Genomic DNA, 72089 nt, shown 5'->3' with positions numbered 1-72089 from the left:
GAGAGAAGGATGAGCACTGAATCTACACCGAAGGCAGAAATGACAATAAACAGACCATACATGCTGTTGATGGTGGTATCTCCACAGGGTAGGCGTATCAGGTCTGGGTGTAAGCAGTAGGAATGGGTCAAAACATTGACCTTACAGAAGGGTAGCCTCTTCAGTAGGAAAGGAAGTGGGAAGACCATGGAGAAGCTACGGATAATGATGGATATGCCCATATGGGCCACACGAGCATCTGTAAGCACAGAGGAATAGTGCAAGGGGTTACAGATGGCCACATACCTGTCAAAACTCATGGCCAAGAGAATCCCAGATTCTGTCCAGGAAAAAAAGTGTATGAAGAACATCTGGGCCAAGCAGGCATCAAAGGCAGTCTCTGGGACATGAAAACACATAGAAGCCAACACTGTGGGCAAAGTCGAAAAGGACACCCCCAGGTCATTGACAGATAGAAGGGACAGGAAATAGTACATTGGCTGGTGCAAGCTCTGTTCCTCCTTTATGATGAAGAGAATCAGGGCATTGCCTACAATGGAGATAACGTACAGCAGCAGCAGGAGGGCAGCCAGCCAGTGCTCCAGACTCTCCATCTCTGGGAAGCCCGTTAGTATGAAGCTAGTGGTGCTTGAGGTGTTAGTCTGGACGCTCCTCATCAGGATTGCAGAATAGCTACCTAACAGCTGTAGGGAGATACACCAGAGTGAAGTGAGATTGGGCCATGGAAAAACTGAAGAGTGGGGCCAGCAAGAGTCTCAAGATAGGAGGGAAATGATGCTTAGATTCCTACATCAAAGACCATGGAAAGATCTGGGGGGATAAAACAGACTGTATAAGCCCTTTCCCTTTCCCCAGAGACTTCCCTTGACTCTTTTTTAAGCATTATCTTTTATTCTTCCTGTGCCATGTTATTTACAGATGCTGATATTTGCATGACCTGGCCTTTCTTGCCTCTGGTTTTTAGACATCATCATACAACCAATGCTCAATGAACTCAGTTCTTAATACGTTAGGCACATTTATTCTCTTCTATGCAAGTTATGACACAATTTGACTAGGATTCTAAACTGTCTGTCTTCTTTCTCCTGAATTCCAATATCACCCAGTAATTCATCTCCTTTTTGTTCTCTGACCCCTTCATTTAGTCACTAGAATTCAATAACCTCACTCTCTGCCACTCCTATTGACTTTGATTTCGCTTCCTGTATGTTCATATGTTTCCTTGGGTCAAATGTTCTCAAATTGAACTGTGGGTCAAATGTTCTCAAATTGAACTGTATGCTGCATTGACTTGAGGGACTTAAAAATGCTATTCAGGCCACATGCGTAGGAGTTGCATATGAAAGCATGCAAGAAGGACTAACAAATCCACTAAAAAAGGTAATGTAATATTTTTTCTTTCCCAGTCTGGCTTATTTCACCTAATGACTGTCTTTAGTACATATATTTTCTTGAAAATGATATAATTTTCATTGTTTCTTACAGAAGAATAAAATTCATGCTTATACACACACGTACACATATGTGTGTGCAAATATACGTGTTTGTGCATTTCCTTTATCTATTCATCGACTGGCACACCTCTAAGGTGATTCCAGAGTTTGGCTCTTGCTTTGTCATATTTTATTTATTGTTTTTATCATAGGTTATTAAGTGACAGACACATGGTTCTTTGATTAGTGTCTTTCTACCTTAATAAATGATGCGCTCCCATCATTGCCTGCATTTCCTTCTATTTTTAAATTGTATCCTATTTCCATTTGTCTGTTTAGTGTAAGAGCATGTACCATGACACATGTGAAAATCAGAAGATAACTTGCAGGAGTTGTTTCTCCACTTCTACCACGTGGGTCCCAGGAAGCAAGCTCAGTATATCAAGCTTGGTGGCAATTGCCTTTGCCAGCTAAGCCATCTCACATCTCCATTCTTCTCATTTTATCCTCAGCGCTTAGGCAGGCAAATTGACATACAAGTCCCTAAACTAGGACTCAAAGATTACTAGTTCTAGTTTTAAACTTTTACAAAATGTTACTAAATTGATAAACTGCCTTAATAACAATATATTAACACCTACATTTTAAGTGTAAAGTTCTTTGATACAAGTAAATTAATCTCAACTCACTTTCCAACATACTAACTGTAAATTTAACTTTCTAATAAACTATCTTCACATTTAAAAATATGAAAAGTAATGCAGAATAAAGTACTTCATGTGAATATTCAGGCCTCTAGTGCAAGTCACATGCTGAATAAATGACAGATAAGAAAGTAGCAATGAAAGCAGATTCTTAGACGGTCAGAGTGCCTGGTCTTGTCTTCAAACTACTTGCCTAATTCCAACCGGTTTCCCATTCAAAGGTTCCCTTCTTTTATATCATTCTTGTCTAATTACCTAGTGAGAATAACGAGGTTAATCACACTGAAGCGTTGATCCCAATAGAAACTGTCTATTCGAAACAAAAGACTAGATGCCTCTCTGAGGCTCCATGCCAGGACCCGTAGTGTAAATGGAGAATCAGGCCAGAACAGTGGAGTTGCAACCATTTAGAACTAGATGCTGAGTTGATGGCCTTTCCTGAAATTTTCATAACCTAGTCATCTCAGAATCTCAGAGTTAGGAAAGTGGTTCCTGGGGATCCCTGTGAGAGAAGGGCTAAGGTCCCCACTTACCCCTTCAGGGTAGATCTAGTAGCTGTGAGAAAAGAGATAGCCAAGGTGCTTGCCCAGAGGAGAAACACCAAATGCTCTAAGTCCTCAGAACACAGCTCTGCTCTTCATACTGTGCTAGTCTATATTCACTTCCTGCTCTGGGATCTACGAAGCTGCCTCTTAAGAGTCCCCTGAGCCTGGTTAGTGCAGCCTGGGGGGATGGATAAGGCAACAAGAAGTGTGAAAACTCTTGAGTAATTTTGCTCCCCTCTGCTCTGCCATTTCTCCCACTTAAAGATATCAAAGAAGTTGAGAGTAAAAGCTGGGGTTATTCTGGAATGTTCCCCATGTTCAGCTCTTCATTTGATAGAACTGAGACTCAGAAACAGTTTATTCTGTAACTCATCACCAGAGCTGCGTAGACTCTCAGACCCATAGATTCCTCCTGACTCTCAGAGGAGAGATTTTTTTCTATTAACCGTTCCATGACTCAAAGAGATTATGCCGGGTGGTGGTGGCGCACGCCTTTAATCCCAGCACTCGGGAGGCAGAGGCAGGCAGATCTCTGTGAGTTCAAGGCCAGCCTGGTCTCCAAATCGAGTTCCAGGAAAGGCGCAAAGCTACACAGAGAAACCCTGTCTCGAAAAAAACAAAAAGAGAGAGAGAGAGAGAGAGAGAGAGAGAGAGAGAGAGAGAGAGAGAGAGAGAGATTTCAAGAAAGGAATAATAATACATCCTGTAAAAGCCTAGTTATATGGTGTCAGCAAACAGGACAAAACATCCTGGTCTATCTGGAAAGACAACTGATTAACTGTTAAAAGTCTTGCAAGAGAAGAATCTGCTTGATGTTTGTTACCATGCAGCCAGACCTATATTCAAAGCTAGCTTCCTCAGGCTGAAGAAATGGCTTAGCAGTTAAAAGCACTGATTGTTCTTGCAAATGACCCAGGGTCAGTGCTGGTACACACGTAGTAGCTCCAATTACATGAGATCTAATGGCCTCTTCTTGTCTCCATGGTACCGGATACAAAGTGGTATGTGTACATATGTGCAGGCAAAACATTCATGCACATATAATGAAAATTAATAAATACATTTAAAAATACATTTTTAAAACCCAGCTCCTTCTCTAAGTTAGTGCCATTAAGTTTATTTAATTCTTTTGGTTTTCCTTATTTGTAAAATCAAAGACAAATTCCTGTAGATCTGAGCACCTGTGATCCAACACCACACAGCAAGAACTTTTGAAACTGTTGGAAAACTTGCTCTTTTTTCTCCACAGAAGAGAAGATGAACAGTAGAAAGGCCAGTTATCTCTGAATACAGATTGACTTCTAAGACAGAAATTTAATTTAAAGTTTTAAAATTAAAAGAGCTCTTGAGCCATCATGTACCACAACCAAACTTTTATAATGGAGAAATGGAGACTCAGGCTGAAAAATTTACTGATAAGCATAGAGAAGAGATTTACAATGTCAGAATTTGAATATAAATTATCCTGATGTACATCCAAATTGTCTTCACTGTCCATGCTCTCTTATCAGGGCTAGAGAATAAAAGAGAAATCAATGAACTCATACTCCAGCCAAGTGTACACTTATGAGGAAACCTTATGAATTCATTTACTGCACCTGAGATAAATACAAGAATGTCCAGTAGAGAATGTAAGCACATTCATTTAAGGTAACAGAACATTTCGGGTAAGGGAACTTTTTTTTCTTTTTTTAATTAATTATTTTTACTTTATTATTACATACCAACCACAGTTTCCCCTCCCTCCTCTCCTCCTATTCTCTCCCCCCACCTCCTTTAAACTAAATGTCAAACTCAGAAATAAAATTATCATGTTTTCTCTTGTTTGTGAATATGTTTTATACAGATATATAAAGTGAGATATATAGATATAGATAGGTCATGAAACTAAAAGTAAGTCTGAAAGAATGAGCATTGATCCAATGGAGGAGTGGGAAGAAAAAGGAAAAAAGAATATCTACAAAATACACTTACGACATACATTTATACAAATATAACTATGAAATTCATCTGTATGTACAATGACTATATACTAATAAAAAGTACAAATGAGCCGAGCAGTGGTGGAGCACACCTTTAATCCCAGCACTCGTGAGGCAGAGGCAGGCGGATCTCTGTGAGTTTGAGGCCAGCCTGGTCTACAAAGCAAGTTCCAGGACAGGCTCCAAAACAACCCTGTCTCAGAAAAACCAACAAAAAAAACTTTTTAAAGTACAAATGAACAGGTGTGTTATTTTATGTACTAAGTTGAACCTGTGGCACTAAAAATCATAGCTTTTTTTCTATAACATTAAATAACATTACAAAGCACATTGGGTCAAAGGAATAGAACAACCACCACTCAAAAGCATAATTATCAACAAGGAAGTAAAACAGTCTAAACAATGTCTCTCTACTGCCATCATTGGAAATATACTAGTGGGTTTTTTCCCCATTTCCAATGGCAAATGGAAATGGGGAAACAGAAAAAAATGAAGTGTGTCTCCTTTTATTCCCTTTTTTTAAATCAAAGAGAAAACAATTGTCATTTCAATAACAACAGCATGAGAGAATGATGAAATACAAAGCTGTGTTCATGGTGATCCAAACACAAACCAGTGATTCACATCTCACAAGGCTTTCAGATGGTGCTCAAAAGGAACACCTCATAATCCCTGGTGCTTGTGCATTTATGTTTAGTATCTATGCTGTGTTACTAACAAGAGAATGAAAATGGAACTAGCCTACATAACTGTCCACTGATGAATGGACATAATGAAAATGTGGTATATATACACACTGAATCTCTATTCAGCTGCAAAGAAAAATGAGATTTGCAAGTAAGTGGATGGAACTGAAAAATAAGGTACTGAGTAAAGTAATCAAGGCCCAGAAAGACAAATGTCTCATTTTCTGTTTTATTTGTAGATTTTAGATCTGAATCTTTAGGTTTGTGTGTAACTTGGAGTAACTACACAAACCTGGAAGGTATAAAAGGACCATTGGGGGAGGGAGAAGAGCTCTAGAGAGGTGAGGACAAGGGTGTTAAGAAGGGGGATACTGGGAAATGGTGGAATAGTTAATTGGGGAGGAATAACAGGATAATAGGATGAGATAAGGAAAAGCATAAATAACACTATGGATGTTTGGAAAAGTCATAGGGAAACATTATTTTATGTGCTTACTTGAAAATATATGCATAACATATATACAGATATACACATATCACATATACAGTTTTAGCACAGTTTTGCCCCCACAGTGGGATAATGCAGACACATAGATAGATAGATAGATAGATAGATAGATAGATAGATAGATAGATAGATAGATAGATAGTCACACAGACCATATATAGAGAGAGTTATAGACTACACTCCAAAATACATAAGCTATTGCTGTTGTTCCTGGTTGCCAGCAAGAACATCAAGGTAATATCTTATTGCTGAAGATACATCATATTTCAGTCACAGGAGATGGAGGAATCAAGCTGCTACTGATCTGGGGGTCTCCTGACTGAGGACTAGCTCATACCATACTTAGAAGGTGCTATACAAGCTTTCAAGGGAAGAAAAGCTATCTATCAACAGTGCTAGCCACCTCTGAAGCTTGAGAACCTCAATCAAGACAGGACCTGCAAAATATCCCTAACGGTACAACAGTGACACTTGAATCTTTGGTGCAGCCAACAACTGTCTTTGCCTGCTCAACTGGAGAGAACTCATGCCTGGCATGGTCAACCAAGTTACAAACTCATGGCTAGAAAGATCATGGGCCCTAGGGGAAAAAACTTAGTACTACTGTATAGCCAACATGGTATAGTCTCCAACTGCCCTCTAAACTCTCATTCTTATACCCATAAGTAAGTGCAACTCTCACCTCCCATCAAAGAAGCTTCTTTTTGAGGGAGATGTATATTTGTAGAAAGATCCACACACCTGGTCAAAATGCAGACAATAAGTGACCATGGGGTTCCAGACTCAAATGAGACATTTATGACACAACTGTTACAGCTAAAGCTTGGGGAACATCATTGAAAGGGGGTGAAAAGATTGTAAGAGACTGAGGACAAGGTCAGTGGCTGTACAATACTGTCTTTGGATTGGACAAGGAAGTCATTCCCATGAATTCTCAACAAAATATCTGCCAGAATAACACCTGAAAAGACAACACCTGTAAACATCCTAACTTGGAAGGAGGTATATTTCACAAGGACTCAATCCTATATGAAGAGCTATAAGCAGTCAATGGCTGCTGAGGTAGAGAGAACCAATATTTGTTTATGTATTCATTTTCTTCTTATTTCAGGGATGAGACCTCAATCCTAAGCACTTAGTCCAAATCACAACAAAGTAAGAATAACACGAATTAGATTCAGTAGGAAGTGTGTGTGTGCACGCGTGTGTATGTGTGTATGTGTGTGTGTGTGTGTGTGTGTGTGTGTGTGTGTGTGTACCTATGTATATGTAATGTAGAAGAGGTCATAAACTCAAGAGAGGGTAGTTGGAGGGACAGACCTGGAAGGAATTGGACGGGGAAGGGTAGAAATTATGCAAATACAGTGTACCCATGTATAAAATCCTCAAATAAAAATGAAATCTGTTTTTTAAAAAAAGACACGAAGTTGAGAAGGGGCTTGGGGTGGTGAATGGATCTTGGAGGAGTTAAGGGGATGACTGGGGGATAAATATAATCAAAGTACACTGTATGCATATATTAAATTCTCAAAGAATTAATAAAATATTTTAAAAGAAAAATGACACACTTTATAATGGTGACGATTTTTAGTGCTTTTGGATGTTTCTGATAAAAATAAATTTAGTGTGCGTCCCCTTAGAAGCAGAGAACTTCCACTGGAAGAATGAAAACTACATAAGGTAAGTGAGAGATTCAAAGGCTGAGAGAAACCAGCCCATTGTCATCTGCAGAAGGATTAAAAGCATATTTTAACAAGAAAGTATATGAAATCATGAATTAGGAAAATGAGTGTCTAAGCATTGCCTAGGTTTCTGAGGGAGGTATTCCTTTAAATCTGTTATTACTTATGCATTTTTTCACTATTTTACTCATTAATATGAGAAGGTATACTGAGAGATTTCTAAAATCAGGGTGCACTTTAATTATATAATGTATGTAGGCTAAGCTATTAAGGGGGATGAAACAAGAGAATCAACCTGAAAGATGTAACAATAACACTTTCTACTCCATGTATATATAGGTGGGTATACATCCCAACATAAAACACATACACATTCACAACAATTACACACCACACACACATAATTACACACACACACACACACACACACACACCACACACACACACACACACACACACACAAACACACACACATACACACACACACACACACACACACACACACACACACACACTATTACAACCTTGGAAGTATCTCCACCATGGGAAGACATAGAATGTCCAAGTTTCATTTTAAATTGGGTTGCATTTTCTGAAAGTTGGTCTAGTCTGAAAGTTTATTAAAGGATCAAAACTGAATAACTTGTCCTCCTTTCCATACCCACTAATTAATTTCTTTAAAGAACTTCAGCCATTTTATAAAGTAGTACATTGTTTTGTCATATCCTAAATCAAATCATCATTTCATATAGTGCAAGTATTTTGTTATATAGCCTTCCTAGCATTTTAATTCTTTTATTAATGGGTACCATACATTAAATTACATACAATTTAAGCAGTAATATGAAGATTAGCTAAATTTTAATATTACTAAAAATGAGGTCTTTTAATATAATTTATATAAAATAACAGTTATCTAATCTTAGAGGCCAGATGGATACCATACTGTATAAAATATGTACATGTAATTAGTGTGCATGTGTAAAAGAGAGAGAGAAACAGAAAATTTAGTTAATGTCTCTTGACCAAACCCTTTGGGGAAAACAATCTAATTCCCATTATGACAATGTTTCTCTGTTAATAAGAAATCTAAGGTGATGTAAGCCATTTAATAAAGAAAACCAGGGTATACTGTGACATAATGAGAGGATGACTGCAGGAATGCATATTTTTTATTTTGAAAAGAAGGAAATGGAACACATGCTTCTTTGCTAAATTATGATCTGACCAGTTTTACCTCATCAAAGCCTGTTGGTGTGAATTCTACCCATGATGTCACTGTCATACACCATCTGGTAGTAAGAATCCCAATAGAAATTTCAGAGAGGGGTGGGGGAAGAGATTAAAATTCCAGGTCGAAGCAGGTCTTCAGAGCACAAGGTCGTGCAGTCAGGATAAACATCCTTTGTACACTGACCTTACCTTCTCCAGCTCAAAACTTGTTCCCCAGCAGGATTTTGCAAAGCCTCCTACGAATCTCCTTGGTTTTGATGGAATAGATGACAGGGTTGAGCATTGGAGGCACAAATAGATAAACAAGTGACAAGAGCATATGCACATACCGTGGGGCATGCCTCCCATAGCGAGCAGCCATGGACACACCTACCATGGGCACATAGAAGATTAGCACAGCACACAGGTGTGACACACAAGTGTTTAGGGTCTTCAATCTTTCTTCCTGGGAAGCAATAGCCAGTACAGAGCGAAGGATGAGCACATAAGAGAGGAGAATGAGTGCAGAATCAAGTCCAAAGGTAGAAATGACTATGAAAAGACCAAATATGTTATTAATGGTGATATCACCACAGGGCAGGCGAATCAGATCTGGATGAAGGCAGTAGGCATGGGAAAGCACATTAGCCTTGCAGAAGGGCAACCTCTTCAGGAGGAAAGGTAATGGGAAAACCATACAGAAACTTCGAAGGAACACACACACCCCCATCCACACCACCCGGGCATCAGTGAGCACCGTGGAATAGCGCAGTGGGTTACAGATGGCTACATAGCGATCAAAGCTCATGGCCAGCAGGATACCAGACTCCATGAAAGAGAAAAGGTGGATAAAGAACATTTGGGACATGCAAGAATTAAAGCTGATTTCTCTTAAGTGGAAGCAAAACACAGCCAAGACTGTGGGCAGTGTGGAGAAAGACACACCCAGGTCATTGACTGAGAGCAGAGAAAGGAAGTAGTACATGGGCTGATGCAGACTCTGTTCCTCTTTGATGATGAAAAGTATCAGGGCATTGCCCACTATGGAGATGGTGTAAAGGACACCAAGGAGCAGAAACAACCAATGCTGGGAGGTCTCCATCCCTGGCAGTCCTGTCAAGATGAAGGGAGGCAACCCGGAGCTGTTGTAGCCTTCACCTCCCATCCTGGGATTCCCTCTTAGATGCTTAGATTTCTTCCCTATAAAGAAAACAAATACACAGTTTCATGTGTGGCCTGAGGACAATATTATTTTCTTTCTCAAGCTCATGTAGTCCCTCATTTAGAGAAGCTTTGATTCTGGTAGCACTCAACTTTGTCTCTCATTGTAAAAACAACTTCTGGAAACTCTTGAGTTGTCCCTCTGAATTCACCTAGAAAGGCATTTACCCTTCCTCTCACCAGTGCCTATTACTTTTTCTTATCCTTGAGGCTGGAATTTTATTGATATATTGAAATTAGTCTTTTCTAGTATCAAGATAAAACTCTATTGGTCTCAGTGACTTTAATTATTAGGCCCTCTTTTGATACAAAACATTTATTCATCAGACCACAATCTTTTCCTCTCTCTTCATTTTGATGGAACTGAGCCTTCTACACTCTGTGGTCCCTAGTCCTATACACCAGTCACTCGTGGCCTCCATCCATTTATCCAGATGGGGGACAAATGGCCAGAAAGATAGCTATACAAGCTGGATGTGGTGGTTCATACCTATCATGGTCATTCAGAGGGTGAGACTAGGAAACTGGAAGTTCTAGGAATTATTAAGCTCCGTGGCAAGACCCTGTCTTTTAAAATGACCATCCATAGTGATAACCATTCAGGTATTCACTAGCTATGTTTACGCTTTCTTCTTCCCTTCCTACCTCCTTCTTATTCCTCTACCCGCTCAGCTATGACATCACTTTTCTCCCTGAATATTATGATTTACTGAAAGTAATTTATAGCAATTCTGAACAATGAACAGTTCAGAATCAACTTGTACTTAATTCCTGAAAGCTATGGAATTAATAGTCACTTCTCTAAGCAATAATATTGCTTCCATGCATCAAGTTCTGTTTTTGAATGACATTATCATTACACCCAAGGTTGAGACTCGATCCTAAATATGGCCTGGACAACACCTTTTCCATTGCTTACTATGTTAAGCAGGTAACACTAGATAGAACTACTGACCCAAAGTGCTTCTTCCAGCACCTCTCTCCACCTCTTTCCACTTGCAGCCCCTGCCTCAGACCCAGGGTACTACATCACTGGCCCATGACAACAGCCCCTTCAAACCTCTTGCATCTCTCAAATCCACCTCTATTCCTAAAAGATGTTATTTCAAAAGTATACATGAAAGCAGAATTTTCTGACTTAAACCCTTAAATGGAGTCTCATTATAAGACCAAATTCATGTTCATTAGCCTCAAACAATGACTTCTGGTTAGTACTTCATATTTTAATCTTCAAAATTATTTTCCTTGTCCCTCCAGGTACCCAGTCTGCTTGCAATCACTCAAAATTTGCATGTAGCTCCCTAATGCCCAGTGGATTCCATGACAATATATGAACCCATTGTATGCACCTATTGTATACACCCATTATATTTAATAATTGGACACACCCATTTAAATAATCTTCCAAAGGAAACCAAACATAGAAAGAGAAGGATAATATGATTATCCAAATATGGAAAGTTCTTAAGGTGAAAAATATCTGAAAGGGGGAGAAAGATACAGAAAGAAGAACAGGAGGTTGAGGAAGAAAGAGTTCTAAGAAGAAGGGATTGAAAAGAAGCACAGTACATGGACTTGTGGAAGAAACACTGGCAAACCTAATATGTTGTACAAAAGATATTAATAACAAAATACTAAGGAAAATCTCATTTACAGGTTTATGATCAGAAGACACCATCTTCTCTGACACATGACTGATTATTATAAGCAGTGCTATCTCCGTTCTTCCCCCTTAAACTTCTAGGTTTACAGCTCCTTTATGAACACTTTCTCCACTAAGGTGTTTTGATGTATCCTAAATGCTAGATTTCTCTTAGAAAACTATGGAGGCAGATATTGCATTCACAAAGTCAGCATTCACAATACAGCCTCATTTGGTACTCTTTCTGTGAAAGTCATATCTGATGCAGAAAGCAGGTGATGTTTCTTAGACAAAGAGCAATAGATAGAAAACAAGGGGAAAAGTGAAGGAGAAAGAATGCAAAAAAAAGTAAAGGGAAAAGAAGTGAGGAGAAAAGAAAAAGAGGAGAGGAGAGGAGAGGAGAGAGAAGGAGGAATAGGCTTTCCTTCTTCAGATTGCAATATTGTAGTTCTGTGGTTTCTAAGCTAACGACAGAATCTTAAGACTTGATTTTGGAGCACCAGGTGCTTCAGTTCACCTACCTGAGAATCACAAGAATGGGCAGTGTAAAGAAAGAAAGAACATCATTGGGGACCATGCCTTGTACATATCCCCCTGTTGCTTCTATAAACTCTCTGTCCTAAGAACTACATGACTGTATCAGGAGAATCCCTTAGGTTATTATCAGCTCAGGTGCTCATAGACTTCTGGGATCAGCAGCATCCACACCTCCTGGACTTAGCATTTTATCTCTCATGGGGTTATGCCAGAGTGGAAATGATTAGAACTGGAAAGAGATATGTTAAGAAGATTGTGCCTCATCCCCATTCCCAGAAGTGAGTGAAAATGACTCCTCAAATTTATATAGCTTGATAGTGAGCAATTGTTTAATTCAATCTTCAATGTATTTTATGGCCATTCCAATATACATATGTATCGGCATGTGGCATTGATAGCCACAAAATTGCTGAATCCCAGAAGGCTGGGGGGCAGAAGGAGGGAGGACAGGGGAATCTGTGGTTGGTATGTAAAATGAACAGAAAATCTCTTAATAAAAAAAAAAAGAAAAAAACTCAGACCCCATGAAAATTTCAACATTTTACTTCATCATGACTTATGGAAATCACACTTGATTATCAACAAAGTTGTTCTGAACCATAGTAAGAAGCACTAGTACACACTGCTGATCACACACTGCATGTGAATACAGATTGTGTTATAAAAAAAACAAACAAACCGGGGCTGGAGAGATGGCTCAGAGGTTAAGAGCACTGACTGCTCTTCTAGAGGTCCTGAGTTCAATTCCCAGCAACCACATGGTGTCTCACAACCATCTGTAATGAGATCTGGTGCCCTCTTCTGGCCTGCAGGCATACATGCAAGCAGAACACTGTATACATAATAAATAAATAAATCTTTAAAAAAAACCCATAGTCCTTCTAAGAAAGCACTGAAAAAAATTGTCCTGTGTTCTTCACAGATGCTATGGAATACCTGTTAGGAAGATAGTAGAGGTGCAAGAGAGAGCATTACAAGAATTTCAATTTCTGTGTGTATTCTTCTTGATTGAGAAAAAAGTCTCAGTCCCATAAACTTCATTTTTCTCCTCTAAATACATAATGACATGTATTGTACAATGACAGGAATGACTGCAGAAGAAGTGCATGTAAGCATTCAAACTACTGGCTGCCATGTGGTTCTCAGTGGGGCTAGCCATTATTGTTAACTTTCTTAACCTGAAGTCCTGATAGTACAATGATGGAGAATGGAGATGCACGAAAGTGTTCATCATGCTTCGAAAAGCTTCCCTTTGGAGACACACTGACAGGTACATCTGAACAGATTGATGCTGAATAATAGAAGATTCATACTTGAAACAAATTAAGAACAGTGTGTGTGTGTGTGTGTGTGTGTGTGTGTGTGTGTGTGTGTGTGTGTGTACATGCATGTGTAGTTCTGTAAATAGAGCCCAGGGTCTGTGTATGCTAGGCAAGTGCTCTACCACTGAAAGCATCTCTAGATCCTTACTTAATATTTCAAGCCGTTTTCATTCTTAGTATAAAACAGCCTAATGGACAAACCCTTATCCAAACTAAGGCAAACCCTTATCCAAACTAACCAAAAGGCAGAGAGAGAATATCCAAATTAATGAAATCAGAAAGGAAAAGAGGGACATAACAACAGACAGTGAGGAAATCCAGAGAATCATTAGGCCATACTTCAAAATCCTGTACTCAACAAAATTCGAAAATCTAAAAGATGATTTTCTTGGTAAGTACCACATACCAAAATGAACAGTTTTCTTGATAGGTACCACATACCAAAATTAAGTTAAGACCAGATAAACAATTTAAATATACCTATAACCACTAAGGAAGTAGAAGCAATCATTAAAAGTCTCCCAACCAAAAAAGGCCCAGGGCCAGAAACTTTCAGCACAGAATTCTACCACAATTTTGAAGAAGAGCTAATATCAATACTCCTCAAATTTTTCCACACAATAGAAACAGAAGGAGCATTGCCAAACTCTTTTAATGAGTCTACAGTTACCCTGATACACAAGTCACACAAAGACAAAGGTAAGAAAGAGAATTACAGACCAATCTTCCTCATGAACATTGATGGAAAAAATACTCAATAAAGTACTGGCAAACTGAATCCAAGAATACATTTAAAAAAATCATTCACCATGACCAAGTAGGCTTCATCCTAGAGGTGTAGAGATGGTTCAACATATGAAATTTTGTCATTGTAATCCATCATATAAGCAAACTGAAAGAGAAAAAAATATAATCATCTCATTAGATACTGAAAAAGCCTTTGACAAAATCCAACACCCCTTTATGATAAAGGTCCTGGGGAGATCAGGAATGCAAGGAACATACCTAAACATAATAAAAGCAATTTACAGCAAGCTGACAACCAACATCAAATTAAATGGAGTGAAACTCAAAGCAATTCCACTAAAATCAGGGCCAAGACAAGGCTGTTCACTCTCTCCATATCTATTCAATATAGTACTCGAAGTTATAGCTAGAGCAATAAGACAACAAAAGGGGATCAACGGGATTCAAATTGGAAAGGAAGAAGTCAAACTTTCACTATTTGCAGATGATATGATAGTATTCATAAGTGACCCCAAAAAAATTCTACCATGGAGCTCCTACAGCTGATAAACACTTTCAGTAATGTGGCAGGATGCAAGATTAAATCAGTATCCCTCCTACGTACTAATGATAAATGGGCTGAGGAAGAAATCAGAGAAACAACACCCTTTACAATAGCCACAAATAATATAAAATATCTTGGGGTAACTCCAACCAAACAAATGAAAGACCTGTATGACAAGAACTTTAAGTCTCTGAAGAAAGAAACTGAAGAAGATATCAGAAAATGGAAATACCTCCCATGCTCATTGGTCAGTAGGATTATAGTAAAAATGGTAATCTTAACAAAAGCAATCTACAGATTCAGTGCAATCCCCATCAAAATCTCAACACAATTCTTCACAGACCTCAAAAGAACAATATTCAACTTCATATGAAAAAACAAAAAACCCAGAATAGCTATAAACAATCCTATACAATAAAGGAACTTCTGGAAGTATCACCATCCTGGACTTCAAGCTCTACTGTAGAGCTATAGTAGTAAAAAACAGCTTGGTATTAGCTTAAAAACAAACACTGAGATCAATGGAATCAAATTGAAGACCTGACACAAATCTACACCTTTATGAACACCGGATTTTTGGCAAATGGAAAAAAGAAAGCATCTTCAACAAATGGTGCTGGCTTAACTGGATGTCAGCAGGTAAGAAGAATGCAAACAGATCCATATCTATCAACATGCACAAAACTCAAGTCCAAGTGAATCAAAGACCTCAACATAAATCCAGTTACACTGAACCTGACAGAAGAGAAAGAGGGAAAAAGCTTTGAATGCATTGTCACACGAGACCATTTCCTGAATATAACACCAGTAGCACAGACACTAAGATCGACAGTTAATTAATGGGACCTCCTGAAACTGAAAAGCTTCTGTAAAGCAAAAACACTGTCAATAAGACAAAAACGGGAGCCTACAGAATGGGAAAAGATCTTCACCAACCCGGCATCTGACAGATCTCCAAAATATATAAAGAACTCAAGAAACTAGATATTAAAATACCAAATAATCCAATTAGAAATTCGGGTACAGATCTAAAGACAGAATTCTCAACAGAAGAATCTCAAATGGCTGAAATACACTTAAAGGATTGTTCAACATCCTTAGTCATCAGGGAAATGCAAATCAAAAGGACTCTGAGATACCATCCTACACCTGTCAGAATGGCTAAGATCAAAAACACTGACGACAGCTTATATTGGAGAGGATGTGGAGTAAGGGAAACACTCCTCCACTGCTCATGCTTCGGCTCCTTAAATGTCCCCAAACACTGTAGGTGGCTCGCATTTCTCCATCTATCTCTCTTTCCTCTTCATGTCACATTTTGTTTCAAGTTATAATATACATGTATTATTCACAAGTGGAAAAGATATTCTATATGAATAGAAATAACATCTTAAATACCATTTAAAAATTAATAATAAAATTTGTATTAATCTTTCTAAATTTTTCTTCTAGAAAAACATTACATTTAACAACAACATGAATTGTTAAAGTGTTACTCCTAAAGAAATCAGTCTATAAACATTGTCCGACAATAGTTGTAGTGGTGATATAGGAGTAAGATAAAAGTCCAATGAGAGTTATTTCAGTTATCATTAATTACAGAGAAAGAGATTGCAAAATATCTGAGTTCACAAGTTTCATGTCAGGCAATGATATCACCAAAAACTGGTAAATAATCATTTAAAAATTAAAAATAGCCAGGCTATGGTGGCTCACAAATTTAATCCCAGCACTCGGGAGGCAGATCTCTGTGAGTTTGGGGCCAGCCTGGGCTACAGAGTCAGTTCCAGGAAAGGCACAAAGCTACACAGAGAAACCCTGTCTTGAAAAACCAACAAAAAAATTAAAAGTATATGTTCTTATTTTAAATAAAGTATATAACAAATGAAGAAATTTATTAAAAGAAGTCTGTTGTGAAATATGTTTTAACTCTGTTGTTTACATATATCTTTCATTGTTTTACCCATCATAAGATAAAATGTATTGAAAGATTTCTGTAATGTGAGTATTTGTTTTAAGTCTAGGATACATGTAGACTATGCCAGATGCTGTGGCATAGGCCTGTAAACCTACCATTAACAGGGCTGAAGCAGGGCACTCTCCCTCTCCCTCCACCCTATTCTCTACTTTTACTCGATGCGTGTTTGTGTGTGTGCATGTGTGTGTATGTCTGTGTGCAAAAAAATGTGCATACATGTATAGATGTGCATATGTACATATACACATAGTGTCTACAGTATTTTATGTTGTTTAATTGTATTCATGACAGTATTTATTACTACATTTTCACAAGAATTTTTGCTCATAGAATCCTTTATGTATAGTTCACCAGGATTATATTTGGCATAGCTTTCTTACTTTCTATGCCATTTAAATATATATATATGTAAAATATGACAGGAACAATCTGTTTCTCTATATTTATAAAAAAAATAATTAAAAGAAATGTGTAATAAAACATCTTAGATGTGAGTTGTAGTGTAATTGGTAACTTTTGATTCAGTTACCACTTAACTCTTAGTAAGTCCACATTTTATTATTTTCCCCCCACTATCAATATAACCAGGACTTAAGTCAATTTACAAAAATTCATAGGCACTGTACTATAATATTAGCTACCAAGTAGGATGTGTGCCCACAGGATGGTTATAGGGTAACTAACTGCTGAGATCTGCTACAAAAGAGAGAATTTCATGCTTGGTACTATAGTCCTGATCAAAGGTAGGAAGGTCATAAACCCTAGGATAGAACCTACTAGAATGATTTTACTCTATCCTTGTGAAGTCAAATTGTCTTCTAAAATTTATATCTATTCCCATAGACCTAGGCTACTGAAAAGCTGGTCAGAAAATCTTTTTGCGTTGGGCAGCATTCAACAGAGATGCATGAGAGATCAAAGTGCTGAGAATAAGATACTAAGTGCTTTTCTCTAAAAGGAACACCTTTATCAACTCCACTACCATGAAAGCCAGTAAGCATCATGGAAAAGAAGGTGAAAAGAGTATAAGAGGTGGAGGAGGCAGGGGAGTGCTGTGAAATGCTGTCTTCTGGCCGTGACATGGAAATTACACTCATATACTCATAGCAACTATGATATGTCCAAAAGACAGCAAGATCAAGCCAGCCAAAACTCCTGCACAGAAGCGGGAAGTGCTCTCCAGGCCCCACCAACTATTGAGGAAGCCATTGGTAGATGATAGCTGTTGCAAATGGTGGAATCATTCTTTTTGAGGAAATGGCGACTGATAGGATTCCCATGCTCCATAGGATGGCCCACACACATGCACTTATAAGCAGCACTAATTAGATTTACTGGGTTAACCAAAAGAAGAAAATGTGAAGCTGGAAAGAGAATGGGTTGAGGGGGATACAGGGAGACTCAGGGGAGGGAGATTGGTGATGTGATCATATGCATAAAATACCCAAAGATAATGAAAAAATATAATGTAAAAGAATCATGGAGCTGGAAAGATAGCTATGTGATTAAAATCACTTGCTTCTCAAGAATGAAGACCTACGTTTCCATGACAACATCAATGAAATATTAACAACTTGGATACCCAAGTACGATCAATGTGAGTGAGGGAAATTTCACAGGGCCCCAACCCTAGATGAAGGCCTTTAAGCAATTAATGACTTATGAGAGAGGGAGAATCTATCCTTTTCAGAAATGAACCTCCTAATTTGTAGTCCAGTCCCAAGTGGTCAGTCTTATACACATGTACACATGAGCAGCACTAATATAGACAACAAGTTGTATTTATATATTTATTAGTACATATACAAAACAATAGTTTTTAAAAGACTATGAACATGAGGCATGGAGAGACATGGAAGTGATAGTAGGGAGGGGTTAATAATGTAAATCAAGTATACAAATATGAAATTTTTTAAATAAATTTAAAAATAGTGGCGGCAAATTTTCTTTTTTCTTGGTATCTGGGTTTTATTTTTAATCATAATACTTAACAATTTGATAAGTACAACTAGTATCATATTATTGCACTAACATTAATTCCTTGACAATTAATGAACCTGAACTGGTTTTTTAATTGTATTTTGAAAGGCAAATTTTCAAGAATTAACACAGAACAAAAGACTACAGAATTTAATTTCCAAAAACCCAGGCATAGCTTCATGAATACCTGTAACCCTAGCACATCAGTGGAACAGGTTGCAGGAGAGAATTGCATGGGGCTTACTGGCTACCAGCCTACCTCCAGATGTAGTGAGAGAACCTTTCTCAAAGAGAATGGCAGAGTAGCACACCCATTGTCCTCTTCTGCTGGTGGCAATGTCAGAAGAGCAGCAGGTGGCAATTTACTTCAGGGTGTCAACCCACCAGGAGTTGAATCCCTGATGGGTGAATCTCAGATATGCAAGGACCCAAGACCATAGACTGCAGAATATATTTTGCTTCTGCTGTGTCTTTACATGTTTGCTGCTGCCATCTTTGCTAGTATCTGGCATGATGTGAATAGGTGTAGGGAGATCCCCACTGCCTGTAATGTAGTGTGTTTATCTCATGGAAACATCCCATTCTTCTAGGCATTTTTACCTGTGAATTATTATGAAATGATTTCTTCCTAAGCCATACTGTCTAATCTATAATAATCATGTTAATTTAAATAGAGTTTTGATGATTAAAAATAAAACAAGGAAGTGTCACACAGCTAGAAGACATGAGTTTCTATTGAGGAGCTGTATAAACTGTGGCTTAGATTAATGGTTAGGAAAAACAACTGAGTCTCAGTAGCCCAGCTAGCTTAATTTCTTTTAATCTTAATGTTGGGAGATGTGTTCATAGGTTTTGGAGTGCATCATAGCTCAAACAAAGCTTTGAAAAGAACTTAAGTTTAGACTAAGATGTTTTTGTTTAAGTTTTAAGGAAGAAAAAACAACAACAACAATCCAAGAAGACAATCTAAAGTTTTAGAAAGGCACATAGGTGAGTGAGGAACCCTTTAAGGTCAGGGAAGAACAACAAAGGAACACAATTACCATTAGCTGACGTGCTTTTCTTGCTAGGATTGGTTGATTACCAAAGGTGATAATTAATTCCTTATACCCATTTCTGCCCTCAATCTGCTGATATAAAAAAACTATTGATGAGTGGGTATGCACCCTAAAGATTTAAAGTTGAGCTGACTGATTCTTTTTCATACAAAAGTTCAGATTTGTGATTCCTTGTAAGATTACCTTTCAAGATAAATAATAAAGTGATAGGTCCTTTCTTTGTAACTGCAAAATGTAGCCTGCCAGTAAAAGAATACCTTGCTTGCTTACACTGTTAATCTATGATGAGTTGCTTGGGTATGAATACGTGGGATCTTGGGATAATTTGTCTTTCACCTGTAATATGTAAAATGTTTAATCATGAAAGGGATATGGAAAACAAGCTGGTTTTTTTTTTTTGTTTTTTTTTTTTTTTGGTTTTTCGAGACAGGGTTTCTCTGTGTAGCTTTGCGCCTTTCCTGGAACTCACTTGGTAGTCCAGGCTGGCCTTGAACTCACAGAGATCCGCCTGGCTCTGCCTCCCGAGTGCTGGGATTAAAGGCGTGCGCCACCACCGCCCGGCTAAGCTGTTTTTTTTAACTTGTATTCATTGTAATCATCCACTTAAAAAATAGAATGTAATTACATTGTAATTTTTATATTGTTTCAAAGATTTTGCTGGAGCATATAAGCTGTAAGGAAAATAATAAAGATAGAATTAGAAGAAGGAAAATGAAAACATCAAGAATGAGAGAATAAGGAAGAATAAAGATAGAGTTAGAAGGAATTAGAAGGAAAACATTAAGAGAGTTAGGAGGAAAACATCAAGAGAGAGGACATTTCTAGATAGAGATAAGAATACAGAATGATAATACAAAAGAAAAATAAGGAAAAAGACTGAAGGAAACCATCAAGAAAGTGTGTGAGTGTTTTTTCCCTTACCCCTCAGATAAAAATAGTCATAGTATGGGCCAACTCTGTGGATTCCCATTGAACCCTGCACTGCTGGAGCCTGACCCCAGGCAGGGATACTCTTTTGATCACTCCACATGAAAACAAACAAATACACCCATATATGAACAACACTGCCCACAGAGAGAGAGAGAGAGAGAGAGAGAGAGAGAGAGAGAGAGAGAGAGAGAGAGAGGGAAGAGGAAGGAGGGAGGGAGAGAAATATTCTACTGTAACCTTGAAAGCATCTCCACCTAGGTAATGTATCAAATGTCTAAATTTTATTTGCTATTTGATTAGATTTTCTAGAGGATGGTCTAATCTACAAGCTTATTAAAGGGGAAATGTTACACTACTTGATGTCTTTTCCATACACTCTAAATCTTTTAGTTATTTAAACATTATAAAATAACTTATTCTCTATAATTTCATAAATTTAATCCTTAAATTGTGAACTTTCTTTTTTCTATCATCAAACTTACTCCAAAATCTTGCAATTGCATGAATTTAAGCACAACAATTAGTTTTACATACTCCATGTGTTTTGCTACATATTATTATTACTGATACTATGTATACATATATGCAACTTAAGTTATAATATGAAATTTAGATAAATTTCAATATTACCAAAATATATTTTAATAAAATTTACATACAAGTTCATTCATCTATGTAAAATAAATATTTATGTGTATCGTTGTGCAGGTGGGTGGGTATGTGAAATAGAGAGATTTTTAACTAACGTCACTAGGCTATAATCTTAATTGCCATTATAATAATGTTTCCATATTAGTGAGAAATTAAGGATGATATATGACTTCTAACAAAGAAAATGAGGACATATTGTGACATAATGAGAAACTGATTATGGGAATATATGTTTTTTAATTTAGAAGAAGGAAATGGAACACCTCCATTTTTACTAAATAATTAATGACCTATCTTACCAGAAAAACTGTAGTTTAAATTCTAAGTACTATCACTCTGTTATCTAACATCTGATAACAGAAATCACAGTGGTAAGTTAGGATGGAGTGGTGTTAAAATTCATTGTCCATGCAGGTCTTCAAAACATAAGATGATGGAGTCAGGATAAACATCCTCTGAACATTGACATTACAACATTCTACTCTTGGTTCCCAGCAGGATTTTGGAAAGCCTCCTACGAATCTCCTTGGTTTTGATGGAATAGATGACAGGGTTAAGCATTGGAGGAACAAAGAGATAGATAAGTGACAGGAGTGTGTGTACATAATGTGGAGCATGCCTCCCATAGCGGGCAAACATGGACACGCCTACCTTAGGCACATAGAAGATTAGCACAGCACACAGGTGTGAAACACATGTGTTCAGAGTTTTCAACCTTTCTTCCCGGGAAGCAATAGCCAGTACGGAGTGAAGGATGAGCACATAAGAGAGGAGAATGAGTGCAGAATCAAGTCCAAAGGTAGAGATGACAATGGATAGACCAAATATGTTATTAATAGAAGTGTCACCACAGGGCAGGCGAATCAGATCTGGATGAAGGCAGTAGGCATGGGAAAGCACATTAGCCTTGCAGAAGGGCAACCTCTTCAGGAGGAAAGGTAATGGGAAAATCATGCAGAAACTTCGAAGGAACACACACACCCCCATCCACACCACCCGGGCATCAGTGAGCACCGTGGAATAGCGCAGTGGGTTACAGATGGCTACATAGCGATCAAAGCTCATGGCCAGCAGGATACCAGACTCCATGAAAGAGAAAAGGTGGATAAAGAACATTTGGGACATGCAAGAATTAAAGCTGATTTCTCTTAAGTGGAAGCAAAACACAGCCAAGACTGTGGGCAGTGTGGAGAAAGACACACCCAGGTCATTGCCTGACAGCAAAGACAGGAAGTAGTACATGGGCTGATGCAGACTCTGTTCTTCCTTGATGATGAAAAGTATCAGGGCATTGCCCACTATGGAGATGGTGTAAAGGACACCAAGGAGCAGAAACAACCAATGCTGGGAGGTCTCCATCCCTGGCAGTCCTGTCAAGATGAAGGGAGGCAACCCGGAGCTGTTGTGGTCTTCACCTCCCATCCTGAGACTATTTAGATGCTTGGTCCTCTGTCCTGCAAAGACAATAAATACATAATATTATGCTTGGCCTATGGCAAATATAATTTTGTCCCCCATATTCCATCAAATCCCACATTTTAGATCATTAATCCACTTTAATGCTCATTCTTATCACTCACTGAAACAACATTTCTGAAATCTCTGAATTGCCTTCTTGAAGTCATCTGAAGCAACAGGTTTCTGTCCTCCTCTTTACCTGTGCCTATTCTTTTTTTCCTCTACAGGATAAACTCTTTCCTTTTTCAATGCATGGGGATCGTTTTTTTTCAAGAACTGAGATAAAACTCAATTGCTCTCTGATTCTTCAGTTGTGCTCTCTTCTGAGGCAAGACACATTCATTAGACCACAATCATTTTTTCCTTCTCTCTACACTTCCATGCCACTGAGCCTCTAATGTCCAGTTATGATTTCCAGTTCCATACCACTACCCAGTCTCCTAGTTCTTTCCCACATTCAATACACACATGAGTAACACTATGCAGACTGAGCAAGCTGTATTTATGTACTTAGGGATATTTATATGTACATACATACACATATACACATGTAACACTTAATGAAAAGAGAGGCCATCAATTTGAAAGAGCACAAAGAGGGGTATATGGGAGAGTTTGGAGGTAAAAATATAATGGAGATATGATATAATTGTATTATAATCTCAAAAAATAAAAACTAAAAGAAAAAGGTTGTTTTTAATCTTTTAAATTTTTTTAATTTAAAAATTAAATTGGCCAGTAAATAACCAGAGAGATAGCCATCCAAGCCTGAATCATACCTGTGTTAGCACCTGAGAGCCTGAGGCAGGAGGATTGTGACTTCCAGTCAGCTTTGGATAGAAAACCAGAACCGGTCTCAATTAAAAAACAAAAATCCTACAGAGATAGACTTCCAGACACTCATCAGCTGCCCTGCTCATTCTCTCCTGCCACCTTCTAGATGAAGCTACTGACCCAAAGTGCTTCTGCAAGCACCTCTCTCTGCCTCGTTCAACCTGTAGCCCTTGCTTCAGACCAAGACACCACATCAGTAATCCATTGTAACAGCCTTCTAAACATCACTTACCTCTCTCTAATTCATCAATAATCTAACAAGATATTTTAAAATACATGTATAAAAAGGCACTTTTCTCACTAGAAAACTTAAATAATCCCTTATCAAGTGACCATATTCAACTCCTTAGCCTAGAACTAAAGGCCTCTCTGATCAGTTTTTAATGCTTCTAGCATCAATCCTCAAAAACACCTTTCTTTCCTGTGCCTCCAGGCACATGCTCTCTTTGTTTTCATCCCAATATTTGCTTGCAACTTTCCAGTTTCCAGTGGTTTCCATGACTATAACCACAATCATTCAAATCATGTTTCAGAGTAAACCAAACATGAAAAGATAATGACTACATGTTGTACCTGTACATGGAATGTAGGTTTTTAAAAACCAGGAACTAGCTGAAAGTAGAATAGACTATTATGGAAGGGAAAAGACAGCAAAATGAGGAGGAGGGGTGATTTAATAGAAGTGAACTGAAAACATCATACATGTATGTCAAGAAACAACATAGATAAACGCACCAATCTATAAATCAACATTAATTAATGAAAGTGAAAATTAAGAAAAACCTCATTTTTCAGGGCTGTAACCCATGGTGCCTTCCTCCAGGCATTCCTGGCATATAATTAACACAAACAGTAGTGGTTCCCCTCTTACCTTTATCATGTTGAGCTAGCACCTCCTTTTGTGAGCACTTCTCCACATGCCCTTCTTACAGCACTGTGAGTCTTACCTTGAATGGAGCTCTCTGGCCAGCTCCAAGAACCCAACCTGACTCCTTCACAGTTAAGTTCCTGCTCTATTGTTCTTAGCACAAATGCTTGACTGAGAGAGGTACTCATTTAGGCACACATTGTAATACAGAAATGTTAATAAACTAACCTAATAGGGTAGTGGAAAGCCAAAACTGAACGGCTGTGTTAATTCTTTATACCCAAGGTTTTGTGGGTCTGAATTCTAAAGCTTGCTCTGTATCCCACCCTCTCCCGCTCAACTACCCTCACTCCTCTCTCTAGGCACAGGACTCCTCTCCTTTCACCTCAGGATGCTTTTAATCATATGTCTCTTAGCAATCCCCCCTTTGTTTTTCTTATATGCAAGCTTTTCATATTCATTTTTTCTCCCTTCATACTATAAACAGTCACCCATAAACTGTAGTCTTTTAATATTAAGTAGGATTCAAATGAGTGGTTCTAGAAGAGCCAAGGTTTTTGATGAATACGCCAAATACTAGATTTTTCTGAGAAAGTATTGAAGGGGGAGTAGTCACAAAGTTTTTATATTCCAAGTACATTCTGATGGAGTATTCTTTCCAAGAAAGTAGTATAGGATGCAGAAAGCAGGTGGCATGTCTCCGGCCAAAAGCAACAGATAGAAAATGTAGAAACAGGAAGGCAAGAGGGAGAGAGCTTGCAGGAAAGGCAAAGACACGAATTGGGTATAGAGAGATTTCCTTCTTTAGAAGGTAATGTTGTAGTGTTGGATTTCTAAGCTGCCAGCTGAGTCTTAGGACTTGAATTCGGAGCTTCAAGCACTTCGGCTCCCCTATCTGAAAGTCACATGCATGGGCTGTATAAAGAAAGAAAGAGCAGTTCTGGGGAACCTGCATCCCCTGTCCATGGTCCCTGTTGTTTCTTTGAGCTCTGCACTGAGAACTATATGATTGTATCCAGAAAGTCCCTTGGGTTATTATCAGCCCAGGTGCTCATGGACTTCTGGGAATACAGAACATCAGCAGCATCCGTGCTTCCTGGACTAAGTATCTCATCTCTCTTGGGATTATGCCAGAGCAGAAACAATCAGAACTAGAAGAGACCGGCACAGCCTTGATGCAGGGAGAGGGGCTTGGACCTGCCTCAAATGAATGTACCAGGCTCTGCTGACTCCCCATGGGAGGCCTTACCTTTTTGGAGGAGGGACTGGGGGGTTGGGGTGGAGACTAGGGGGGGCAAGAGGAGGGAAGACATGGGAATCTGTGATTGTTATGTAAAATAACTAAAAAATTTATTAATAAAATAAATAAGAAAACTGTATCTTACCCCTCATTCACACAAGTGAGTGAAAAAACTCCCTAATTTTTTGTAGCTTGATAACAATCATTATTTTAATCTAAATATTCCAATTAAGTTTATGGCCTTTCCAGTGTGTGTGTGTGTGTGTGTGTGTGTGTGTGTGTGTGTGTGTGTGTGCTCACACAAGCACACTTATAGTCAGTATCTACCAAAAATGCTGAATCATGTAAACAGAACTCAAATCCCAAATAAGCTTCAGCATTTAACTTGATCAGGATACGTGAAAATCACACCTGATCATCAAGGAAGCTGTTCTGAACCATGGTGAGAAGCACTAGTACACATAGCTGGTCAAAAGTCATTTTAATCAACAATCGAATTTTTACTTATTCTGACAATGTCACACATACATAATGTTTTCATTCACCTCATTTTCATTCATCCCACTCCTGCTAATCCCTTCCTTCTTTCAGTCACTCCTACTCTCAGCTCCTTTCTTGCATGCTTGCAGGTCTTACATCATATTAAAACAATGAGCTACAAATCTTTAACTGGCTTAACATATACCAGACTATAAGAATGGTGGTGTGGACAGTAAAAGAGACCCCCATTTCTCTTCTTTACTGTGCTTCCTCACCCTCTTCTGGGCTGTAACAGCTTTCCAGACTTCCTTGTAGTTTGTGATTTGATAAGTTTAAGTGATATGGAATTGGGACTTTTCACAATGACTTTGAAAACTAAGAGTTGAATTCTTAGTGTCCTTATCAAATGTGCCGTGGAAAAATTAGCCTTTTCTTAGTGTTTCTATAAGCTTTTCACAAGCACATTGAAGACCCAAAGCTTTGCATCAGAGTCTTTTAGAACTGTGGTAACAAGTCAATGTGACAGCATTTATAACAGCACTAACTCATTATGTTATATTTATGATAGAGTCAAAATAACTAAACAGTCAAATCCATTACAAAGGGTTTATTTAACCCTCCCCCATCACCCCTACCTACCATCTCCAGCTGGTGAGGAAGTTGATCCACCCCTTCATTAGTTACAACACTTGGGGAAGTGGGCCCTGCACTTCATCTGGGCACCACAACAGAGCTGACCCTGTTGAAGGGGCAGGGGTGAGCCTGCCTGAGAACATGAGCATGGGCGATCTGGTCCCACCCCTCATCTACCATATGGCCTCATGGGTGGAGGAGAGATGCCCCCTCCCCTCTATGCCTGAGGTGGGTGGGAGAGCTGGCCCTGAGGTCACAAGAGCAGGAGAGCTGCTCCTGCCCCTCACCAGCAGCAGCACTTGGGGAGCAGGCCTTGCACCTTGCCCAGGCAGTACAGTAGAGCCAACCCTGATGGCTGAGGTGAGGGTGAGCCAGCCCTGAAGCTGTGAGAGTGAGAGAGCTCTCCCCACTATTTGTCTGTCATGTGGAGGTGTGGGTAGGGGAGAGCTGACCCTCCCCCTTACCAACTGCAGCACTCCTGAAAGTGGGCCTTCACCTTGCCTGGACAGCACAGTAGAGCTGACCCTACTGATAGGGGTACAGGTGAACTGCCCTAGAAGGTAAGCATGGGAGATCTGGCCCCATCCTTCATCTACCATGTGGTAGTGTGGACAGGGGAGAGATTGCACCCCTCCCCCAAACCCTCACCACCTGTGGCAGGTGGGAGAGCTGGCCCTGAGGTCATAAGAATGAGAGAGCTGTCCCTGCCCCTCATCAGCTGCAGCACTGGGGAGGGTAGCCCCTGCACCTTACATAGTAGAGCTGACCCAGTTGGTGTAGTGGGGGAGAACCGACCCTGAGGACACGAAAGCAGGAGAACTGGCCCCATCCCTGGCTCATTGCTGCAAGGGGTGAACTAGCCAGGGCAATGCTGGAGAGCTCACCCTGGTGGTGAGGACAGGGGAGAGCTGGAGGGCTGACCAGCCCTGCAACTACCCAGGCCCAGAACCCAGGTTATGACTTTGCCCTCCCCAACATCCACCCCATCTGTGATCTTCTGGAGCACATGAAGGGGCCAGTCCTGCAGACCAAAGCTGCAGGGTCTCCACAACACCGGGCAATAACAAGATATTCAAGAAGAGTCCCAGTGAGGGCCCAGCATCCATAGTGTAGCAGAAACTGAAGGCCTCGAACCAGACCAGGGACTCTTTGCAATGAACACTTACAAGTAAAGATACATGGATAAAGGGTTTTACTTCGTGACTCACTGTGTCACATTACAGCTTCCATGACAAGATTGATTTTTTTCCTTTTTAATTTTTTTCTTTTTTCTCTTAAATTTTTTTATTTTATTTTGAGGGGGAGTTGCAAGGGCAGAGGGTTGATACAAAGGGATGGGGAAATGAATGGGATGGAGATGTATGATGTGAAAGACACATAGAATAAATAAAAAAAAAGTTAAAACAGATTTATTTAAGCACATTTGACTCTATTAATTGCTATCATTATAAACCATAGCCCATAGGGTACATGCTACATAAATATATAAGGTACATTTATAAAATATTTGAAAATAAAGTTTAATTTTCTCCAGTTGTAATGCATATAGTATTTACACTATGATCAATGACAAAATCTCAATACAAAAGTAATTTTTAGTAAAAGTGTGGTCAATTTTAGAATAAGGTGTTTGGATATGGTAATTCAACCTATAGAAGGTTACTGACACCCAAAGAGATGAGAATGCAATTATTTGTTAACTCACTCCTCACTTTGTGTCTGTCTAATGCATTGCAGGCCCCATGATGGAGGCTAAAGAGAAAAACAAGGAACAAAGCATAGGAGGAAAGGACAAATTGACCATACTGAGGTGGTTGAAATATATTCCCTGAGGATAGTGTGAATCCAAAGCAGGTAATGAGCCGGGCAGTGGTGGCGCACGCCTTTAATCCCAGCACTCGGGAGGCAGAGCCAGGCGGATCTCTGTGAGTTCGAGGCCAGCCTGGGCTACCAAGCGAGTTCCAGGAAAGGCACAAAGCTACACAGGGAAACCCTGTCTCGAAAAAAAAAAAAAAAAAAAAAAAAAAAAAAAAAAAAAAAAAAAAAAACCCAAAAAACAAAGCAGGTAATGAGCAGTTGGTTCCGCTTGGGTTAAGATTCAGGGAAGTTCACACAAAACGTTTCTTTAGACATTGACTCACACATATCCTATTTTAAGGGATGTTTGTAACACTTTAATTTTTCTTTTTACTGGGGACAGGTGCATACATGTCACAGTGTGCATATAAAGGTCAGAGGGCAACAACTTGCAGGAGTCAGTTCTCTCCTTTCACTAACCCAGGATCAAATTTGGGGAGTCAAACTTAGTGACCAGTTCCTTTACCCACTGGGCCAAGTTACTGGCCTGCATGTCATATTTTAAAACTCAACACAGAGTCTTGTATTTGTTACCATTAAATAAAGATTAATATACGTAAATAAGGTATTTTGTTATTATATAAATGATAAAGCAAATTATTTTGTTTATACTTCAAGACAAGCCAATGAGGTAGAGAGATGAAAGATAGATACCTCATTTTACGTGTGGAAAAAAATCAAGACTCTAAAATCTCAAATTTCATTTATACTTTCTCATGTTGGGGAAATGTGAGACTCAGAGGGATAGGAAACACTTTCCAGTATGAAACTCTGATTTGTAAAAAAAGGCAGCAATGGTTTAGAGGTGTGTTGATTTGTTCAAACCTCATTTTCTTCTCGTAGTTACTCCTTTGTTATTCCTTATTCAACCACATTTCACCTATTCCTTCATTATTAGTCTCGCAGATCCTATCTCAATGGAAAGAAAGATCATGGCAAGTCTAATGTCCATGGACAGAATAGCGCAACACTCTTGCCACAAAGGGTTTCTACTCTTTGAAGTGTGACAGTACCATCACCAGAGTTATAAGCAAAAGGTTGTTAACTTCCATGAGGTGAAACTAAATGCTGGCGTACCTCTGGTCTCCCATGTGTGGGGAAAACATCCAAGGAATCCTAAAATCAAATTATGATTTAATAAACACCAGAGCTCTACAACTGCTCAGACCCCAGGTATCAAGTCACTACTGCTTTAACTTTCATGGAATGGATGACCCAGTCCAATTCACAGTAACCCCTATTTGTATCTTTGTCTTTTTCATGCACATCCTTCCACGTCTCTTAATGTCACCAAGTATTTTGATATTAGTCTTTGGCTTCTCTAGAAAATAACATTCTCTTGCTGTAAGTTATCTTGAAAACAAGATTACTTTCTGTCTCCAAAGAAAAGTTAACCAAGCTAAGTTCTGGGTACAACCCCAAATGTTGTCAGCAGGTACTAACTTAATAATGTAGATTAAACTTCTTATCAGTGATCCTGGAACTTTAAGCACATACCTCACATCCCTTAGTTAATCTTGCCCTATTCTGTTGCCTAGCTGTCCATACTTCCAACACTAGGCTATATACCATTTCTATCTTTGCCAGAGTCACAACTTGACCCTGAAAAGCATCTTGAGAAGTCTTCGCCGTATCTCCTTTGTCTTAATGGAATAGATGACAGGATTTAACATGGGAGGCACAAAGAGATAGAGAATAGACATGAGGATATGGACTGCATGAGGTAAGCCAGCCCCAAAACGATGCACAATGGACACACTGACCATGGGCACATAGAAGATGAGCACAGCCAAGATGTGGGACACACATGTGTTGAGTGTCTTGAGGCGCTCCTCCCGAGATGCAATGGCCAGCACTGATCGCAGGATAAGCACATAAGAGATGAGGATGAGTGCCGAGTCCAGGCCAAAGGTGAGTAACACAATGGACAACCCATAGTGGCTATTGAGGGAAACATCAGTACATGCCAGTTTAATCATGTCCACATGGAGGCAGTAAGCATGGGAGAGGATGTTTTGAGGGTGGCAGAAGGGAAGTCTACGCAAAAGTATTGGGAAGACCACAATGAGAACAAAGCTGCGGAGGACTGTTCCCAAGCCCATCGCCACAATTCGGGCATTGGTGAGCACCGTGGCGTAGCGCAGTGGATTGCATATGGCTATATAGCGATCAAAGCTCATGACTAGAAGAATGCCAGACTCTGTCCAAGAAAAGAGATGTATAAAAAACATCTGGGTCAAGCATGCGTTAAAGGGGATCACTCGGGCATGGAAACAAAGGGCAGCCAGAACAGTCGGCAGGGTAGAAAAAGACACACCCAAGTCATTCACAGACAGTAAGGACAAGAAGTAGTACATGGGCTGGTGCAAGCTCTGCTCCTCCTTGACGATGAGGAGGATCAAGGAATTGCCTACAATGGAGATGGCATAGAATAAAAGGAAAGGGAGGGATAGCCAGAGCTCCACGGCTTCCATGCCTGGAAAGCCTGTCAGAATAAAGCTGGGAGCGTCAGAGGTATTAATCCTGAAGTTGCCCATGAGAGAATAAGGTCGTTTGTCACCAGTCAGATGTGTATTTTGTAAAACAACACCATGTGTCCAGTACTGCTACTATCCCTGTGGAGGGAAAGACAGCACACAGATGTTTTCATAATGATTGCACGTGTACGTGATCTCTGAAGTCCATGGAGCTACAGAGTTGTGATACTCTACCTATGAGAAGAAGCTTCTTTCTCGGGCTCTTTCAGAAGATTGAATTGGAAATCTTTTCAAGGGAGTTGACCATCTCATTTTCTTAGTAGCTTCCTGAATATGGTCTTTATGGTCATTCAGCCAGCCACTTCCATATTCCTCATACTTCACAACCATGACCTAAGATGATCTATAGGAAATTAAACATCCATTCTGAAAAATAAGGAAACACGTGTCCAAGTAAAGGAAGTAAATTACCCTGGTTTCTTGATAAAGAAGCTACATGGCTAGAACTTCCATTCTAACCCAACTTCAATCTCCAGGTTTTTTCCTATAAATTATTTTTTTAAAAAAAATCACATGCTTTAATATATTCATAGCATACCATTGCTGTTCCTCTATTAGAATGTCAAATTTCCCCAGGTATAAGAGATAAGAAATGCTACCTTACACCAGCCCAGTGAGAAGATGTAGTAAAAGAGAGACATCACTTTACATCTTCCTTCTTTCCTCTCCTATATATGTTTTAGATCATCCATTTGAGAAAGAAACTGCATTTAACAATCTTTGTAACATTTCTATGGCAAGCCTACAAACCTTTAATGCCTAGTAAAAAGTGACTTCAGAGTTTGGAGGCCAGATCAATTTCTGTGTCTCACAAATAATCATTAACATACATATCCATCACTGAATAGTATACTGTTTCCATATTTACTACTCTATACAACCCTCAGGAAATATAGTTTCTGTGGCAGAAGTTAAGCATTGTATCAGGTAATGCTAATTCTAGATATCAGGAGAAAATTACCTGTTGGGGGACAAGGATTTGAGAAAGAATCCCAAGGACCCACAAATGAATGATGAAATGCTTCAAAGCATTAGTTTTGAAGAGGTAGGAATGACAGACCAGAAATGCTCAGAGAAATCTTTAGAGTGCAATGAACCCCTGACTGCGCCATGCAAAGAAAGAGCACTACTGGTTTTAGGGGAGACTGTCCCAAGGTGAACAGACTTCTTAAACACCCTAGTCTCACTCCACCATGGAATACATTCCACTTTAAGGAAATCTAAAATTGTCTTAAGTAAAAGCCTATTTCTGCAGAAGAGTGGCACTCACATCTGTTCCTGTTGTAACCAGAGAAGATGACGAGGCCCCCTCGGCCCTGCTCACACTAATAGTGTCTTTGGTTTCTTTGTAATTTTCCGGGTGTTTACACTAAGGAACAAAACTAGACAGGGGAAGAAAGAAGTGATAAAGAGTTAGAAAGACAACAATGGAAAAGGAGGAAGAAAGACTGAAATCAAATGGTTTTGTTTGTTTGTTGCTTGTTTACTTGTTTGGTGGGGTGGTGTTTGGTTTTTCAAGACAGGGTTTCTCTGTGTAGCCCTGGCTGTCCTGGAACTCATTCTGTAGACCAGGCTGGCCTCAAACTCGCAGAGATCTGCCAGCATCTGACTCCCAAGTGCTAGGATTAAAGGTGTGCGCCACCACCCAGCAAAAATGTTTTTGCTTTTGTTTAAAGAGGAAATAATATGAAAAGGGAAACGGTCAAGTGAGGAAATGCAAGATACAGGATGCAAGCTGGAGAAGAAAGATTAGGAAAACAGCAAGAGCAGCACCGAAAGTAAAGATTAAGAGAAAGACAAATAAAATCACCAACAGCTGCAAGGCGAGACCTCAGCCTGCCTTATGCCCCTGGTGTCGTCGTCGTGTGCTGTACTCACCTCAGGCCTGGTAAAGGATATGCAAGAACCCATATTCATGCCAAATTTCTCAGGAGCCACCTCTCAACCTCTGAGCAAGAGGGCCTACAGCAAGACCTAATATTCTTCAGCCAAACACTGTTGGGAATAGGTTCTTCACCACAGGACCCTGCTGTTTACCACCTGCCATCTATTCCCTTAGGTACTTGAGAGCTCTGTTCAGAGACCATGACCAAAGTTCCTCTCCTCCCAGTCAAACAGAGCTTACATGCATCTGTTGTATTTCCTCATGACTTTTGGGGTCCTGAAAACAATGTGTCCGATCAGAGTCTGAGTACCAAGGAGCCCAACACTAGTAAATGATGATATACAAATATAATTTATTCTTCCTCACCTCCAGCTCCACGGAGCCCTTCCCCCAAGCCTAGTTTCCACTCTCAGACCCCTTCCCAGGTGAGGAGCAGAAGCTCTCCCGTAGGGCTAGCTAATCTTATAGGCAATAGAAACAAACGCTTATCAGTGATGCCCTGTGTGTTCAGTCTCCTCTGAACTTCACCAAAGCTTAAGGACTTTGCCTTACTTAGTCTCCACAACCAACTCCACAGACAAGGAATCCTCCCCCTTCACACATGAGAAAGCTGCAGGCTCAGAAAGTCAAAGGACACTCAAAATTATTAAGTACCAACTGACAAGGCTGCTTTCAAACACAGACCATTTGTTTATTCACTTACAATCATCACGACACGTAACAGACACACGTGATAATGCAAACCTGCAATCACAGCATGGGGAGACTAAGGCAAAAGGACTGTAAATTGGAGACCACCCTGGGTTAGCCTTGGCCAGCATGAGAGAAACATAGCCACACTCTACCGCCATAAATAAATAATCCACTGCTATTTCATTTAGTACCTTCTAGTTATACTCAGTTTGTTCCAAATGATAAGAATTCATCCTTCTGCCGGGCGGTGGTGGCGCACACCTTTAATCCCAGCACTCGGGAGGCAGAGCCAGGAGGATCTCTGTGAGTTCGAGGCCAGCCTGGGCTACCAAGTGAGTTCCAGGAGAGGCGCAAAGCTACACAGAGAAACGCTGTCTCGAAAAACAAAAACAAAAACAAAAAAAAAGAACTCATCCTTCTCCAAAGCTGAATAAGCATTCTATTGTGCATATATGGTACATACTTTGTTTTTCATTTGGCAGCTTTTAGGTGCCTGGGCTGATTTCATGCCTTAATTGTTGTAAATAGTGCTGAAATATGCATGAGCCTGCGTGCATCTCTTCGTTATGTAGATGTCATCTCTTTTGGAAATATACCTAGATAGAGATCATAGGGTGGGTTTTAGAATTTTAGGACTCTGTATTAGTATCTGTAATAGACATGCTAGTTCATATTCCTGTCAGAAGGTATGAGTCCCTCTCTCTCCCTATACTCATCAGTACCTGTTGTTATGGGATTTTAATTACTTCTTTGAAAGTTTCACAACAATGTCTTTTGATCATATTCAGCTCTTTCCAGATCCATGCTCCCTTCCCTACTGATCTAACTTTGTGTCCTTTTTATTCTTGGATGTGTGGTCTTCCACTGGAGAGTGGTCAGCTTAGCGGGTGCTACCCTCATAGAGAAAACTGTCTATCTCTCTCTCCCCCAGCAGCTAACAATTGCCAATAGCTCCATGGCTAGGCATAGGATTTTGTGCCCAGCTTCTCTCTCCATGCTAAGATTTGGTCTAGTTTGGGCTTGTACAGATTTTCATATGCTATTCCAACTTCTGTGAGTTTATATGAGCAGCTGCCCTATTGTGTCTAGAAAGCATATTTAGTTATTCCCCACCTCTGTCTCTAACACTTTTTCCACACCCTTTCCTACAGTAGATCTCTGAGCCTTGGGAGACATGTGATATATATATATTTATATATACTGTGTGTGTGAGTGTGTGTGTGTGTGTGTGTGTGTGTGTGTGTGTGTGTGTGTGTTCCCTTCAGGGCAGAATGTTCTGCTGTCTCTTATTCTCTGCACTCTGGCTAGTTGTGAGTCTCTGTATTAATCACCATCTACTTTTCTGATGAAAGTTGAGCAATGCATTGATCTATGGGCATAATGAGGTCTTTAAAACTCTATTCAATACTATGTTTATTTAAGCAGAAAATTAGTAGTAGTTTCTCCTGTAGGACATATGATGTGTCTAGTCACAGGTTCTTAGCCTGATAATGGTTCCAAATATGGGTTTCATCTTGTGGAATGGGATTTAAATTTAATCAGAAAGTGTTTGTTTACTCTCAAGATGTTTGTGACATGAAATCACTGTGGGCTTGTCTTATCAGGCCAGGCAATTTGTTTTGTTAAAAAACAAAAATCAATCACCCTAATTGAGGTAAAAGATGATATCTCTTCTTACTTCTTAATACTGTCATTATAAAAGAGATGAAGGGGACCCATATCTTTTCAGGGTTCAGGGCAGGTATAAGCAATGCTAAAAAAAAAATCAAGTGATAATGAAATTAACATTAATTTTAATAATAAGTTCTTATTGTAAGTGTTCCTTTGATGTTTAATTTTCTGTGACCAAGCAAAAATATTGAGAGCAATATGGGGAAATTTGGCTTTCTAAATGACAGCTGTTGGACTCTTCCCTAATGTCCTGCTTCCACAAACAGACAACAGTCAGTCAAATAGCCAGCCAGATAACCCATATGCTAAGTGTGTGTGTGTGTGTGTGTGTGTGTGTGTGTGTGTGTGTGTGTGTGTGAAAGAGCGACAGGGGGGCATGGAGAGAGAGATAGAGACAGAGCTATTTTCTGCAGTTTATCATTCTTATAAAACAGAAAAAAATAAAAAGCACATATCAAAAACTGTTTATAGTTTTTATTACTCTATAGTATTTTTGCCCTGTTCAGACATAAGTCACTGACTATGAAACATACATCACATATAAATTTTAAATACAGGCTGATTTCCCTCTTGGTTGTAGGTATTCAGGTTGTTTGTTTGTTTGTTTGTATATGAATATATGCATGCCTGAGTGAGTTTATGTTTACCATGTGATACCTGCAGAGGACGGAAGAAGGTGTATGATTTCCTGGAATAAGGATTACAGGCAGTTGAGAGTAACTGCACATGGGTCTTAAGACCTGAATCTAGCTCTTTAGCAAGAACAGAACATGAGCCATCTCTCCAGCCCTATCAGGTGCTTCTTTTGGAGCAACTGTATAATAACATTTTTAAGTAACAGTCATTTTGTGAGAGTCTATTTTGTCTGTCCAGCAAAGTTCATGTATTTTACTGGGTAACATTTTCACTTCTCTAAACACAGTGAGCTGAAATTCAAAATGTGCATTTGGGGGTGGATCTCAATCAAGAATTCTGAGACCCCTCAACTACCTAAAAATACTGCAGACATTAATAGGCCATATTAAATGGTAGGTGAGTACTTGTAAAAAAAACAAAATATTGTATTTCTAAAGAGAGTTTTTCATTTGGAGGCTCTAGGGTTTAAATAAAGCATGATTTCACTTCTCTTCTGATTTGGAGTTTGATGTGAGCTACACTGTTGGAACGAAAGTTTGATGTTCATGAGAAATAGGCTGTGGTAGTTTATAAATACACTTTTATAGGGCTTAGGCTCCTTTCTCTCAACCCTGGGTGGCCACAAAGAGATTGGGAGGCCAAGGTAGACGTAAAAGTCATTGTCTCTTTCTTGTTTTTTACCAACTCCATAATGAATGGAGGCTGGATGGCAAGATTTATCCAGACAAGATTGTAAGAAGCTATTCAATGGAGAAACAAAGCCTAAACTTCCAGATAAACAATTCCTGGTATAAAAAATAAACAGCTTTTAGGATGTTTCATTAGAATTATTATTAGAATTAAAATTAAACTTGCCTACAAGCATCCAGTCATGTGAAAACAAGTTAATCTTGCTGAGAGCAGAAGCTGATCTCAGAAGTCACCCACTGTGCTTACACCATTGTTGACAACATTGCAAACATTCTCCACTCTCCTCTAAGTTATTTATATTTAAAAGGCTGTTCTTAGAGTGTAACTGTTGAAAAATTAAATTGAGAATAACAAGCTGACCCTCCCCCTTGCCAGTTGCAGCACTCAGGAAAGTGGGTCCTGCACCTCTCCTGGGTAGCACAGTAGAGCTGACCTGTTGGCAGAGGTATGGGTGAGCCAGCCCCAATGTTGTGAGCATGGGCGAGCTATCCTCATTACTCATCTGTCATGTGGTGGCATGGGCAGGGGAAGAGGCAGGTAGAAGAGCTGGCCCTGAGTGGGAAAGTCGTCCCTACCCCTCATCTACTGCAGCTCTTGGGAGAGTAGGCCTTATACCTCACCTGGGTAACACAGTAGAGCTGGCCCTGAAGGTGTCAGTATGGGATAACCAATCCTAAGGACACCAAAAGCGGGAGAGCTGGGCCTGCCCCTTGCTCATAGATGCAGGGGGTGAACTAGCCAGGGCAATGCTGGAGAGCTCACTCTGGTGGTGAGGACAGGGAAGAGCTGGCAGGCTGACTAACCCTGCAACTACCCAGTCCCAGAACCAGGGTTATGTGTTGGCCAACTCCAACATCCACCCCATCTGTGATCTACTGGAGCATGGGGAAGGTGGAGAAGTTAATCCTTCAGATCCAGGGCTGCAGGATCTCCATGACACAGGGCAGCAACAGGATGTCCGGGAAGAGTCACAATGAGAGCCAATGGTGTAGCAGAGACCAAGGGCCTTAAACCAAACCAATGATTCTTTTTTATGAAAGCCTGCATGTAAAAATGGATGGATAAAGGGCTTTACTGCATGATTCACTGTGTCACACTGCAGCTTCCATGATGAGATTTTCCCTTTTTCTTTTTTTCCTTTTTTCTCTTAAATTTTATTTTGTTTTATTCTGGGGGAAGGGGAAATGGGTGGGACTGGTAGACATGATGTGAAAGACACAAAGAATAAATAAAAAGGAAGAAGAAAGTGGAAAAAAACAAATCTACCCTTTCATAATTCATTACCATTGATTATATTTGAATTGAAGGGGAAAATATACTAAGGAATACATTTCCTCCTTAAAAATCTGCTGAATCATTTGTGAGATTTTAGGTGTTGCATTTATTAATACAATATCAGAAACATGAGAAGATCTGACCAGAGTACCAACATGGCTCACACCTATGCCTCATTACCTGAAGCTACAAAGGGTCCTGCACTGAAAAGAGCCTTGAACTTGATTCAATACTCTCCTGCCCTGTTCCTGAAAATATTAATAATTTTAAGGTATATTTTGTGAAATGAAGGCTAATGGTCAGGGAGCATGTACATGTCCACGATCATTCCTTGGCACATGGCCTTAGGGATGACCTGTGTCCATAGAAACCATAGCATACAGTGCATAGGAAATTCAGTGACACCAACACTGTTATAGAGAAGAGGAGAGAAGAGGGGGAAAGAGATGAGAAAATAAGCATGAGTATTGGGAAGGCTGCAGAAGATGGGGAGGAAGGATTGTAGAACCCAGTGGTGTCAAGGGCACCACAAGAAAACCCACAGAATCAACTAACTTGGGCTCATTTTAAACTTGAGTGCATCCCAATCTACACAAAACCACATGCTTTGAACAAAAAAGGAAGGAATTCAGAGCTTCCTTTTTGATAGACAGTTATATCCAGATTGCACACTCGCCTTTCATATCCAGAAACAAACCATCATGTGTGCCTACACATTGCCTATACACATGGCTGTTCTGCTGCTCATATCTCACAAGACTCAAATTCACATGACAACCCACCACAGCTAAAGCCTACACATGCCAGTCTACGATAGGTATGCCCTTAGTATTAGAGTCTCTAAAAATGGTTGTTCAAAGAAAGAAGTCAGGGTTCAATTGCTAAGATCTAAAATAAATCAAGGGACAAAACTCATAGTGACTCATAGCAAGGCTGCATCAAACCACTTCAGAAGCATGCCACCATTCAGAGAGCACACTGCTACTGCAACTCAGTATCTGTTTCCAAATTTCCCCTGGAATACAGATTTATCTGTACTCCACCTTTCCAGAGTCTCCATCCATTTTCTCTCATGGAAAAGCATCCTCCTTACAATTACCATGTGAAGTATTCTCTTGGGGCAACAATAAGCTAAAAGGAAAACATTACAGAAAGACCAGGCCTCTGATTTCCACTGTCCAAGTGTTTTTCCCCTAGGAGTTGTGGTTATCAGAGAAAATCTTCTGACAAACAAGCTCTCTCTCCCTCTCCCTCTCCCCCTGCCTCCTTTTATCTGTCTCTTTAAAACAGTGAGTGATTTCAGACATAGATACAGATATTTATACAGAGTACCATGTGAGAAGAACATTGGTATCTGAGTGCTGACCATCTAAATCAACAGCTAAATGAAGTGAAATGCTAACATTTGAATCCAGACACCTGAGAGCTGATTGTAATTCTGACAGTGCTAGGCTCTGCATCTCATCACTTCATGTCTGTGAGCTTGGACCTGCAAAGATCAAGGTAAGAGTAATGCTTAAACTCCACCACTCTGGTTGCTGATCTGAAGCAAGGAGCTTATGAGATACAGAGGTGCTGCTTCTACCATTTGAATGGGTTTTTCTTTTTTGTTGTTTTTTTTTTTTAGGTTTGAGGATAAGGATAATTTTATTTGAGCTTAAGAGAAAAACAGCATATTAGGCAAGCTGTCAGTATAAGCATCTGCCAGAGGGAGATAGCGGATAGAGAGAAAGCCATGTCTTTTGTAGTCAATGTCAATGAGCTGCCATGGCAAAAGAAGAGGGTGGCTTCAGAGAAAGAATGAAAAAGCCCAACGTGCAGGGGAAGGTATGTTTAACCTTTGGACAGTATCCGAAAAAAGAGATAAAGAGAAGTTTAAAAAGAAGAAGAAGAAGAGTAACACTTTCTTGAGTCCTGTCTCAGAAAAATGGGCAGGCAGTGTGGCAGAGATCCCACAGTGCTGCCTGATGGGAGGGGCTGCAAGCATTGACCTGGGGTTAAAACTTTTACCCCATTACTCAACTATTTTCTTCAATGAGAAAAGGCTGTATGAGATAGGCAAACCAAATGTTGTCACTCTCAATTCAGAAAGAATTCAAAACCTCAGCAAGGTTGTAAGGTTCACCTGGTATATAAGATCAAAGGGTAGATGAGCTGGGGTTCCACTGCTGTATATACCAGGATGGCACAGAGATTTGAAAATAGCCATACAAAATTCATAAGTCTGAATTAAGGTTCAAATTTCTTGATACTCAACAAAAGGATATCTGGGGGTATATGATGTGTCACTGAAGGAAGATTCATACAATACACACTATCCTTCTGCAACAAAAACATCTCATTCTTTAGGATACCTTTGTTTGCTGGCAACACCTGGCGTATCCACCCTGTGTCTACATCTTATTTTACTAGCATTTGGTGTGGTACCTGCTCATCGCATCTAGCATTGCCCTGGTGGGTTTGCAGAGCCATGCCCTGACTTTGAAGTAGTTGGGAGTGCTGTAGCCACATCTAACATGTGTGATGTATTTCATATTTAAATTACTATGGATACTCCTGAAGCAGATGGAGATATACAGGTTGGCTAACACTTAAGACACAAAAACAAGCTATTAGACATATAATTAGGTCAATATTTTCAGACACAGAGGTACTAAAGCATGGAGGTACTGAGCCAAATGGGCAATGCTGTGTTACTGTGAATTGCCAATTAATTGTTTTAGTGAAGCTGATCAAAGGCTAGGTATCAATGGTGTCAATGAAAAGGTCGAGATCAGAACCCAATAAAGACAATTTCAACCCAGTACAACTTTAAAAATGTAGTAGATAAAATAAAATTAAAAGGTGACTAAGAACCAGGTAAGACAGGGAACTTCAAAAATCTGAGAGGAATGAAAAAAAAAAAAGGTTGCCTGGGCTTGTGATATAAACTGAAAAAAGAAGCAAGCAGTGTCCCTAGCTGTGTGTGCAGAAAAGAAGGAAAGTGTGTGGGGGAAGTGATAGGAAATAGATCGAAGTGCGTTAAGCTGAGCAGACAAATAAACATTTAGTTTGATGCTTGGGTTTTATTTTAAATGCATACCATCAATAATGAGCACAAAAAGAAAAACCTGTTATATATGACAGCATCTTCTCAGATGCTCAATCTGGTTAGTAGAAATGAGTATTTTCTGTTTAAAAACAATTTTTCATAGAAAAGCCATTATTTTAGGTGAATCAACTACATACCTGATGCTACAGGACTGGTGTGCAATTTCACCTTGGGTTGAGCCCCTCTTCTGTCAAGGATGTCATCCTCTAATGTGAGTGACAGTCTCCCAGCCACCCTCGTACTGACAGGGATCCCAGGGCTGGAGGCTTTCCACATCTGGATTTCTATCCCTTTCTGTGTCATGTATCTGATAGCACTGCTTGGTAATGTTGCCCTCATCCTTGTCATTGGGACAGAGAGTGCTCTTCATGCTCCCATGTACCTCTTCCTCTGCCTTCTCTCACTCACTGACCTGGCTCTCAGCTCTACCACTGTACCCAAAACACTTGCCATTCTGTGGCTCCATGCTGGACAGATTTCCTTTGGTGAATGCCTAGCCCAGATGTTTTGTGTCCATTTCATCTATGCTGTGGAGTCCTCAGTTCTCCTTGCCATGGCCTTTGATCGATATGTGGCCATGTGCAACCCACTAAGATACACAACCATTCTCAATCATACTGTCATAGGCCAAATTGTCTTTGCTGGGATAGTCCGTAGTGTGGCTCTTGTCTCTCCATTCATCTTTTTGCTGAAACGACTGCCCTACTGTGGTCACCATGTCATGGCTCATACATACTGTGAGCATATGGGCATTGCTAAGCTTGCCTGTGCCAACATCACTGTCAACATTGTCTATGGGTTGACTGCGGCTCTGCTGGCTGTGGGCCTGGATTCAATTCTCATTGCCATCTCCTATGGCTTCATCCTCCAGGCTGTCTTTCGTCTTCCATCTCGAGATGCCAGGCGCAAGGCTCTGAGTACCTGTGGCTCTCACCTTGGTGTCATTCTGGTTTTCTACACCCCTGCTTTCTTCTCCTTCCTCACCCATCGCTTTGGTCACAACCGAGTTCCCAAGCATGTGCACATCTTCCTGGCTAACCTCTATGTGCTGGTGCCTCCTGTGCTCAATCCCATAATCTATGGAGCAAAAACCAAGGAGATTCGGAGCCGGTTTGTAAGACTGCTTCGTTTAGGGAAAGGCTCAGTGTTAATTCTGAGCAGAGATTGAAGATGACAAAAAAAATACATGGGCAGGTTAGTCATCTAGATAGTCATGTGGATGGAGATCTGTGATGTGTTAATGACAACATGACATGGGAAAAAATTCTGGAACAGAAATAGTCTGGTGAATGTGGCTTGTTAAACATCACAGTAAGGTGCTCTGCCCACCACTCTTAAACATACAGGTGATTACATTTTCTTCTGTCATTTTAGAAGGAGATATCATTTGCTAGGAGGAGGGGAAGGGAGAAGGGGAGGAGGTATGTTCTGAAGAGAATACTGCATCTCAAGGTTGAAATAGTCTACTGGCACAATATGGAAAAATAAAACAAAGAAATCAGGATGGCATTCAGAGTGACTGTAAAGCTCTAGGTCATGGGTGCACCCATGGATCTGAAGAAGCACATGTGTTTGAATGTATTCTCTCACTTGGCTTTCAGCTTTGAGCCAGTTATGAAATCTTCCTCCATCAAGTAAGGTCACCTTTGAAACAGGGATAATGGAAATACCTTTAGGATTGTGATAAGGACTAAATAAATCACAGTGTGTGCCCAAACCTGGAGCGGTCCCTAAAATGTAAAATGTTCAATAAATAAATGTGAATTATAAAATTTATTTAATCTCAAAACATTATTAATCTAGCTTTACAACTTACATAAGACTTTGTGTATTCTCCCATCATATAATTATTAGAACTATTTTATAGTATCGATATAAAATAGGCAGTAATTGATACAATGAGTACTTAATAAAATTATATTTTCTTCCAATGCATTCCTTGCCCTTCACTTCTGAGTTTTATTTTTTAATAGTATATTCGTCCTCATTAAGCATTTAGGGAAGCTTATTTGGATTCAAGTTGCCTTTGTACAGAATTTCTTTCGACTTCAGTCACTAAGTAGTTGTTAAAGCTTCCTCTATTGAGAAGGTGTTGTGCTTCTCAAATGTGGAGTGGAGTGTACATTAATGCTTTTCATTGAATTTAGAAAATATTCAGCTTGTGATTCTTAAATAGTTTCCCTTTACTTTCTCTTTCTCCCTACAATATCCATGCATGTACATAGATACACTTGGCATGTCTCAGGATCTCAGAGGCTCTCTGCTCATTCTCTTTCATTTTTTTTCTCTTATCAGTTACTTAGACAGGAAACATCCATTGACAAATTTTCAAGTTTGCTACTTCTGTTTTCTGTCCAGTCTTTGGCCCAGTCTACTGCTGGCCTCAGAAAATTTCATTTGGGTTTTGTGGTTTTTAAAAATATAAGTGTTTTTTTCTAATCCTCTCTGACATATCTTTGGTAATAAAGTCATATTTTACCTTCCTTTCTATCTTTAGACATATTTCCCTTTAGATCTTTTAACATATTTAAATACCTAGTTAAACTTTTGTTTAAGTAAACCCAAATTTTATTTTCCTCAAGAACATTTGGGCTTAATACTTGTTGGGGTGTGTGTGTGTGTGTGTGTGTGTGTGTGTGTGTGTGTGTGTGTGCATGCGTGCTTGTGTGTCTATGTGTGTCTATGTGTGTGTTTGGGCCATGTTTTTTTGTATATGTGAAAGTTTTATATTGAACACTGTCAAAAGACACACTGAAGGTAAATAGCTCATAAGACATCAGAGAACTTCAAAGCAAACCACAAGGAGACAGATTAACCATTGCATTGGTGGGGAAGGGTTGGTGGAACTAGATTTTCTTCATACAGTGGCCATCAATATGTAAATTGTTAACTACTTAGGAAAAGGGTTTGCAGTCTCGTTTTACTCAATGAAATATAAGTCACTGAGAATGAAGTCATTCTAAGCCTAGGTATCTAGAAGAAAATAAAGCATCTACCCAAAGAAAGAAAAAAATTCTGCTGAAATGAATATCCTTTACATACAGTCATACCTTAGATATATCCAGGGATCTGTAACAGACAACTAAAACAAAGGAAATATCTCCGTAAAAAAATAAACACAAGGTTTTTTTTATTTCCTGGTTCATATGAAAGTTGCTTATACTGTAGTATTCTCTGTGATGTGGGTAATAGCAACATGGTGAATAAAACAATGCATGTACTTTAATTGTAAAACAATTCATTAGCAGAACACAGAACTGCACACTTTTAATCCAAACACTACGGAAGCTGGGGCAGGAGGATTGCTACTTCAAAACCAGCCTACCCTGCAATGTGAGTTCCAGGACAGCATGTGCTACATAATCTAAAAAGAAAATTTTATTACTAAAAACTGCTAATAGTCATTAGAGTTATTGGAAATATGTAACCTGTAGACTTATGATGCAGGGTTACCACAAATGTTCAGTTTTAAAAAAGCATATGCTATAGTGGGTGAATGTTAACAGAGATTCACAACTAGTCAAAGTGCAGAAAATTAGGAAGAGAAGAGTGCTGGACCACAAATGCTGGACCACCTCACCCAAGGCTCAGGTAACATTGCAGAAGAGAAGCAGAAAGATTGCAAGAGCCATAGGGTAGGAAGGTCTATGTGAGAGAATGCTTTCTGGATATTAGAGGGCCTCTGCCCTCAGAAACCCACAGCAGCTATGGCTGCCAAATCAAGCCATTTCAGAAGAAGCTGAAGGGGGAGAGTGGTGGTAAAAACACATTGTATCTGTGTGTAAAATTTTTAAAGAATAGATAAATAAAAGAAAAAAATTTAAAGTATTGTATTTATTTATGGTGTATAGCATAGTGTTCTGGAATGTAATGCACTTTTCTAATATAAATGTACATTGTGTCATCAAACTATTTTTATATGCAACATATCACACACCTTTAATCCATTTATGAGAATATACATATCCACTTCTTAGCCATTTTCAAGTATTTAATATATTTCTACTAACTATGCTCAACATATTATATCATAGATCTCTTGAACTTATTCTTCTTTTATAATTAAAATTTTATACCTTAGAAAAGAACAGACATGTGTGAGGTGCAATAAAGCAAATTGTGAAAAAAGGGAAGCACTGGTGGTATAAGGAACCAACTCCAGAAGTCAGACCCTCCTCTATCTCCAGGACTGATTTTACTGCTACTTCGTGTTGTTATTGCTTTCATAACGGCTTAGTGATTTTTCTGAATAATTATGAAACATCAGTTTTTGTCCTATATACTCACTGATCTCTTTGTTGCCATAGTGGCCAATCAAGATAAAAAAAAGGAAAACCAGGTGTGGTGGCACTCACCTTTAATCCCAACACTCGGCAGGAAGAGGGGGGCAGAAGCAGGTAGATCTCTGTGAATTCCAGGACAGTCAGGGCTACACAGAGAAACCCTGTTTCAAAAAAACAACAGATAAATAAATAAATGGATGAATGAATGAATGAATAAATAAATAAATAAATAAATAAATAAATAAATAAATAAATAAATAAGAGGAAGAGGAGGAGGAAGAAGAGGAGGGGCTGGAGAGAGAGCTCAGCAGTTAAGAGCACTGGTTGCTTTTTCAGAGGACTGGGGGTTCAATTCCCAGCATTCACATGGCCTCTCACAACTGTCTGTAACTCCAGTTCCAAGGGTTCCGACACCCTCACACAGACATACATGCAGGGAAAACACCAATGCACATAAAAAATGCATAAATAAATATTTTTAAAAAGAAAAGAAAAAAGAGACAGTCAACACAAAACGAACTCAATGGCATCTTTCAGAGTTCTTTGTCTCATAATGTCAGGATTTTTTTTCCTTAACCTTGGAGGTCCTTTGTATTTATATTATGGCTTCCAATTTGGGGTTTTTATGGAATTCTGTGTATGGAGATATATGTGTCTCTGTGTTTATATGTGTTTATTGTTCTTTTTCTTTGGCTCTTTTTCTTGTTTGGTTGTTTTATCATATTACAATTTGCTTGCTTTTTACTTATTTTATTTTTTATTTTATAATTTTATTACTATTCCTAACATGCCTGTTTGTTTTCTAATGAGAAACAGAAAGGGTGAGGATCTGGATGGAAGGAGGGAGGAGTTAGGAGGAGTATGGGAAGGGACTATAATCAGAATATAATATATGATAAAAAATCAATTTTAAATAAAAGAAAATTTATTTTTTTTAAAAATGGCCCTGCCTTTGGCTGGCAAGAGGCAGTCACAACTGGAACTCACATACATTACTGGTGAGAATTACTTTGCAGGCACTTTGAAGAAAAGAAAGAAAAAGAATTGAGATATTTCTCTAAGAGCATGGACGCAGAAAGTCTGTGTTTGATGAGAGCAAAACTTTTGGACTAGAACCTCAGCTCTCAGGAGTTTATTTTGCAACTTTAATTCCATCGCCTGCAGAGACTGAAAGTAAACAATGAGGCCTTCTCAAATGTTTTCCGGTGATAGGTAAATCTCCAGACATAGACACCGCCTGCTATACACCTATGGATACACAATTTAAAGTTTGTAAAGTATTTTAGTGCTTCCTTTGGTAATATATATACTAAACTGGAGTGATACAAAGTAGATTAGTATGGCCCCAGTACAAAGAGAACACATGTATTCCTGAAGCAGTCCATATGGAAAGGGGACCAGGGACACTGGAGATGGGGGAAGACAGGAGGGAATAGAAAGGACAGTAGACATGGTCAGTGCATGATACATTGTAGGGAAATATCCCATGAAACTCACTAAATCGTGTGATTAATTCGTGTTAATAAAAATATTTATTTCTCAACTTCTCAGTCTTATCTTTAAGATAGCACCTTGCCTGCCTTAAATGTTCTGAAGTCACATAGAGCTACACAGTTAATCATATACAATTGCCTTTTAACAGCCATCCATGGGAAAAGGTCACTCGCATGGGAAGAGCTCTGGGTCCTACCACATTTAGACAGAATTGCAACCTGCATTTTCAGGGGAAGGAGCAGAAACCCAAGCATCAAAGTCACTGTAAAGGACACAGACAGTTCCACCCATGTCTGGTCCTTCTGAGTGGCACCAGGTTACAAGTTTTGACTCTGAATCCAAGCTGTTGTTTACATGTAACTGAAGAGCTCGAAAATAGAGGATTGGATGAGGAAAAATTACAATGCACAAATCCACTGATATTAACAAAATTCAGCTATGTTTTTACATTTAAAAAACTCTCTAGATCAATACAAGTCATTGTTTAATAGCTAGAGTTCTGAAAAAGTTGACCCTATAATACTTTCAATATTTCCTCATTGCTTTAAAAGAATAAATTTTTCCAGAGATCTTTACACTGTCAATACTACTGAGATCGTCTCTGTACACATACACACACACACACACACACACACACACACACACACACACACACACACCAGCTGCACAAACACAGCACACACATGCACATATTTGTTGACCATGATGTAACCCAAGAACACCATAGGATAAAGGAATGAAGTATACTACATTTGAGGCAACAGCTTTTGGATCAGACTTGTTGTGATTACCAAGTGAGTCACTTACCAGTTCCATGATCTTACGTTGTAAACTGCAGTGTACTCAGATCCCTAAAATGGAAATTAGAATATCTTTCACATTCCACAATTGTATCATAAGTGCAAAGGAGTTCTTTGCTTAGCTTGGCACACAGCGGCAACGCCTTGAGTGTTATCTCTCCCTTCACATCATCCATTCACCATTTGAGACTAGCAGACTGGAACTCGTAGCCATGGCCTCCATGTAGACACAAACGTGCTAGGAACTGTGAAGAGAACTTCGGTCTTCATTGAGAATGCTTAGGCAAATACCCACATACTCATAACTATCCTCAAAACTCAGTAGATGACACTTAAAGACAAAATAAGAGTATTATATACACATATTTGCTTGCACTCTCAAGAAGATATACAAAGCATAGATAGTCATTATTCAATTAAAACTTATTTTATGAAACATTACTGCTATGGGATGTTCTGTATGGCAAATGTGTTGCTGATTAGTCAATAAATAAAACACTGATTGGCCATTGGCTAGGCAGGAAGTGTAGGCGGGACAAGGAGGAGAATAAAGCTGGGAAGTGGAAGGCTGAGTCAGAGAGACACTGCCAGCCGCCACGATGACAAACAGCATGTGAAGATGCCGGTAAGCCACGAGCCATGTGGCAAGGTATAGATTAATGGAAATGGATTAATTTAAGCTGTAAGAACAGTTAGTAAGAAGCCTGCCATGGCCACACAGTTTGTAACCAATATAAGTCTCTGTGTTTACTTGGTTGGGTCTGACGGCTGTGGGACTGGCAGGTGAGAGAAATTTGTCCTGACTGTGGGCCAGGCAGGAAAACTCTAGCAACACATTACAATGTTTTATCCAATCTTAATAGAATTTAGCCCCATAAAATATTTATCAATATACAGTTTTTCACTGGGCAGTAGTGGTGCAAGCCTTTAATCCCAGTACTCGGGAGGCAGAGCTAGGTGGATCTCTGTGAGTTCGAGGCCAGCCTGGTCTACAGAGCGAGATCCAGGACAGCTTCCAAAGCTACACAGAAAAACCCTGTCTCAAAAGACCAAATTTTATATATATATATATATATATATATATATATATATATATACAGTTCTTCTTACAATAAATTATATAGAAAAAACTACAGTAAGATATAACAAAATTAACTACCTTCTAGTTTTTTTACATGCTTCATATTTAGTCATAAAATACCACTCAACTTATTTTACACATTTATGCAGTGTATTAGTTACTGTTCTGTTGCTGCGATAAAACACCATGACCAATGGCAACTCAAGAGAAAGTTTATTTTAGTATATGGTTACAGACAGATAAGAGTCCATGTTGGCAGGATGGAGGCATGGCACCAAACAGCAAGCATGGCATCAGGAGCAGGAAGCTGAAAGCTCACTTCTTCACAAGCATGAAGCAGAGAGAGCAAACTGGAAGTAAGCAAGGATTCTTAGTCTCAATGTCCACCCACAGTGATGTACTTCCTCCAGCAAGTCTGTATCACCTAAATCTCCCCAAACAGCACCAGCAACAGGGGACCACATGTTCAAATGCCTGAAACTATGGAAGATATTTCTCATTCAAAGCACCACACAGGTACCAAAGATCATTGTGATGATTGTTAAGCTATCTCTGTTAGCTCCAAAACCAGCCTCTATGCTCTGGTTAAGATGCCTAGGCTGGGCCTACATTTTTCCTTTGCCAGCCAGCAGCCTGTTATAACCCTGCCAAGAGGAGGCCTTGGAGGCAGCCTGGAAAGGCAAAGACTGAGAAGGGATTGACTGTTACTATCCATATCTTACTTTTGTAGTATCATTCAAGCACCTAACTTTTCATTAGCAACAGTAGTTGACTTTTCAGTGTCCCCCTTTTAGCCAACCTCATCACACCAGCATACCATACCTCCCCAAAGAGTCTAAGGGTGTAGGTTTCAGACAACCAGAATTCTTAGAACTGTTGCTGACCTCTGGCTATGCTACATGTTCTACATGGCAGAAACAAGTCATTACCAGTGAATTTGTTTATATAAACCACATTCTTACAGCTTACTGCTTTATATAAATAAAATTAAGAGTGACTCAATGTAGCCAGGCGGTGGTAGCTCACGACTTTAATCCCAGCACTCGAGAGGCAGAGGCAGGCATCTCTGTGTGTTAGAGGCCAGCCTGGTCTACAAAGCGAGATCCAGGACAGGCACCAAAACTACACAGAGAAACCCTGTCTTGAAAAAAAAGAAAGAAAAATGAAAAAAAAAAGAGTGACTGAATGTGAATTGTGTTCAATTTCATCAATATTGGACACATGAAGTAATTTGAAAGAAAAGAGGAAGTTGTATTCATCTAATTAGGGAAAATGTTTGCTGGAATATTTGTTCCTATGTCTAATAACTGATGAAATGAGAAAATTAATTTTCTTGTGTGAGTGGTTATCAATTAGAGATAGCTTCTGGGTTAGAGATGGGGGTTGGTGTTCACTTCCTCTCTCAGCAATGGGACTCTATCTGGTTTAGACCTGTGTAGGCCCTGTGCATGCTGACTGTACATATTTTTATCTTATGTGTATAGATATTTGCCTGAATATATGTCTGTGTACCACATGCATGCAGTGCCTTCAGAAGCCAGACGCAACATCATATTCCCTAGTACTGAACTTATGGTGGTGAGCTGCCATGTGAGTGCTGAGATTCAAACCCAGGTCTTCTGGAAGAACAGCCAATACTCTTAACTGCTGAGCCATCTCTCCAACTCCCTAGACTGTGTGTTTTTTAAGTGGCATCTGGTGGCACAGGGGCATTCACCACCACTTACTACTCTATTCATATAAATCTTTCAGCCCAAGCACAGAATACTAGTGAGCTACAATAGCTGGGCACTACAGAAAACTCCAAATGAAAGAAAGAAAAGGGAGTCAAGGAAAGAAGAAAGACCAAGACCAGGAGAGAGAGTAAAGCACAGACAAGTAGTTAATTTCCACTTCGCTCCCAAAGTTACCACAATTTTTTTCTCACTCAATTTTTTCCTCATTCATCAACTTCTCATTTTCTTTCTCCCTCAAGGGGTGCACAGCAGGTACCTCCTCAGAGGAGGACACCTGAGTCTTTACCCTTGAGCATTACAGAATGAATCAATAAATAATCTCATTTAATGAGCCAGGTGACCAAAGGAGGGAAGAATAAAAAGCTGAGCCGAAGACATTCAGAGAGTTCAGAAAACTTTAAAAGGAGCACACAATTCAACAGGAATAACACTGAGTCTCCCCACGTTCTCAAGCCACACCCATCTGAATTTGCAAAGACACCCACCTTCCACTCCAACGAAGCTTCAAGCATTGGTACGCACCTGCTCAAACCACTGCACCTCTTTTTTCTCTCCCAAACAACTCTGTGCTCCTGTAGTACATCTTAGAGTAGCTGTGTACCCACACAGTACTCCTTTGCAGCAATCAACACTTCACCAAAATGGATACCTCTTGTACAGGTAAGCTTTTAAAATCAGATTCCAAAACAACACTGTGTTTGATTTAAGGGAAAAAAAACTCTCAGAGTTACTGCACTAAAGTCTAAGTTTGACCAAACTGTATTTGTCTAAACAAGAATTCAAAAACCCAGTCACCACAGTGATTCAATAATGACTAGGGAAAATTTGGAAGGGGGCCCCCTTGGGAAACCAAGTGAGAAACAAGTTCAATATGCTTTCACGAAGTCTCTTGAAGCAAGAAAAATAAACTATGTTTGTACTCTGTTTGTCCCCATCTTCTCAGCCACAGATGCTGACAGAGTAGCAGATTTCTCACAATAGTTGGAAATCCTGCACAGGTATAACACTGGGGCAAAAAGAGGGGGAGAAGGTGTGTAGTGATGCCAGCTTGCCAGATTCCACAACCACAGACCAGTACCAGGGCAAGCCAAAACCATAAGTGTTATCACTGGAAATCTCAATGCAAGTAGGAAGAGGGTCCAAAGTTCAGACACTGAGTAAAGTTATCATAGCATTAGGAAGTGACATGGAATAAAGTGGATTCTTTGGAAGTGATAGAAAATTAAATATTGACATTGGGTGAAAAGTCTCAACTCAGAATACAGATATATGAAACCAAGTTTAAATCCTACAAGTAACATAGAATACACATAGAATAGGCAAGAGTTTAAAGATGGCTAAGAAGCATAATAGAGCCAGAAGACCCCTGGAAACTTAACTTAAATAAGAAAAATATATAGAAGAAAATTGCAAATGGTAGAGGAGGGGATATGGGTAAGGAAAGTAAGAAATATCCATCCAAGGGAATGGGCTAAAAGTCTCTAGATAATATACAGGACATTTCACCAGATGAGTCAGGAAGTATTCGTTAAGGAACATAAATACATGCCTCATGTTGAATGTAAGGGTAAGCATTGGTGAATAATATAGGAAACATTAATCTTAAAAGAACTTTTAAGCAAGTGAAAGGCAATTTTCTCAACCTACAAATATGTGAATGAATATGATATAATATTACAGGGCAGGCATGCCGTCACCCCTTGGATAGAGCCCTTCATGTGCCAAGAAGAACGTCAGCCTCCAATATGAGTGACAGTCTCCCAGCCACCCTCGTACTGACAGGGATCCCAGGGCTGGAGTTTGCCCACCTCTGGATTGCCATCCCTTTCTGTGTCATGTATCTGATAGCACTGCTTGGTAATGCTGCCCTTATCCTTGTCATTGGGACAGAGAGTGCTCTTCATGCTCCCATGTACCTCTTCCTCTGCCTTCTCTCACTCACTGACCTGGCTCTCAGCTCTACCACTGTACCAAAAATGCTGGCCATTCTGTGGCTCCATGCTAATGAGATTTCCTTTGGTGGATGCCTAGCCCAGATGTTTTGTGTCCATTCTATCTATGCTCTAGAGTCCTCAGTTCTCCTTGCCATGGCCTTTGATCGATATGTGGCCATCTGCAACCCACTAAGATATACAACCATTCTCAATCATACTGTCATAGGCCAAATTGTCTTTGCTGGGATAGTTCGAAGTGTGGCTATTGTGTCCCCCTTCATCTTTTTGCTGAAGCGACTGCCCTACTGTGGTCACCATGTCATGGCCCATACATACTGTGAGCATATGGGCATTGCTAGGCTTGCCTGTGCCAACATCACTGTCAACATTGTCTATGGGCTAACTGTGGCTCTGCTGGCCATGGGCCTGGATTCAGTCCTCATTGCCATCTCCTACGGCTTCATCCTCCGGGCTGTCTTTCGTCTTCCATCCCGTGATGCTCAACACAAGGCTCTGAGTACCTGTGGCTCTCACCTTGGTGTCATTCTGGTTTTCTATATACCTGCCTTTTTTTCCTTCCTCACGCACCGCTTTGGTCACAACCGAGTTCCCAAGCATGTGCACATCTTCCTGGCTAACCTCTATGTGCTGGTGCCTCCTGTGCTCAATCCCATTATCTATGGAGCAAGAACCAAGGAGATTCGGAGTCGGCTTGTAAGACTGCTTCACTTGGGGAAGGACTTGGTGTGAAGTCTGAGCAGGGGTTGGAAATAAGAAAAATAAAATAGTCTTGGTATTATGTCATCAGATCTCTGAAAGGAAGAGGATTGGCCAGATGAAGTGGAGACTTAATGCTCACATGAAACAAACTATTTTTTTTCTGGGACATTTAAAGGAATTCTGAGTAGTCAAGAAGAATGATATTTTCAATCTTCTCTCAAAAGTGGTGTCCTGGCTAATTTTATGTCAACTTGACACAAGCTAAAGTCATCTAAAAGGAGGAAATCTCAGTTGAGAAAACGCCTCCGTAAGATCTGGCTTTTCTTAATTAGTGATTGATGGGGGAGGTCCCAACCCATTTGAGTGGTGCCACCCCTGGGCTGGTGGTCCTGGATTCTATAAGAAAGCAGGCTGAGCAAGCCATGGGGAGCAAGCCAGTTAAGCAGCACCTCTCCATGGCCTCTGCATCAGCTCCTGCCCTGCTTGAGTTCCTGCCCTCACTGATTTGGATAATGAGCAGTTATATGGAACTATGAGTGAAAAAAACCCATTTGTCCCCAAGTTGCTTTGATCATGGTGTTTCATCTCAGAAATAGTAACCCTAACCAAAAAAAAGTGGCTACTACTTACTAAAGAAGTCAGTTACCAGCCTTATGAAAACTCTGGATTTTGTGAAGGGACTCTATCCTCTGAGTTCAAGTGGAAAATAAAAATGAGCTTAAAATGAGTTTGAATCTGAGTTCTGCGACTTCACCTCTTCAGGTAGCAATTACGGCCCGAAGTGTCCAGTCAGACTGCCTGAACTTAACTTTTCTACCTACTAATTGTGTAGCTGTGAACATGGTGCTCAGTGCCTATGTGCTTTAGGTTAGCCAGTTAGTAAATGGAGGTATTGACATCTAATTCATACTGGGCTATGAAATAACATATGTCAATAAGGGTAGGAAAATTTTTTAGGATATTGCTGGTAAAAGTTCAATAAACAAATAAAATGAAAAAGTTACACAATTTCTATAAACACTAGTAAGCAACTTCTTTACCTCTTTTTTAACATTATTGTATTTCACAGAGTTATTATGGTAACTACATTATACAACAAATCTGTAATTTGTAAATGGTGTTTAAGGTGTAATTGATGCCTAATGAAACTAATTATCCTCCCATCATTCCTCCAATCTTCTGGTTCAAGATCTAGTTCATTTCAATCCTAAAGTTGTCCCTTACTAATATTCCAGAGAGCTGAGTCAGACTCTGTCAGTAATCTCAGTTCTAAAATTTACAAGTTTGCCTACACTACACTACTCCAACAGATGACTGCTAATATTTTCATTTCAAAATAAGAACATGTAATTCAGGAAAACACCTAAGATTACACATTTACATAGACAGTATCTTGTATGTTATCTAATCTTTTGTGGTGGCAATAATACAAGCTCTGGACCCTGGTGGCCAGAGGCTTAAATCTCAGCTGCTTAATCTTCTTGCTGCATGATTCAGGACATCTCATTTAACCAGCCCCACCTCGGTAAATGCTTATTGTGGTATCTGAAAACAAGCAAGCACTTGATTGGTAGTAGTTGGTGGTATTTAGTTAATGGCACTTAAGTTAACAAAGATCTACATGTTTCCAATCTCCCATCTCTAAACAGAGGTCATCTCCAATTGACATCTACTTTCAAAGGAAAAATTAGTTTTCTTCAGTGGAGGCTCACTGGCTATATAAACCACACTTAAGGGTAGTCCACCTGCCCAGCATTACATGGCCAACATAGAATAAACTCAATGGTGTTTTGTAGCTGTTTTTGCCTCATAATGATTTGTTTGTACATTTTTTTATTGGACTGGTCTTTTGCTTGAGTATTATGGTTTCTGATTTTGTGGTTTTATGGGTTGTGCTTTTGTATGTCTGTGTGTGTTTCTTATGTTTTTCCATTTTTTCAAAATTCTGGATTGTTTGTCTTGCTTGTTTGTTTTCTAAAGAAAGAAAGTAGGTGTGGGACTGGATGAGAGGAGAGGTGAGGAGGATCTGAGAGGGTGAAATGTGATCAGAATTTATTGCATGAATTTTCAATAAAAGTTTTTCAAAGATTTTTTTTTAAGACCTGTGGAATTTACAGATTGGTATGACATGACAAAATAATATAGTGATTATTTCTTTGTTGGTTAGTTATTATTCAAAATTGCATCCCAACAAGCATTTAATCTGTGTCTCATACAGAGTCAATAAACAGCTAATACTGTGACAGAATTGTTACAACATGCTAGTGTGCATACTAATCTTTATTGAGTCAATAAACAAATGGTACATTCAATGTGTTACTGTGATGAGGAATTTAGAAGCATGTCTAGCACATAGTCTGGTACTGATACACTGCTGAGTAACTCAACTCCTATTTGTTTCTATTACACTGAGACTACTCGTCCATAGACTTAAGACAGTTAAAGAAGCACTGTTTTTAGCCTGGAAGGCAATTGAGGGAATATTATCAATGTTCACAGGTGAAACTAGAAGACAAGTGTCAGCTCTGGGAATAAAGAGCACCACGTTAAGCTATAAATACAAGTCCACACACCAGGAGCCACCAGGAGCCAGGGCCTCATGTCTTGATACAGAAAGCTCCAAGGAGAAGATCAAAATGAGGAGAAGAGATAAGGAAATGTAGCCAGTTTATTTTTAAGCATATAAAGGAGAAAAATTAACTTAAAAATATGAGGTACCATAGTGCCAAAGCACTGAGATATGACTGCTGAATACTCAGCCCTCAAATGAGGCATTTATGTCACATGCTCCAAGACTCAGGAACATCACAGAAGAGAAGAAATAGCCAGAGGATGGAGAGGAACACTACAAAATGTTGTCTTCTGTATATGGCTTGGCTGTCAGAGTTATGAACACATAGCATCTGTGGCTACCTACATTAAACAAGCACACAAAAGTTAAAATAAATAGACATAGTAGTGAGGATAGTTAAAAAGAATGGATCCAGGAAAAGTGGGAAAGGGATTAGAGAAAGCAATGGCGAGGGTGAGTATGGCCACAGTATTCTACATACATACACAGTGTGTATGCAATTGTCAAAGATAAATGATTTAAAAATGTGACAGCTAAAAACACAGAGGGAAGTGTGTCAAGGAAGAAGGAACTCTTTTATTCCATACAGAAAAAAAAATCATGCAACTATGATTCAAGCAAGTGGAATGGTGGCTGATGGATGACCATGGGACTTATTACACAGAGCTCTGTGGTCCTGACAAGAGTGACCCCAAACCTTGGTGTGATATTTACAAAGACTTAATTACATTGTAGTAGATCTGAGAAAACAAGAAGAAACTAGTGTCATCAAAGATAGATATCTTATGCTCACTATATCGGTGAACTGAAGAATAGGAAGGAGCTAGAAGGTTATAAGTAGGCACAAGACATCATTCTCTGTTCTGTTCATTGATTCTGTTTTTTATTGGAAAGTAGTGTAAATGGAAGCTTTTCTCTCTCCCACCCCATCCTGCAGCCATTTTCAAATAATCACTCAGAGGCTTATATTAATTACAAATGTTTGGCTGGTGGCTCAAGCTTATTACTAGTTAGCTCTTACATTTAAACTAACCCTTTCTTATCTATGCTTTGCCACATGGTTTGTGGCTTGTTACCTCATTTTTCTATACATCTTGTTTCCTCAGTGGCTAGCTGGCATCTGCTCCTCACTTTACCCTTCTTCTCCCTGTATCTCTGCTTAGATTTCCTGCCTAGCTCTATCCTGCCTTTTTGTAGGCCAAAGCAGCTTCTTTATTAAACAATGGTAATAAAACATATTCACAGCATACAGAGGGGCTATCCTATAGCATTTCCCACTTTCTGTCTAATCAAAAAGGAAGGTTTTAACTTTAACATAGTAAAATTGCAAATAACAAAGCAGTTATCAAGTAAAAATTACAATATCTAGTCTACTTGTATTTGGCAAAATTAAAGAAAATACTTTATCATCTATCCTATCTTTGTGAGTCTAAAGTTTCATATCTAATATACCTTTTATCATAACTAAGGAAAACTATAATTACAACTATCTAGTCTTTAACTCCATCAAAGAACTCAGAAGGGTATAATAATATCTGAGTAAACAGGAAGTGCATTGCAAGCAACTTCCAAAACTCTAGAAATGACAGAGACATCTGGCTACCTGGACAGTCACCCAAAGTTCTTCTGTAATGTTGGAGCATCTATCTTCAGCCTAGAGTATTTGGAAAACTTTTCAGTGAAGCAGGAAACTTGAAAGACTCTCCCACCTATATTGACAAAGTTCGTCAGTAGTTTTCCTCTGTGTCCTGCGGAATGTCTGACAGTTTCTTCCATGAAGCAGGAACTCTCAAGGATCATCGCACCTTGTGTTGGCAAAGTTTGGTGGTCACTTTCCTATGGGTCCTGCATTTCCAGTTTATCACATAGTCCAGGCAAGAGCAGTTTTTTGCCCAAATGGCTAGCCTTGCCACATTGAAAGCAAACTCCATGCAGAGTGTTTTCTATGCCCATCATCCTCTTTGAAGCAAATGGGTACTGCCAGGAGCAGACATGTCTTACTGTCGAGGAGAATCTAAATTTTTTTTATTTTATTTTATAATTTAATTTAATTTTACATATCAGTCACGGATTCCCTTGTTCTCCCCACTCCCGCCCCCCCACCTTCCCCCCAACCCCCCCCCCATTCCCATCTCCTCCAGGGCAAAGACTCCCCTGAGGATTGAGTTCAACTTGGTTGATTCAGTCCAGGCAGGTCCAGTCCCCTCCTCCCAGGCTGAGCCAAGAAGTGTCCCTGTATAAGCCCCAGGTTCCAAACAGCCAGCACATGCACTGAGGACAGGTCCCGGTCCCACTGCCTGGATGCCTCCCAAACAGATCAAGCTAATCAACTGTCTCACTTATCCAGAGGGCCTGATCCAGTTGGGGGCCCCTCAGCCATTGGTTCATAGTTCATGTGTTTCCATTCATTTGGCTATTTGTCCCTGTGCTTTTTCCAACCTTGGTCTCAACAATTCTCACTCATACAAACCCTCCTCTTTCTTGCCAATTGGACTCCTGGAGCTCCACCTGGGGCCTGGCCGTGGATCTCTGCATCCGGTTCCCTCAGTCATTTCTAGCACAACAATTAGGGTGTTTGGCCATCCTATCACCAGAGTAGGTCAGTTTGGGCTGTCTCTCGACCATTGCCAGTAGTCTATTGTGGAGGTATCTTTGTGGATTTCTGTGGACCTCTCTAGCACTTTGCTTCTTCCTATTCTCATGTGGTCTTCATTTATCATGGTCTCTTATTCCTTGTTCTCCCTCTCTGTTGTTGATCCAGCTGGGATCTCCCACTCCTCTAAGCTCTCTTTCCCTCGACCCTTGCCCTTCATTATGCCCGAGAGTCTAAATTCTTAAAACATCTTAAATGCTATATTCTGTAGGTCTTTAAAAGTGTTTGAAGATTATCTATCTAATTGAAATTTATCTTTGTGTACATAGAAAACCTAATTAATATGGCCAAAAGTTTGACTATTATAGATGACTACCTATTAATCTGTATTTTTAATTATACATTATATTTTTAATGAACTGCATAAACATAATACCTTAAACAAGACTAGAAATACACATACATTATAATAAAATTGACTTTAAATTTGTATTAATAAACCAAAATCCATACTAATGCAAAATATTTTGAGATTAACAGTTGTTTTTTTGGATTAAAGTAGATTCAATAATCTACCCTTTTTTTCATAATAATCTACCCTTTCCCCATCATTTCTATATCGTATCACCCTTTCTTCTTTAGAAAGAGATTGACTATGACCATTAGCAATTTATTACCAACCCCCTCTTAAATGAACACATACATTCATAATTTATTTTGGGGAATGTGGATGTAGTTCTCTAGACTACTTCCTGTTGATTGGGGGTGCTGCTAATCTTTGGGGGATCCTTAGAAAGTTAGAATTATGGTCAAGTCCTGACTGGAATAGTCTGTGAGCCTGGATCGTCTCAGCCAGCAACCTTAAGCCGTTCTGGATGCAGAACTCAGAGGAAACTTCAATAGAGGCACTCTGAAACATTGGATCATTGGAGATTTTTCAGGGGGGGTCTTCCTTAATTAAACCTGATTTTTCATAACCCAGAATGAATCTAAAGCCTCTCATTTCCTGTGGAGACAAAAGCAGAACCTCTTTCCCAAAGTAACATATCTTTTGACTTAAATTTTGAAGTCAAGACATTTTTAAAATATATAGGTTGGATTAATCCAGCAACATTTATAATCAAATGTGTCTTAGTAGCTGTTGCTCCTTCCTCAGCAGTCAGACAATTCAAAGACAACTCAATAACATACAGTATGCAGACTCTGTGCATTTTCCATCTTTACATGGTCTTTTTTATTACTTTACTTCCTTTTCAAGGACTTTATTATTTTAAAACTATATATTTCTTTTTTTATGACTGGCTATAACTTCTCTTTACTCTCCCAAGCCTGTGTATATTATAAACATTCTGTGAGCCATTTAGAGGGTTTTTTGTCTGAATCTCTCTTTACTGCATATTTCTATCTCTTTCTGACCACATAGATGTATTAGAGCAAAGGTAAAGGCATGAGACACATGGCAAAACATAGACTGATAGAAATGGGTTAATTTAAGTTATAAGAGCTAGTTAGTAATAAGCCTGAGCAATAGGCCAAATGGTTTGTAATTAATATTAAGCCTCTGAGTAATTATTTTAAAAATGAATGTGGGACTGGGTGGGACAGAAAAGCCTCCATTTACAAAGTAGTAGAATATATGTTCATGGGAATAACTCACTAAGGAAAAAAAAGAAAAGCTGATGGAACAGGAGGAGAAGACTGTACTTGAGAGGTGAGAGATAAAGGAACCCAGTATTTTAATGGAGGAGCTGGAGAAAGAGAGAGTAATTTTGTTAACAGCAACAGAACAGACAGAATACATCATCACAAAACCATATTCACATGGACATTGATATGGAAACTCAGACATGTTTGATATCAACCTTTTTTTATTGAAATGAGAAGTAAATTCTTCAAACAATCCTGTGAATGGAAAAGAAAGTGCGATTGTTTTGATAGATCAAGCAAAAAGAAATGATGTGAGGTCATCCAAGAAATGCAGCAAAGATTGGAAAATGAATACAGAGACCAGTTATCTACTGTATTTGTCTTTTAGGAGACTATCACTGACTTTAGTGGGCTGGTTTCTGTGACAAAGAAGAGAAAATCCAGATTGGAGGTAAAAAGTGTAAAAAAAAATTTCTAAAACTGAAATGTGCAAGGGGAAAAAAGGATAACCCACAGCAAAAGAAGCAAGGATGAAGAGGATTTTGTTTATTTCATTGTGTCAATGGACTCCAGACATTATCCACCTCTGACCCATACCCAACCTACCTCACACCCTGATGCAGTCCCTAGGACTGGATTTAGAATATGTACACATACATGTGTAGTAATCATGCCTATTATTTCCCCACATTCAACTGTAAGTCCTAATGCTTCAGAGAAAGTGATTCCCTTGTTACACAGGTCTGCAGGCCCAAATTGAGAGGGTTTTAGCAACAAGAAAACATCTAAGCAATCACGAGAGTGACAGTAACAATAGTTGAGGAAAACTCAATTTTCTCCACTTTCCTCTCTCCTTAAGCTTAATTGTTAATTTTTCTTTGGATAAAAACTATGAACCCAGATTCTACTGTTGTAAGGATGTGATTTAAAAAGATAAAGCATTCAGTAAAGATCCTAGACACAACTCACTGTTATCTGCCAGTTGAACCTTGAGTGGAGATTGGAGAACTTTTGGAGACACACAGAAAGAGAGAAATAACATTATTTCTGAATACCTGTGTAACTAATATTACATGTGAAGTGTATACATGTTAATGTTGAGAAATATTTGCTAATTCCTGTAGATGACACTGCCACCATCTTATAGATGATAAAACAGAATTGTGGATCATTGCAATGACTGATACTCATTAGCCCAGTGTTTTAAGTACTTCACACTACAGACAGTCAATAGATAGATGCTATTGAATAAGGGTATGTTAATCTGTACCTTTATAACATGATAATAGGAATGTATATGCATGTCTATCACAGTTTACCATCTAGAATATAATTCCCTGTAGACCAGTTTAATATCTTTCATATTATCTAGTGTTGCTTCAGTATATGATTATTCCATATGTTTCAGTGAGCATTTTACAATGTACAACCATGTGGACTGATATATTTAAATATGTTCAGTGTGGGATTCCATCTACTCATTCTGCCAAGTATCCTTCCCTCATTCCTAAAAATTTCATTTTTTAGGAATTACATAAAAGATTTGCTTTAGCACAGACACTAACTCTCTTCCCCATTCTGGATTTTTCAGTAGCTTTTCACTCCTCCTTGTCTTGTTAGAGAAAGAAGCTAGGAAGCAAGGATCTCACAGTGGCTAATACCCTGAGGGATCTCATTTCAATCTCTACTCTAAGCTGGTACCCTGAGAATATAGTTCAGATATTTCCACTTCATGGTAGGAAATACAACCCTTAATGACCAAAGCGAAGCTTTCACTCACTCACAGATCAGTAATGAGGGATTTCTCAGCCTTGCCAACAAATTCTGCTCAAACCTCTGAGTGCTGCTCCTTTATCAACCTGAAGATAGAATGCACTAAATCGTGCAGTGAGGGGTGACATCATAATAATACCGGTAGCTGCTATCCTCCAAGGTATAACAAGGATCCAGCCCCCAGTAAGGCCACTAACAATAATACAATGATGATTTCCACCCCAATCACAAGTCTAGCTACAGGGGTCTGTGTGATGATGGAGTGAGGTGAAGCTTACTTCTAGGATCCCAGCATACTTTCCTTCCCATCCCCACCCTTCACATCAGGTACTCTCCACTCCTTCCTGGGGTCAAACTCCTCTCAGAATTTCAGACCAACACCTTGATGGTATAGATAGTGTTATGTCCAACCTGTAGCCAAAAATAGATATAAGTGTGCCCCAGTTAAAATTGTAATTTACTTAAAATTTTATAAGGCTTTACAGTGGGAGGGGTGTTACTCAATCACAGTTCTCAAGCAATGTCATGTTGCAGTATAAAAAGCTTGAATGTGCCTGCTAGGAAAACAGAGAGTTAAGTACATACCAGGTTCACTTCTGGTAAAGGGTGACCTAGAGATATTCAGTTCTCTTCTACAATCTTTGGGTGTCTAGTCTCATGGAGCATCACATAACAATTAAGTTACAGTGTCTGCCTCCAAGTCAACAACCCTTCTCAGCCTTAAGGAGGCCTGAGACTCAGATGCACATCCATTCAGGCTTGACTGACTCCTATGGCCAACCTGAATTTTCTGTCTTTCATACCTTCTTAAGCAATTTTCTAAATATGACCTCCCCTCACTTCCATCCTTCTGTTGCCTTTGTTCATGCTGCATGGCTATTCTTAAACTGCTGATACTCTGAAGCATGCTGCGTCTTCCTACTCTGTGGGTCCTGCCCCTAACAACCCAGAAATGACAAGAGAGCTATCTGGGTGTATTGTAAAACCACAGGTTACTTTTTTTAAGACATAGGGCAGAAATGTAAAATTCAGAGTGGGAGTGAGCCAGAGGAAAGACACTGAATTATATTTGGAAATTCTGAGCCATAGACAGCCCTAGGACACCCAAGAGAAGTCCAGTGGGCTGGAGAAATACAAAAAGCCCAACTGTCAGAAACTCAGAAGCCATAAATACAAAAGAGCCAGAACTTTGCTTATGAAAAGGGCCAAAACCTCTGAGAGATAAATTTTAAAAGAATTGATAAAACATACTCCGGGAAGCAAATGAAAGAGTTGGCATCTTAAAGAGAATTAAAGTGCATTCATCAAAGAAACAAGAATCTACAGGTCAAATTCTATAAATAAAATTTGAGAAAGAATTCAGAGAGAGTTTTGAAAAAGCTTCTACATCTTATTGGGCTAACTCTCCAACTGCAGAGGATCATAAAAATTTTTCCCCTGAGAGGGAGACGTGTCAACATTTAGAGGCAAAAACTACAGAAATAGTTCAGTAACTGATAGAGCAGTAGAGGTAAGCATTTTGTAGAAAAGTGCCCTGTGGAGGAGGGGGTTAACCCCACAGAACAGGAACCTAAGCAAAGAAAGGTATCAAATGAAGAACGTCAGCTCAGAGAGAAGTTAGAAACCAAAAGACCTCTAGACAGAGAAACGCCAGCAAAGAAATGAGTCGTTTCAAGAGGTCTTAAGAAATATCAGGACTTCTTGGGAGAGTAACAGCCAGCATTCTGTCACTTTGGAAGTAGCCAATAGAGGTAACAGCAACGCTGGCAGGACCCCAAATGCGGATGAGTGTGAATGAAGATATGAAACATTTCAGGATTTATCTGCCCTACTTTTAGTGTATATGCATCTGTATGTACATGTCCGTGTGTGTATGTGTGTGGGGGTGAGTGTGTGTGCGTGCGTGCGTGCGCGCATGCGTGTGTGTCTAGGCCAGAGGCTGACATCAGGTGTCTTCCACCACTGTTTTCCACCTTCTGTTTTGAGACTGAACATGGCGATCATTGATTGGCTAAGCTATGCTGGCCTGTGAGGTCCAGGCATCCTCCTCTTTCCCCATCCCACTGCCTAGTGCCAAGGTTACAGATGCACCACTGTACCGAGCTTTTACATGGGTGCTAGGGATCTGAACTCAGTCTTCATGCTTGCGCAGGAAGCACTTTACCCATGACCCACTGAGCCATCTCCCAGCCCTGTGTTATGTTTAAAACGTAAAAGGATCCTTAACTTACAGACATGAGAATAAGCAAAGCATGCTCTCAAAGCATTATGCAAGTCCCTCTCCAAGTGAGATGACGTTGCCCACCCAGCCTCAAATCTACAACACACAGGAGCTCCAAGCAATCTTCTTTAATGTAGAACAGGCTTGGGTAGTGAGAGAAGGATTGCCCAAATGTGCTCATAACCCGAGGAGGAGGAATCTCTAAAATAAGTGCCTTCCCTCCCCTTCCCCCTATTCCTCCCTTTCCACAGAATGGCGCATCGTGAGCATCCGCTGGAGAGACTAGGCCTGTGGAGCCCCCAGAAGCCTCTCAATGGCAGCGTGAATATCTCCATCCGTGGCGATAAGGGCCTGCAGGTTTGCATCGTGGTTAGCAAAACCCAAGGCCTTCAGCTGCTCCAGTTCTTGCTGGTAGCGACTGTCAGTGAGGAGGGGCGAGGACAGTGCAGTTTGGGTAGACTGGGAACAGGCGCTGGCCAAGGAATGGAAGAGCTGAAGAAAGGCCAGGGAGTGTTGTGTGGTATCTTCTCTATGGGCTTGTCTTCTACCCCTAGTTTCTGGGGCTCCTCTAGCCCCACGTGGTTTAGCTGAGTCCCATAAGAATGGTCCCAGCTCAGGCACCTCCCTTGACAGTATCTGTAGGCCTTGTTCTATCTGTAGCAATGCCTGCAGCGCTCGCGGGTTGGTAAGGATGGGGAGAAGTGGCATATGATGTAGTAGGGGGCCGCCAGTTGCCAGCTGGTGTAGCAGAGCTGGATTCTGCTGCAGGACATTTAAGGCTCGGCACAAAACAGAGGGTGAGAGTCCTGGCTGACTGGTTAGAGGGGCTTTCTCCACTTGCTGCTGGCTCTCTTGGGAGGGGAGATCTGAGCCTACGCGTAAATCTAGTGTACCAGGTCGACACCCTGAACTGGCCTGACTTGAAACAATGCCTTTGACCTGGGTAACTCCTCCTGTACTGACCTCTTGTGCCAAGGGCCTGGCTGGAGCAGAGGTGGCTGGAATGGTGGTGGTTGGATCAGAACTACAGTGAGCATTGGCAGCTTCTCCTCTGCACAGCTCTGAGCCTGAAATGTGGCTTTTAGAGGCCATCAATAAGGCCAGAGTGGAAAGCATGATCTGCTGGATATCAGAGCAGCCAGGACGCATAGCATTGTCACCTCCTGGCACTGCTTTCAGGGCCTCCAGACTCTGCTTGTGTTGTTGCAGGACTTCCGGTTGCTGCACAGACTTCTGAAAGGTTTCCGGAAACCTGAGAGCTGGCTCCCGTTTCTGTACTGTCTTTGAGGATTCAGGAAGATGCAGGCCGTTGGCTTGTTTCTCATTTGCCAGTCCTTGAATCAGAGGGTCTTCCAAGAACTGCACCACCGACTCTGGTGCCATAGCCAGCAGTTGGATAAGCTGGCTGAAGAAATCAGCTCGGTCAGGTGAGGTTCGGGCCAGCCTGCTCACTCTGGCTAGCACCCCAGCACTATCAGAGGCAGATGGTTCTGAATGGCAGGTAAAATGGCCTGTGGGGCCTGCCAGAGTTCCCGTACAGACTGACCCTTTCAAACGAGTCCTCACTACCACGTGGACTGTAGAGCCATCAAGGATGCCACGCTGGCTCAGTATGTCTTGATCCCGGAGAATCTTCCCAGAGAAGATGAGCACCAATCGGTCAGCGTCACAGTGAAGGTATTTGGAGATTTGCTTCTTAAAGCGGTGGACGTTGCTATTTTCTGCCAGCAAAAACTCCTGGCAGTCCTGTGGGGTCTTGATAGACACTTTGATGATACGTGAGATTGGCTCCCTACCAGATACCAGCTGACTGTCCCCTGCTTCTTCTCTAGCCCGTGCCATATGTCCTTAAGAAGATGATCCAGTGTTACCTGAGGGCACAGTGGTGCACACACCTTCAAAAGCTCTGATGTGGCACTGAGCACACCTGGGTGCAGGGACCAGGAGGTGTCCGGTGATGTCCTTTCACCTAGGTCCTGCAGGTGCCACCTCCCAGTGGTAGCCCTACAGCCACCTGGCTCCCATTGAGGAGGCAGCTGCTCCTCTCTTTAGCAATCTTTAGGGGATATGCTGTCAGCGATGAGGTCACAGTTGAAAGGTAGACCTGAATGGGGGCAGGGCAGAAATCTGTACCACCTGCCTAAGGTTGGGTTTTCTTCATGGTCAGATGGAAACTTAAATGGGGGGAAACATGTTACCGTCTGGAAACACGTTTCACACAAACCTGTTCCTCTTCAAATCCTAACTGAGCTTGACAAGTGACAGTGGTTGACTAGAAAAGCAATGTCTACATGTCAGCTTAGAAAGCACTCATTCTGGTCACCAATCTTCCACTAAATTACTGTACCCTCATCACGGTCCAGCCAAGGCCTCAGGTCCTAGTTTCTATCTGAACGGAATGAAGAGATGTAATTAAAATGTGTAATCAGCCTACAGTTTCAATGGGACACTGTATTCCAAGGTCCTGAAGTAACCTGTCTGCATGGTTCTAAAGGTAGTACATAGAAGCCCTGATCATAGCAGAGCTGCTTCAGAAAATAAACTGATGAGTGTGGCAAGGGGTGGCACTGGGGAGATTTTTGCCCTTCCAGAGGACCCTGGTTCAGTTCCCAGCACCCACTTCAGGCAGCTCACAACATCCAATAACTCCATTTCTAGGAGACCCATGCCCTTTTCTGGTTTCTGAAGGCACCTATATGTACAACAGACATACACAAGTAAGTAAGTGTTAGTAAATAAAATTTTTAAGAGAAAAATATAGTCTCAACACAGAAGTTGGTGGTTGGGTCAAAAGAAATCACAGCAGCAGTTTGAATCAAGATCTAAACATGATTTCATTACTGTAAGACTGTGTGACAGAGCCCTAGGAAAAATGTAATCCCTCCAGCAGTTATTTGTTGATATGAAGATGATTGAGATGCATTAAGTTTGTATCATTAACAATCACCATCACACACACACACACACACACACACACACACACACACACACACACATACTTTTTTGTTGTTGTTCTAACATTTCCAGTGACCACAAAACTCAGAGATGAGAGAATTTGCCTGCCTAGAATGCCACCTCTAGGGAAGCTGCAAGAGGTAAAATGACCATACAGGTCACTCTGCACCCACATTATCGGGTGCTCTTAAACTTTGGTAGTCTTGAACCAGGATCTCCAGTATCAGTCAATAGCAAGTCCTAATAAGATGTAATTTCTGAGCCTGAAAGAATGTCTCAGTCCCAGGAACTTTCTCAGTGCCCTTTGGTTGGCTGACAGTTACCCTCCCTAGATAGTGTCCAGCCCATGAGACAACTTCTACCATACAATTGTTGCTGCAAAAGCAATTCTTTTGAGATTCACTGTGCATTGCCCCCCCACATGGGAGGGTGTGAAGGGAGGAAATAGAATGGGGAAAACAGTGTAATTACATTTTAATTTTAAAATAAATATTAACAGTTTCTATTTCAATGGCATTGTTATTCCACATCCTTTCAGGCACTTTTGCAGACATCTGATATGTCTGAGTGTGGAGAAGTACCTAAAATTGTGATTTCTTGGATTGCTAGAGATCTTTTCATTCCCTCACGAAGACCTGAACTGGGAATCACAGCACCCACATTAAAAAAAAAAAAAAAACAGGCATAATTCGGCACTACTGTAACTCAAGCACTGGGAGGAGTATGGATATCAGTGTACCCCAGTGTACCCCAGGGCTCCTGGCTAGTCAGTGTAGCTGGAACATCGCCTTCCGTTTTAGATAGGAGACATTGTCTCAAAAAAATAACATGGAACATATCTGGAGTCAATATCAATCTCTATTCTTCATATACACATGGATGAGCGAGTACAGGAACATATCCATACACCTCAGAGAATGGGGAAGGGGGCGGGGAAACACCAGAAATCTAGGAATTATGCAACCAGAGTTGGGTTTTGTTTTTTATTTTATGTGTACATGTCTGTGTGTGTGTGTGTGTGTGTGTGTGTGTGTGTGTGTCATATGTATGCAGATAGATACCTGCAGAGCCCAGAAGACTATATTAGATTCCCGTGGAGCAGGAGTTACAGGTGGTTTTGAACTATCCAGTGTGGTTTCTGGGAACTGGACTTGGGTGATCTGCAAGAGGAGCAAGTGCTCTTAACCACTGAGCCATCTTTCCAGCCCCTAAAAACAACAATTGTGTTAAAACATATGGAAGGAGCATCATTGTGGTACTACTTGTAGTATCTGAAAAAATGGAATTATTTTCTTTATATTCTTAATTTTCCTATCCACATATCTACAATTTACACATATAAATCCCTACTAGAATAGCAGTGGCTTTCTAACTCTTATCTCACTTGCTTAAGAATCAGCACGCCATCTGTCTGAAAGGATTTATTGTATAACCAGTTACAGTGCAGTTTTCCCTCACAGTAGAAAAAGTATCTACTCAAAATCACAGCCATTCAAATTTAGTGTTTAAATCACCCCGAGTTGAAGGACTTATGGGAAAGAACTATGACATCAAGGGAACAGAGAAAACATGAATAGATGGAACCATTCCCTACTCTAGAAGCAACAGCATCTCTTGTGAGTTTCTCAGTTCTCTGCTGATTTGTAATTGTCATGAAAAGTCAACCAAAACCCCCGTTGCCTTCTCTGAAACTTGAGTTCTGCTGGAAAGGGTTTAGAAAAATGAACAAATGGAAACCAATGGCATTTTGTGAAGAATGGTGGTCTGAGCATATGCCTTTTGTCATCATTTCCTGGAGTTGTAACAATTAACTATGAATGGGTAAAATAAGAGCACAGTGATGCAAACGTGGGCATACACACAGGTAAACAATGATAAGACTCTTCGACTCCATGGACGTATTTGCAGGAGTCAGAGATTCAAAACTCCCAACAAAATACTAAAGATCGTGCTCTGTTCACATGTTGGGAACTAAGGATTAAAGCAGAAGTGAATTTCCTCTGGGTACAGTGATTAACAGCATGGAACCTAGAAGTAGACTGTCTAACTTCAAATCTTGACTCTAGTAGAACACTTCCTAATTTTATCATTGTGGTTTCTCCTCCTTGTGTGCTCCAGCTTTCCTCAACCCTACGTCAAAAATAGCAACATGGCTATGGAGAAAGGGAAAATCTGTCTTCTCCAGGGACAAGCGCTGATAGTTCTCCAATCCTAACTAGTCTGGCTTAACTAAACACTCATATGCAGGCCACAATAAATGGACTCGGCAGGTTGTATTTATATATACATTATGTGTATGTGTCTGTGCTGACGTGTGTGTTGTAACAATAAAGTTATGATGCTGAAAGGGAGGGAGAAGACATAGGTGAAATTGGAGAGTGTGGGGTGGGAATGATGGAAATGCAGTGTTCTTGCATGAAATTTAGGGAAAAAAAACAGGATAAACATTAAAAAGAGAAAAGAAAACAATTCTATGCAGACAGCTGTGCTGGATAACACCAATATTTCCAGCCCTCGGAGGCTGAGGCAGGAGGATCTGCTTCAAGTGTGAAACCAGCCTGGCCTATGTAGTGAGACCCCACCTCAAAAAGAAAATTAGGAAACTTCTCTTTGCACCTGTGTCCTTCTAAAAACATATGCTGTAGTTCATCATAAATGGCATCTTTGCTAGATGTTAGGGCTTCTCTGTTTACATTCAATCTATGGATGGCTGTCAGCCACTGATGGTGTACTTTAGGCCAGGCCCTGTGGATCTGATTCTTAAAATAGTCCTTTAACACAGGCAATGTTTTAGTTCTTAATTTTTTGAGAATTACTTGAGTACTGCAGTAACTTTTCCACCCCTCCTTCTCCCCCATCACCCCCTCTCAACTTCATGACTCTTCTTACCAGTTACATACATATGAATATAAATGCGCATTGTGTGCATATGTGTGCGTGTGTGCATGTAATTTGCAATGAGATTCATGGTGGTAACGAACAGTTATTTGAAATAATGTAAACACAGAAAAACAAGGACTCTGTGTTCTCTCTCATGAAGCTTAAGTCAATCAGAGAGCTGGGGACATGACCCACTTGAGTGAGTGCTTGCCTGGCATGTGTGAAGCCTTGGGTTTGATCCCCAGACAATTTCAAAGTAAAGTAGAAATCACATTGGGAAGGGTATAGGAAGGAGGGAAAACAGTAGGTTAGATTTGAAGCATGTGTGTTCCATTCAGGCTGGAACTGTCTCACTGTACTCTGTTAATACGTACAGTTAATACATGTTAAATAGAAATGTTGTATGAAGAAGCTATGACAAGCAAACAATTCACAGCCAGGCATGGTGATGCACACCTTTAGTCTCAGCACTCGGAAGGCGGAAGCAGGCAGGTCTCTGAGTTTGAGGCCAGCCTGTTCTAAAGAGTGACTTCAATGACAGCCAGGGCTATACAGAGAAACTCTGTCTTGGAAAAAAAAAGGAAGGAAGGAAGAAGGAAGAAAGGAAAGAGAGAAAGAAAGAGAAAGTCCACTAAACACTCTTCTAGACAAGACTTCGAAACTCATCCCAACTTCTCTTTGCCTTTCTGAGGAGCCTTCAGGATTCCTCTTACCCAAACGAACAGCAAGTAATTAATATTTATTTTTGTGCAGGTGTGTGGGTCTGTGCACATGCAAAGATAGGTGCCCCTAGAGTCCAGAAAAAGGAATTAAACCCCCTAGAGACAGGATTACAGGTGGTTATGAGCCACCCCACCCCCAGCAATGGTTCTGGGAATCAAACTTGGGTCCTCTGCAAAAGCAGTATGACCTCTTAACCACTGAGCCATCTCTCCAACCCTAAAAAATTTCTTGTATGAAGATTCTTTTCCTTTTGGCCTTCCAAAGATGGGAAATATGTTTTGTATCTTACATCTTCTGCAGTTAGACACAACCTGCAGCATGCCCCTTCTGAGTTGCAGGACATGGTAGAGCTAAGCTTGCCTCTTGATGTCCTTAGTGCTGCAACAAGAAACGTTCTTTTTGTTTGGACAAGATTTCTCTCAATAGTAAGAAACAGACAGGAAAAATTGGGCGCCTAACAGCTGTATGCCCCACTGAGATTGAAATCTAAGTCTCCAGGAAAAGTTGTTCCTAAAAGTTGGTCTCGTCTTTATGTCACAAGCTAGTAGCTAATGTAACTACTCTGAGATTTGGATGGTTATGGAAAGGAAGGGGAAAGGAAGACCAGATTCAAAAGGATGCTGCACAGAGTCTCTTACATTTAAATACATACCACAGGCAGTTTTCCCACAGAGATATAATCAATTGCAGACCTCTTCTCTGGCTGCACTAAGGCATGAGTGTTTTTGTTTGTATTGCTACTCTGTGAAAACTTTGACTTCAAGGGCCGTATTTAGTATATACACATTGCATCTGTGCACAGGGTATGCTCATGTGGAAATGCACTGGGATACATATTTGTGCCTTTCTTCCATTATATATTCATTCACACATTCCTGTGTATAGGTACCGAAAATCATGGCTCACTTGATTCACTTACGGATTGTAACGTTTACCCTAGAAATACACAGGTAACGGGCACAATCCTCTTGTCTGATTCTGTGTCCTAAGTCCTTACTACAATGGTTGTACATAATATTCCTTCTGCAGGGGACAGCCCTCCTCCCTTTTCAAAGCTTTATCTGCTTCACTCTGAATACTTTTCAACTTTCATCCCTGGCTGGCTTCCATTCTCCCCACAGTAAGCTTGCTCATACTATTTCAGAGATTTTTCACCTGTTTTCTTTTGTGTGTGCAACATGTATTTTTGTGTGGTGTTTGTGTGTGTGTGTGTGTGGTGTTTGTGTGTGTGGTGTTTGTGTGTGTATGGTGTTTGTGTGTATGTGTGTGGTGTTTGTGTATGGTGTTTGCGTGTGTGGGGTGTGTGTGTGTGTGTGGTGTTTGTGTGTGTGTGTGTATGGTGTTTTGTGGTGTTTGTGTGTGGGGGTTGTGTGGTATGTGTGTGGTGTGTGGGGGGGGTGTGTTTGTGTGTATGTGTGTGGTGTATGTGGGGGGGTGTGGTGTGTGTGTGTGTGGTGTGTGTGTGTG

At 40.1% G+C, this 72089-nt stretch overlaps 7 protein-coding genes across 7 annotated transcripts in view; 2 read left to right on the top strand and 5 right to left on the bottom strand.

Annotated features, from left to right (window-relative positions):
• Positions 1-656, bottom strand: part of LOC128094845 (olfactory receptor 51I2-like) — a 945-nt gene extending 289 nt beyond the window's left edge. Inside the window, exon 1 of the mRNA XM_052713436.1 lies at positions 1-656. This exon is cut by the window's left edge and continues 289 nt beyond it. Coding sequence (XP_052569396.1) covers positions 1-656 — 656 coding nt within the window.
• An 8316-nt stretch (positions 657-8972) lies between these two features.
• On the bottom strand, positions 8973-9917 carry LOC128094913 (olfactory receptor 51I2-like). The gene has a single exon (XM_052713516.1). The coding sequence runs from the start codon at positions 9915-9917 to the stop codon at positions 8973-8975; it is 945 nt and encodes a 314-aa protein (XP_052569476.1).
• An 11913-nt stretch (positions 9918-21830) lies between these two features.
• On the bottom strand, positions 21831-22784 carry LOC128123891 (olfactory receptor 51I2-like). The gene has a single exon (XM_052760171.1). It carries the CDS (start codon positions 22782-22784, stop codon positions 21831-21833), a length of 954 nt encoding a protein of 317 aa, XP_052616131.1.
• A 7537-nt stretch (positions 22785-30321) lies between these two features.
• LOC128094145 (olfactory receptor 51I2-like) lies at positions 30322-31269 on the bottom strand. Its single transcript, XM_052712278.1, has one exon. The coding sequence runs from the start codon at positions 31267-31269 to the stop codon at positions 30322-30324; it is 948 nt and encodes a 315-aa protein (XP_052568238.1).
• A 10131-nt stretch (positions 31270-41400) lies between these two features.
• LOC128123890 (olfactory receptor 52D1-like) lies at positions 41401-42378 on the top strand. Its single transcript, XM_052760170.1, has one exon. The coding sequence runs from the start codon at positions 41407-41409 to the stop codon at positions 42376-42378; it is 972 nt and encodes a 323-aa protein (XP_052616130.1). The 5' UTR covers positions 41401-41406.
• Positions 42379-52322: 9944 nt separating this feature from the next.
• LOC128093971 (olfactory receptor 52D1) lies at positions 52323-53288 on the top strand. The gene has a single exon (XM_052711937.1). The coding sequence runs from the start codon at positions 52350-52352 to the stop codon at positions 53286-53288; it is 939 nt and encodes a 312-aa protein (XP_052567897.1). The 5' UTR covers positions 52323-52349.
• Positions 53289-64346: 11058 nt separating this feature from the next.
• Positions 64347-65906, bottom strand: LOC128123889 (ubiquilin-1-like). Its single transcript, XM_052760169.1, has one exon. It carries the CDS (start codon positions 65904-65906, stop codon positions 64347-64349), a length of 1560 nt encoding a protein of 519 aa, XP_052616129.1.
• Positions 65907-72089: the final 6183 nt, after the last annotated feature.

The sequence above is a fragment of the Peromyscus californicus genome, unplaced genomic scaffold, assembly GCF_007827085.1.
Source record: "Peromyscus californicus insignis strain IS unplaced genomic scaffold, ASM782708v3 Scaffold_4__1_contigs__length_199733344, whole genome shotgun sequence".
Taxonomy (NCBI): domain Eukaryota; kingdom Metazoa; phylum Chordata; class Mammalia; order Rodentia; family Cricetidae; genus Peromyscus; species Peromyscus californicus.
Note: the sequence above shows the minus strand (reverse complement) of the source record. Positions and strands in the feature narration are given on the sequence as shown.

Bases quoted from the DNA above. Each gene is read 5' to 3' on its own strand.
- LOC128123889 (XM_052760169.1), bottom strand. From the start codon at position 65,906: ATGGCACGGGCTAGAGAAGAAGCAGGGGACAGTCAGCTGGTATCTGGT.
- LOC128094145 (XM_052712278.1), bottom strand. From the start codon at position 31,269: ATGGGCAACTTCAGGATTAATACCTCTGACGCTCCCAGCTTTATTCTG.
- LOC128123891 (XM_052760171.1), bottom strand. From the start codon at position 22,784: ATGGGAGGTGAAGACCACAACAGCTCCGGGTTGCCTCCCTTCATCTTG.
- LOC128123890 (XM_052760170.1), top strand. From the start codon at position 41,407: ATGTCATCCTCTAATGTGAGTGACAGTCTCCCAGCCACCCTCGTACTG.
- LOC128093971 (XM_052711937.1), top strand. From the start codon at position 52,350: ATGAGTGACAGTCTCCCAGCCACCCTCGTACTGACAGGGATCCCAGGG.
- LOC128094913 (XM_052713516.1), bottom strand. From the start codon at position 9,917: ATGGGAGGTGAAGGCTACAACAGCTCCGGGTTGCCTCCCTTCATCTTG.